This window comes from Micropterus salmoides, unplaced genomic scaffold, assembly GCF_014851395.1.
Source record: "Micropterus salmoides isolate LMB-PRFRI ecotype aquatic unplaced genomic scaffold, ASM1485139v1 Ms_hic_scaffold_6, whole genome shotgun sequence".
In the NCBI taxonomy this organism is placed as follows: Eukaryota; Metazoa; Chordata; class Actinopteri; order Centrarchiformes; family Centrarchidae; genus Micropterus; species Micropterus salmoides.
In genome coordinates this window covers 24,772,100-24,828,174 of record NW_024044348.1, presented here as the reverse complement: position 1 = coordinate 24,828,174, position 56,075 = coordinate 24,772,100, and the positions used below count along the sequence as shown (strand labels likewise).

Below are 56,075 nucleotides of genomic sequence, written 5' to 3'. Positions count from 1 at the left end.
AAAAGAGATAGATCTGACAATGGAAGTGGAAGTGAGAGTGACGAGTCCCAAAGCACAAGGAAAATGCCAAGATCTGAAGAGGAGGGTGAATTTAGGATGATAGTTAAATTCAAAGATAAAAGTGACAAAGCCTTAAACCCACTCAGACTATCGGAGGAGCTAAAAAACAAAATGGGAAAAGTTCTAAATGTGAAAATGATGATGAATGGGAATATACTTGTTTTTTGCAGAAATGATAATCAGAGGTTGAATGCCCTTAAAGTTCGGCATTTGCTTAACAGGCCTGTTGAATGTTTCGTTCCTGGTCAGGCTAAAAATGCTAAAGGAGTGATCTATGTAAGCCTTGAGATAGAAGAGAGTGACATCTTGAAGAATTTAAAGGGAGCTGAGGTTGTAGCTGTACGGAGATTCAAAGAAACCGGTAATGCTGTGCTATTAACATTCAAGCAAGATATTGTGCCAGCAAGGGTTAGCCTTGGATATATTAGCTTGCCAGTGAGACAGTATATTCGTCCCCCACTGCGTTGTTACAATTGTCAACGCTATGGCCATGTAGCAGCAGCATGCGGAGGGAAAAAAAGATGTGGGAAGTGTGGAGGAAGCCATGACTTTATTCAATGTAAAGCTGATATAGTCAAGTGCTGTAACTGTGGCGGAAATCATGTATCTTCATTTAGGGGGTGTGAGCATCATGTTAGAGCTGTGGGAGTAGAGAAATTGAGAGTTGAAGGCAAAATATCATATGCAGATGCCCTGAAGAAAGTGAGGGGAACGGGGGAACCTTCCAGACAAGTGGTAGTTGAAGTGCCTTCTGATTCCCAGCCTGATAGGGAGAAAGTGAGGCAGATTGTGGGAACCCAGTCATTCCTGGCATTCATGGTAGATGTTCTGTGGGCAGTTAGAGACCAAACCAGAAGATCTGACGTTATTAAAGTGGTGGTGGATGCTGCAGAGAGATTTCTGGAAGAGGCATGTATGGGTCCAGAAGAGTTGCACAAGTATATGAGACAGAAACTGGAAGTTTACGAAAGAGGTAGGGGAAAACAAAAGATCACTGACAGTAATGAGGAATGTACTGGGGGAAGAAACATGGACATAAATGATGATAGGTAAATTGCTGATGTTTTACATCTTACAATGGAATGCACGGAGTTTGATGGCTAATGGACAGGAACTTAAGAGATTTGTTGATGAATTTAAGGATCTACCAGAGGTGATATGTATTCAGGAAACTTGGCTTAAACCATGCTTAGATTTTGTGATTCCTGGATATGAAAGTAACAGATATGATAGAAAAGGAAAGTCTGGGGGAGGGTGTGCAACATTTATAAGATCAGATGTACAGTATCAAAATGTAGAGATAATGTCTAAACTAGAATGTGTTATAGTAAGAGTCTGGGGACAGCACAGGTGGATTAACATAATAAACATGTATAATCCTTGTTTGCAAATAAATCTAAGCGAGTTGGAGTGGGTTATGGAACAAGTAGGGACACCGGTCATTTGGGTGGGGGATTTTAACTCTCACAACCCTCTTTGGGGTAGCAGAATAAAAGATAATAATGGGAGCACTATAGAGGAATTTATGGACAGGTGGAGATTAGTTTGTTTAAATGATGGCAGGCCAACTAGATTTGATATTAGAACAGGAAATGTTTCATATATAGATTTGGCATTAGCGTCCAGTGAACTAGCTAGGGTTGGAGAGTGGGATTCTTTGGACAGATATACAATAGGGAGTGATCATTACCCAATATTATTGAGGTTTGGGAAAACTTTATTGAGTGAAGAACAGGGTAACCAAAACTTATTTAATTATAGTAAGGCAGATTGGGCACTTTTTTCTGAAAAGTGTAACAAAACTATAGAGGAAGTAAATGAGGAAGGGACAATAGAGGAATGGAATAGCAGCTTATGTGAAATAATTATGAAAAGTGCAATTGAATCTATCCCGATAAAGAAGTGTTCTAAAAGGAAAATTAGTGTGCCATGGTGGAACAAGGACTGTGATAAAGCAGTAAGAGACAGGAATTGCGGGTATAGAGCATTGAGGAAACATCCAACAGAAGATAAAGCAGTAGAATATAAAAGACTGCGAGCCAAAGCACGCAGAGTGATTAAGACTGCAAAAAAAGAGTGCTGGAGAAAATACTGTGGAAAACTAGGGGCAGAGACTGCAGTAACAGAAATATGGCGGGCAGTACATCGTATGGCAGGAAGTAATAGGAAAAGGAAAATGCCAGTTTTAGAGGAGGGAGGATTGTTTGCTACAAGTGATTTGGATAAAGCAAAGCTATGTGAAAATAGCTTTAGAGCTGTTCACAGTGGAGCTAACATTGGTGAAGCAGGTATAAGGAAAAGAAATGAGATATTAGAGCAAAATCGATACAAACTTGAGATAAATAATGATAATTCTGATGTGGGTAATTTATTTTTCTCATTAGAAGAATTGCACAGGGCAATTGGAAAAGGAAGGAAAACAGCCCCGGGAAAGGATGGTGTTAGCTATGAGATTGTTAAGAATCTTAGTGACAAAGTTTTGGAGGAAATCTTGGCCTTAATGAATCACATATGGCAAGAGGGAAGTCTACCTAGCACATGGAAGCATGCACTGGTGGTTCCAATATTGAAACCAGGGAAAGACGCTTATAAGGCAGGATCATACAGGCCCATTGCACTGACATCAGTCCTATGTAAAATAATGGAAAGGATGGTTACAGACAGATTGGTTTATAAGTTAGAGAAGAAGGGATGGTTTACATCAGTACAAAGTGGATTCCGTAGAGGGAGAAGTACCATGGATGCCGTTACGTCCCTTGACAGTGATATAAAGAAAGCAATGGTGAATAGAGAAGTATTAATGGCGGTGTTTATTGATATTGAAAAGGCGTATGACATGCTATGGAAGGAGGGGCTTGTCATAAAACTATATGAGGCTGGAGTCAGAGGGAGGATGATTAACTGGATACAAGACTTCTTGAAGGACAGGAGAATTCAAGTTAGGGTTGCAAATGCTTTATCAGCTGGAACAGGTATCGATAACGGAACTCCTCAGGGTAGCGTGATAAGCCCAGTCCTTTTCAATATTATGATAAATGATATATTTGAAGAAATTGGGAATAGTTTTGGAAAATCTCTATTTGCTGATGATGGGGCCATCTGGAAAAGGGGCAGGAATGTCAAACAAATAACTGAGCAAATGCAAGTAGCTCTGAACAAAGTAACTAGTTGGGGTGAAAAGTGGGGGTTGAGGATATCAGTGGAGAAATCAAAGTATATAATATTTGGTAATAAGAAAACTGAATGTGGTGGTTTATTTTTGTATGAACAAGCAATTGAGAGGGTTAAAGAGTTCAAATTTTTGGGTGTGCATTTGGATGAGAAGCTAACATGGAAAAAGCAGATAGATAATGTTGTAAATAAGTGTGAAAAGGTATTAAATGTAATGCGTTCCCTCTCAGGTAGCACATGGGGTGCAGGCAGAGATACTCAACTAATGATCTACAGGGCAATGATAAGATCTAGGTTGGATTATGGATGTGTGTGTTATGGGACAGCCGCTGATACACATTTAAAGAGGCTGGAAGTAATACAAGCTAAGGCACTGAGACTATGTTGCGGGGCCCTCCGTACAACTCCAGTCCCAGCTTTGTTGGTAGAGATGGGGGAAATGCCATTGTCAATTAGACGGGAGAAATTGGCAATGCAGTATATTGTTAAATTATGGGCACATAAAGGAGAACACCCTACAAAAATAGTTCTAAGTAATGCGTGGGAGTGGGGATCAGGGAAAAGGAGGAAGGAATGTTTTATGTTTAACATCAGGAAAAAAATTGAGGAACTGGGACTGAAGGAGGAAGGGATGGCCCCGCAAGTGTACTGGTCAGTTGTACCACCGTGGTTGATGTCCATACCAGAAATAGATCTTAGTATAATGGATAACATCAAACATCATGAAGGCACAGAGTATCCCAATATGGTAAAGCGAAGACTGGAAAATCAGTGGGGAACTTACCTTCAGATATATACAGATGGATCCCAAGATCCACAAACTGGGAAGTCAGGCTTTGCTTTTTATATCCCACAATATGAATATGTAAAGCTTAAACGACTGTCTGAGGGGGTATCGGTGTATACAACAGAACTTCTAGCTATTATATGGGCACTAAAGTGGATAGAGGAAGTGCAACCAAGGAGAGCAGTAATATGCTCAGATTCGGCTTCAGTGTTAAAAACTCTGGGAGGAAGTAATATGGGAGCTCGGCCAGATCTGTTTATGGAGCTGATGGTTCTGTTGTATAAAATCGAAAAGGCTGGAGGGTCAGTGGGATTTCTCTGGGTCCCTGCACATGTTGGGGTAGAAGGGAATGAGGTGGCAGACAAGGTAGCAAAAATGACTCTGAAAAGAGATATTGATTTAGAAGTTTGTATTGGGGTCACCGAATGTAGATCTGTCATTAAGGAAAACACTATAGTAGTATGGCAGAGGCAGTGGGAAAAGGAAACAAAGGGCCGGCATTATTATGCAATACAAAACAAAGTAAAGACAGAGCAGAGTTGCTTGGGTAAATCCAGAAGACAAGCTGTAATTATGACAAGACTAAGGCTGGGACACTGTGGATTTGCATGGGATCTAGCGAAGATAGGCAAACATGAGGATGGGCTCTGTAGAACCTGCAATCAACAACAGACTGTTAATCATGTGTTTATGGAATGTCAACAGTATAAAAGGCAAAGAGAACAACTGTATTCTGAGGTAGCAGGAGATGGACTACAAGCAGTGACATTGAGAGATATTTTGAATCCTCATGAGAACCAATCAAGGATAGTGGAAGCAGTCATGGATTTTATATCTGCAACAGGATTAGCCCTCTGAGAATGAAGGTGCTATAAAGCGATACCGAGACTGAACTGTGGGTGGCAGCAATATGCCGTAAGGCATCTAGTCTGCCGGAAAGCCAGTAGAAGAAGAAGAAGAAGAAGAAGAAGAGACTAACCTACACTCCAACCCAGGAGGTGGCGGTTATGTATCGTTTCGTTTTCCCGACCGGCAGCAAAAGAAGAAGAAGAAAACGAAGAAGCGGCTAGTGATCTAGCCTAGCTGCGAGCTTTATTTAGAGAAATATGGCTGCTGTGCTCCCTGTAAGACCGCCCTGCGACAGCAACCCTGCTACCCCTGGGGCACAATCCATAAAGGTGACATTTGTGTTCCGCAGAAAACACGGATAATAATTTGCTCTGTTCACGGAGATCTGCACGGTTGGTTGCTCAGCTAACGTTAACGGCTAGTTAGCTATCCAACGGCTGCCTCCGTCCACGAATGATTACTGTTAGCGACATTGAGATCACCCCTTTGTTTTGTGCAGCATGTTGGGGATGGTTTGCATTGTGCGTGCCGTGTTTACAAACAGTTATGATTTTTTTTATTTTCGTATGAAAAATGTCGACTTCTGTAGATATGAGTGGTTTGACAGTGGTAACGCCTTTTCCTTCCCTCACACCACTTTATCAACTCCACATGCAAGATCATGCTTGTTTATGTTTTGCACCGACGTAATTTTACTGCCCTTTTTCACAGAATCACATGGTGCTTGGGCTTTATAAATCCTCCTGTATGGCGGCCAAGTATCATTCTGTTTTGAATTGGGCCCAACTCAAACACATTAATGTACAAGATATATATATATTTTTATTTTTTTCTTGCCTTCTTGAAGACAAAGTAAAATGTAACCATATTTTGACTTTGCTTTAAAAGACACTTAGACACAGGGGTTTAAGGAATTATGATTTTCTATGATGGGTGACAGAAGTGATGCTGAGGTCTTGGCTTATCTAAGGCTGGCCATGTGGATTGATGCAACTGTTTTTAATTTCTGTTTCTTTCATTGCTCTATCAGTCAGTGGAATTATTAAGGCTGTGCTTGAATGGGTTGTAGGTCCTAAGGATAAAAATGTTTAAGAAATACCGCTATGTGTCCGATTAAATCAGAAGGATGGACGGCATCCTTGAGACTATCCTGGTATAATTGATATTAATTGTGTTTGTTTTCTTTTCTTCTGTAGGAGGATGTCATAGAAGAGGAGTCCAATGATGGCAGTCAGCCTCCCAAGAGAAGGAGAATGGGTTCAGGGGACAGCTCTCGGAGCTGCGACACCTCCAGTCAAGACCTGGGGTAGGTTAACTTGATACTTGGCATGGAGCATTACACTGACATTGGCAGGGTTTTTTAAGCAGTCTTTATAATGCTCAGGGTTTGTTGTTATATGAAATATTTTCCCTTTTACTTTATCCCCATAATGTATTTGATTATACATGTATGTGATAAAACTGAATGACATAACTGTTAGCAGGATTTACACATGTAGCCCTCATCAGTCTCATGATTCCCCTTTTTATATCCTATATTTTACAATTTCCACATAGCATTATGTGTGATTTTTGGTGAAGTTCGCTCTCCCAGCTGAGAACCTGACCATCACTCTCATCTTCTCTCCCATCAAAGACCGTGTTTCCCACACATTTACACTTTACTCAGGTGGGCCACCAAGGCATTCTGTGGGAAACGCTGAAAGATGGAATGCTTATAAAAAAATGCCACCACAGACTCATCTTTTTAAAGAGTTTTTACCCTCCACCCCCCTTCCAGCCCGACATATTTCCCAGCAGAGAACCTGACAGAGTACAAGTGGCCTCCAGATGACACAGGAGAGTATTACATGCTACAGGAGCAGGTCAGCGAGTATCTGGGAGTCACATCCTTCAAGAGGAAGTACCCTGGTAAGACTGAAGTAAAAATCTAAAACTGTTGTTCCTGTTAGTGTTCAAGGATGTAATTGTACTCTTATCTTTATTTTTTTTGAAAAATACTACTGATTCTGTACTAATAATTCTATTGATTTGCTGATACAAAATGATCGTTATTTTTGATTATGATTAAATCTGTGTGAAAATGTTTTACTGTATTATCTTGTAACTCTAATATTTGCTATAATTGTAATATGCCAAGCTGTCTTTATACTGTGTAGATGTTCAGAGGAGAGTCATTTCAGGAGTAATTGTTTATTTACAAACTTATTACTGGAATAATACAGTAATAATACAATTAATAGTCATACTGCTGTAATGACACTTCTTTATTCATGCTCTGATGTGAAGAAGAGTAAAGCTGCCTTTTGACCAGTGATGGTCTTTTTGTCATCTAGATATGGAGAGAAGAGACTTGTCCCACAAAGAGAAGCTTTACCTGCGTGAACAGAACGTCATTACTGAGACACAGTGTACTCTGGGTAGGAACCACACCTCAGACCAGTTGAAATAGTTTCACTACATTGTTTATATGATTTACTGTGATCGTGCAAGTCATCGGTGTGCTTGATGCAGTTGAAATGCGTGTCTCTTGTGTTTGCAGGTCTGACAGCTCTGCGAAGTGACGAGGTGATAGATCTGATGATAAAGGAGTATCCCACCAAACACTCTGAGTATTCAGTCATACTGCAGGAGAGAGAGCGACAGAGAATAGCTAAAGAGTACTCTGTAAGTATACAAACAAAAAAAAACATCCTGTGGCTGATGATTGACGATGACATTTTGTTTTACATGTATGTACAACATATCTTTTGTCCTTTGCCTTTATAGCAAATGCAGCAGCAGAACCCTCAGAAGGTGGAGGCCAGCAAGGTTCCTGAATACATTAAGAAGGCGGCTAAAAAAGCTGCAGAGTTCAACAGTAACTTCAACAGGGAGCGTATGGAAGAGAGGAGAGCTTACTTTGACCTCCAGACACATGTAGGTCCAGCCTGAGGAAATGGATTATTTACTTGCTGAGATAGTACAGGGCTGTGTTTTTCAACATGCATTGAGTTTTGTGTGTTTTCTCAGATTATCCAGGTGCCCCAGGGCAGGTTCAAGGTGCTGGCTCCGGAGCTGACAAGGACGGGGCCCTACCCTGTGGCGCTCATACCAGGACAGTTCCAAGACTACTACAAACGGTACATTACACACTTAAATAAATGCTTTTGCCTCTTTTGTATTCACAATAATAAACCTCGAAATTGTGCTTTCTGGATATTCTCTTATTATCTGTCGCTGTGCTGAATATTTGCACCCTGATGCATCATTGTGTTTTGCATGACAGGTACTCTCCCAATGAGCTGCGATACTTGCCGTTGAACACAGCTCTGTTTGAGCCTCCTCTGGATCCAGAGCTCCCTGCGCTGGACTCAGAACCTGACTCGGATGATGCAGAGGAGGGCAAGGATGATAAAAAGAACAAGAACTCATCTGTAAGATGTTAGGCTGTGCTACTCTTGTAGCCTGGATCTTTGTCCGATCATACATCCATCCTAGAGACACAGATGCTTAATGGTAGAAGTCTACTATGCAGCTATGCAAGCAACTGCGTGATGGATTCTAGTTCCCCTGTTAGAATCACTTTCCTCTACTAAACTTGACTCATATCAACATGCAACTACATTATTGTACCTCACTCTTAAACCCACTGTCCTTCACTTGTTGTCCCTCCTCTTCTGTTCCTCTACAGGACAGTTCTTCAGGAAACACATCAGACGTGGAGAGCCAGGAGGGAGGAGGTGGACATGGCCACAAGTCCAAGGCCAAAGACAGGGCATCCACGCCGGGCAAAGACGGCGGCCATCGCCATTCCGCCTCCCACAAAGCCACCCCAGGGTACAAGGTAGAGGACAAAACCACCTGAACTCTTCTCCAACAACAGCAGCAGCACTTTTCTACCCCCTCCTCCTCTTTCTACTACTACCTTACTCCATCCATCCCACCACCCCTACCTAGCTTTCTTCACTTTGTTGGCTTCTACAGTTTGTCAGCTGGGACAACCCGTTACCACACACACACACATACACACACACACACACACCAGGGGTCCTGTCTTCAGTTTTTGTTTTTATGATTGCCACGTGGCTTTTTTGCCCCCCCTTCGCACCAGACTGTGAGCAATAAGAACATTTTAAAGGAACAGGTCACTTGTTTCTTTTTCACTGCACTTTCACTTTTTGGGGGGTTTTCAGCAAAGACGAATTTGAATTTTAAAAGATTTTTTTCCCTTTTGAATGTCTTCAATATACCTCTTGTCTGTCCTCACTTGTCAAAAAAAATACTTCCAAGACAAGTTAGTGGATGTTTTGGCTGCTAATTTTCCTTTTTCAAGTCTTTTTGTTATACGGATATGGAAAATATAAACCACATAACTATTTGTGGTTGCTTTTAAAAAGTAGTTGATGGTAACAGAAATTTAATATTTATATTTAAAGTGTAGAGTACACTTAACCCTAATGTTTTAAGTGTGTATTGGTATAATATGCTTTGTTTATACACCATGTGATGTACTGTTAATCTGTTAGTACGCATCAGACAGCTGTTTAATATGGGGTTTGCCTGTCCCTATAATGTCATCTTGGAGAGATGAGGACTTACTGACCTTGTTCACACTGTTGCTGAGCTGAGCTAGAAGTAGTCTGTATGCTGCCCGTCTGGGTTTGGAGAATCACATCAGTTTACCTTTATCTACACTCAGTCACGGCACGTCTTTGATAGTCATTTAGACGAAATGCCTCGGATTTCATCTAAATGTTCAAGGGACTGTAGATGGGAAAATAGTATTATTTCAGTGTAACACTTGTTCCCTTCAGCCTGCTTTATTTCTCCCATTGGTTTTTGTTTCATTTTCCAATTCTCAACCTTGCAGAAGAAAATTTCCAACACCTAAACATATGCTGGTATATTGCCATTAATGAGAGAATGATGGACCTGGGTAAGTCCAGTTGAGTTCAGCTCAGCTTTGTGGTGTGGGCATGGTCCTTATCTGGTGTCAGTTTACCAGTTTGAGTGTGTTTAAGTTTGACCTTTTTATTCATCAGATCATTTTGCATATGCTTGTGTGCCCACAGACATGGCGTGGCATGTTGGTAGCCAGAATTCACTAGAATTAGTCAGTAACATAATATATCTGTACTGTATCAATTTGTGATGAGTACAAAAGGAACTACAGATTTAATATGTAGAGATACATTCAGGCATGTCTATATTTGGAAAAAAGATGCAGTATTATAGAAGTCAGCATGATAAATAATTTTGTAACTCTAATTTTATCAGGGGACAGTCCAAAAGGTTTACTGATTTCTGATATGTCTCCACATGTGACGGCAAAACTGTGAGAGATCCAGGCTGCTAGCTGATTAACGTTACTTTGCTCTGGTCTGGCTACCTAGTAAAGATGACCTCATGATTAGCAGTGTGGTAATTCAGAAACAGCTCATCAATAAAAGCTAATTATGAACAACAAGGTTGGAGTTAGATTGACTAATTGCCTCTACAGAAGTATTTTGTTCATAATGTGATGCATGTTGGATGTTGCGTACAAGTTAAAAGAAAGGTTCAGTGTGTGATATTTAGCAGGATCCATTGAAAGAAATGCAATATAATATATCAGTGGTGCAAAAAGACCTTATGTAATGCACCGTTATGTTTTTATTACCTTAGAATAAAACAATAACTGTCTACATACACCACGGGTCCCCTTACATGGATGTTGCCATGTTGCGCCGCCATGTTTCTCCGGTAGCCCGAACAGACAAACGGCTCTACAGAGCGTGCTTCGTTACTACATTGAATATGAAGAAAAGGAGAAGAAGAACAATTAACGTTAGTAGTAGTAGTAGTAGTAGTAGTCGTCTGGTTTATGAGAAGTAAGAAGAAATGTGAAATTTGGACAAATGGAGGCCCACGCGTATTCTGTAGCTTTTCCTGCACGCTTTGACAGGGAGGGGTGAGCGATGCATTCATGTGGTATAGGAATAATCACTTTTTTCCCCCTCCTTAAATCTTTATTGCAAAAAGAGGAATAAAGTGTACAAAGGACATAAAGAAGTATACAGAACTTTGGTTCATGCAAAATCATGAATAGTGTTTCCCATTCATTGATTTATTTGTGGCAGCCCACCACAATATCATTGCTGACCGCCAGTTACACATGTTTGTTTTTTTACTATTTAAAAATGGGTAAAATCATATTAGATGGTAGAGCTGCGCGCAGTGCATAGATTCGCTCAGGACCTCGTCTTACTCACTCTCTCTCTCTCATAAACAAATTGACAACAGACTTGTCTGTGAATAGCCCCTCGTCTTCGTGCACAGTCTCAATCAAAACACGATCATGCGCTGGAGGAAGGTTTGCTGCTAATCATGAACACCACTGCACTCATTTGTCCAAATTAATGCATTAAGTTACTCTGATAGTCTGTCCATTCTTAATACAACACTGTCAATCTCGGGAACTCACGTTCAAATTGGTTATTAGCAAGCATGAAAGGAGCCTATATAATAACGATAGCTATGTTAACGTTAGAATACAGCTGGGTTGTCGCGGTTAGCACGCTGTACATAGTAGTCAAAACCCCATGCCACAGTTACGCTGTCATTCTGTGGATAACACTGACATATACATATTTTGAAAACATGCATTTCTAATGTGGTTATATTGGTATATGGTTATAATTGCTGTCCATATAGAGTGAACTAGATGTCTACGTGTTGTTTATAAGCTCTGATAATGCTAATCCAACACATCTTTGTAGTAGCGTCCATGTTGATTCCACATTCTGACTTAAGAGTACATGAACACACACTGAAGTCGGAAGAACGACTTGGAAATGGGAAATGGGACCATCCAAGGAGCATGTGAGTGCGCTGGGAGCCGCTGGTCGCAATCCGCAATCCTCAGTCCTCAACACTAGATGCCACTAAAACTCACACACTGAATCTTTAAATCTAAATCGTTAACCTGACATGTTTAGATTAACATTATCTTCAGCAGATTATCTATACTGATACTAATATTTACTGTCAGTTTTTTAAAATGGCTGTTAGTCTACCTGAGACTGTGCAATGCTGGTTTGATGCTCAGAAGGAGCTCAGAAAGTTTTTTTATTTTGTATGCGAGACATATTGAATTTGAGGGCCACGGTTGTCACTACGAGTTGCAAGGCCGAGTATAGTTCAGTTTCACTCGATAATGCACATTTGGCCCAGGCAAATGGGAAACAGGTTAGCATTTGTAGCAACAACTACAAACCTTCTAACTTATTTACATGATTGAAATCTCCTAATAGCAGAGACTTAATCACTAACAGGTCAATAAAGGTAAAAATATGATGTTTATACCAAATGGTCTACTGATCTAAAATCTGTGGATTCCACTAGCTGTGGATGAGCGGGTGTGTAGTCAGCCAGTATAAAGTTCCCATTTAATTGTGTCTCTGTATGTCTCTGTGTCTGACTTATATGTAATGTTTAGAGCTATATGACACCATACAAAAGCTACCAGATTATATCAAAGCAAACATGCCTGAAAACGAGCACTTTTTCTTTTATGTACATAAAATACAGTATTTCTTGTGTTGACCAAATTCAGTTAATTTAGAATAAAACTAGCTGGATTCAACCTCACGAACTGCTCATTTTGGATTTTTCTGTGTGGAAGAGATGTGTTGAATGTGCAGGCATCAAGTAGACTATTGGGCTTAATAACGTGTTGGCTGCCTTGTAATTCAGTTCACAATAGCAATATGGTCAATGCTTTCACTAATGACTTGAGAAATGCAGCGAGGCCAAAGGTATAAACTGTTTGATTTTACAGAAGAAATATTGGTAGAATATATATTTTCATATTCATAGTGAGTATGTAAGAAAGTATACACAGGGGGCTGCATCTAGCTCCTCCTCTTTCTGATTTCCCTCTCCTGCTGCTGCTTTTCTATTAGTTCTCTGCTTTGTTTCTAGTCTTGAATGTTCATTATTACCAAACCATGTTCTTAATTGACCCATAGTTTTGTACATATGGCTTTTTAGTCTAACCTGCTCACTTCCTGTCAGGGGACATTTCAATTAAGAATGTCACTATCTTGAGGTAACTGGACAAGATGCTAACACAGGATTAGAACATGAAAACCAGGAAAACAAAGTGAATTCTGTCAGACAGGAACAGATTTTGTTCATTTCAGGGATATTACTGTGTCTGTCGTAAAAAACACACACAACACATGTCATGCTCTTCAGATGAATACGGATTTTGTTAAGTGTTAAAAGTTGTTCATTTTAGTTAGTTAGTTGTATTTAAAGGCATCTTCAGTCCAAATATAAAATTCTTGCTCAATCTTCCCTGTTTTTAATAACGTGGCTTCCTATAGAGGTATTAAATATTTAAAAGTCTTTTCCTGTGTGGCATCCTGATTTAAATGTCCCCAAGCCTCTTTATCTTTCTGGTCTGGTTCTTTCCTCTGTGACCCCTGTTGAACTGAAAAGTACAGTACTGTGCAAAAGTTTTAGATGTGGGTTTTAGGCAGGTGTGGAAAAAACGCTGTAAAGTAAAAATGCTTTCAAAAATAGGCATTATTTATCTATCAAAATAGATTTGGCGAAGGGCTGGAGAGCTGTACAAGCATGAGTGTCTGCAGGAAACAGTTAAGTATGTTGGAGGTTCCTTGCAAGTCTGGGCTGCATTTCTGCAAACAGAGTTGGGGATTTAGTCAGAATGACTGGTCTCTCAGATACTTATTCATCATTCAGTACCATCAGGGAGGCGTCTGACTGGCCCAACAATTGTAGTATGACAATGACCCTAAACATACAGCAAAAGTCATTAAGAACTAAGGAGTCCTGGAAGTGATGGTGGGGCCCCCACAGAGTCTTGCATGGTTTACACGAAGAAAGAGAAGCAAATGAGGCTGGCTAAATCCAGAGAACTGTGGGTAGTTCTCCAAAATGTTTAGGCCAACCTACCTGCACTTCCTTCAAAAACTATGTGCAAGTATACCTAGAAGAATTGATTTGATTTAGATTTTTCTTCTGTTCACTAACTTTGCAATTTGTTGATAAATATAATCTATTAACATGGATATTTTTGAAAACATTCTTACCTTACAGCATTTATTCACACCTAGCTAAACCTTTTGCACAGTAATATGGGTCATATTGATTAGTAGTTTTGTAGCATAAAAAAACCCAAACTTTAAACCAAGAACTAGCTTGGAAAAAAAAATAAAAAATGTAGTTGGGCGCCAGGGGATGTAATTTACGTTTAAATGTATAAACCATTCAACATGTAATTCGGACTCCCAAAAGTAGAAAAGGCCTTAGTCGGTCAAGATAAAGTTCTGTTTTTGTTTTTTCTCCAGGCATTGCACATTTGTTGAACTACTATACTGTCCATGACTACAGGATACCCGTGGTTTTTATAGCATTATTCTGCCCTTGCAGCCTAAGGTCATTCCCAATGCTATATGTGGCATTTGCCAGAAGGGTAAAGACGCCAACAAGAAGGGCAAGCCAGAGGCTCTCATTCACTGCTCCCAATGTGATAATAGTGGTAAGTTCACACCATTCATTTTAAAGGACAGTATCCTGTTGTTGTTTTTTGATACTCGACATCAGAACAATTTAGCCACTGTTAATACCAGGTGTTATTAACATAAGTCAGTTGTCCCTCTGGCTCTAATTCAGTTAACATCAGTGGGATAAACATTAACAGATGATTGAAACGATTGTCATTGATTAATAAAATCATATCTATCACCAGTAAAAGGAATTGGGTCAGTTATCCATTGTACCAGCTTCTTTTAATTGTGTATAGCAAGTTTTACACTTTCGGGCAAGATAATCCATCCACCTCACAGGTGTGGCATTTCAAGATGCTGATCAGACAGCATGGGTATTGCACAGGTGTGCCTTAGGCTGGCCACAAGAAAAGGCCGCAAAGGAGAAGTGCTCACTAACACTGATTTGTGAACAATATTTGAGAGAAACGGGCCTTTTGTGTACAGAGGGAAAGTCTTTGAGTTCAGCTCATGATGAAGGGGGGCAAAAACAAAAGTGATGCATTTGTAATTTTGTTCAGTGTATATTCACCAGTCAGTTCTGATAACATAGAGAAAACGGCTAAAGGCATGTTGCAAAATCACAAAACAAGTAAATTTTTAGACAGTCCTGATTAATATCAGTTCCTATCCAGACAAAAATATAAAGCCTAGATGCGAGTAGATTCTAGATGTTTGCTGTTTCTTTTTAATGCTGATGTGTTAGTGAAGTTTTATGAGTTGAAGTCCTCTGCAATAACAGGATGATGTATTCTCGTGTGTGGATGGGTGGGCCTGTTCACATTATAGCTATATTTGTGTCTTTTGTGCTTCTGTCTGACTTGCTTCTTTACGTGTGTCTGTGTGCATGTGTCATGTACTTATTTGTGTGTGTGTGTGTTTGTGGCTGCTGCTGCTGCATGTCTCTGGCTCTGTGTCTGCTTCTCTGCACATGTCTTTGTGTCCATAAACTTTAGGTCACCCGTCCTGCTTGGACATGAACACGTCGCTGGTGTGTGTGATCCAGACGTACCGCTGGCAGTGTATGGAGTGTAAGACCTGCACCGTGTGCCAGCAGCCCCACCACGAGGACGAGATGATGTTCTGTGACAAATGCGACCGAGGTTACCACACATTCTGCGTGGGCATGGACTCCATACCCACTGGTGAGTGGATGGACACGCATAAAAGCTCACTGTATGGCTGGCAGACAGATACGCAAACACTTCCGTGGCTGGAACTACACTCTTGATTGGCATCCTACTCTGTGACTGAACTAAAAACACTATGGGGGAAAGAAAAGCTGACTTTCTTTCCATTACAGTCATTTACTTACTGTGCCTGCTTTTAAAAATGTGGGTTTGTATTCTTGTTTGTTTGTTTGTTTTTATAGTTATTAATTTGTTCTGTCTGTCTCCTCAGGCCTTTGGGTATGTGAGGTTTGCGACAAAGACTTTACCACACCCAGGAAGAAAGGAGGAGCCAAAACACCGAAGAAGTCAAAGTCAGCTAAAAAATGATCAACAGCATCATTAACCACAATACCACGACCAAATTCTACATAAATGCACAAATGTCATCTGTTAAATGTTTTGCAGAAGAAGTAACATTTTAAAACATCAGATCATTGTTTTCCAAAAATAAACGGAAGTGTAGCCCTCCTACCAAATACCAACAATCAAAACACAAGATCTTAACCTGCAGTCACTCTTCATTGATTGGCAGTTCTTTAAATACTCATGCTAACATTAGAAAACTAACATATTAATATCTTCTGTGAATGCTTTGATGACATCAGTAAAGCAGGCCTATAACTTGAAATACAATCATTTGAATTATACCTCAAATGCACGCGCTCAAAAAATCCAGACATAAACATTAACCTGACCTCTCTGTTCTGTGATGTTAGAGAATGAACTCCAGTCACCATATAAACATAATGTTAACTGATAAACTGTAAATCAAATCCATCCAAATGAACTAAATCCTGTGATCTGCTAACCACTAACAGCATCAATGCATTCCTATTTCATTAAACTGATGAGTCTTGTATTTTCTGTCTTATGACATTTCTGTAGTGATCGGAAAATTGTTTCAGCTGAACAAATGGTGTTTTTGATCCTGTTCTACTGGATCAGTCGATGTTACCAAGAGCTCACTGACCTAATTCAGTGTCTTTAAAAACAACATTTTTTTGTATCTGATCAACTACAGTTGGTATTTTTGAATTAACATGTATTTGATGAGGCAGGCCAGTAAAGAGAATCTTATTTAAACAAAGTCTTGTCTTAAATGATGACTCGGTGCTTGTGATCCTGTGTAATGAGATGTAGTAGACGCTGGCTGCGGTAGACTTCATGGCTGCATCAGTTTTCAGGTATTTATGTGTTAGTCTTGATTACTGAAACAAAGTGTCTCACTTTTGTTGTCCTCTATTATTAATTAGTATAAGAAAATGTAACCACTCTGTAATTACTTTGAAATTAAACATCCATCAGCTATGATTAGTCAACTGATTTTGCAGTCAGTCAGTGCAGTTATTTTTTTCTATTTTGTATTGTCCTTCATTGAGCAAGCTGTTTAAGGGATTTTTAATAATGTCATAGCCACTGAATTCAGAAGTGTTTTCTTCCCAATAAAAGCTACGTAAAAAGATTCATCCTTTACCTATTGTGTACTGTGTTAAATGGAGTCCTTTTCAATACCAAAGGGCAAAAATAATCTTTAGTGCACTGGAAAGGTAGATGCTGCCTGTCTGTATCATGAATAATATACATGTTATACATTTTAAAGTATTTTATATTCTTACATTATATTCATTAGACACATCTTTCAAATAGTGTCATGCACAGCCATTGCAACAAGTTTTTCTGGCGGCTGTACCTTTTAATGGTCCTTGAATGTATGAGCAATAGGTATGACACCACCATCGGCCGGATTTCAACCAACAATGAGACTTCCTATCGGGAGGAAATTCATAATCTTGTAGAGGGGTGCTCAGAGAACAACCTACTGCTCAACGTCAGCAAAACTAAGGAGCTGATCGTTGATTTTAGGAAGAAGGAGATAAAGACACACTCCTGTCTCAGTGGAGCTGAGGTGAAGCAGGTTGAACAGTTTCATGTTCCTGGGAATCAGCATCACAGAGAACCTGACATGGTCATCTCACATCTCCACGCTGGTGAAGAAAGCTCAGAAACGACTGTATTTCTTGAGGAAGCTTAAGAAGGCCAAATTCCCACAGCAAGTTCTTGTCAGCTTTTACAGAGGAGTAATAGAAAGAATCCTGACTGGAAACATCACAAACTGACATGGGATGTGCATGACCCAGGACCAGAGGGCTCTGCAGTGGGTGATTAAAACTGCTCAGAAGATCGTTGGTACCCATCTCCCGAGCATCAGTGATATCGGTGAGGTGCCTGCGCAGAGCCCAAAGGATACTAAAGGGCCACAGCCTGTTCACCCTGCTGCCTTCTGGGAAGAGATATAAAAGTTTCTTCTGCCGCACCACCAGACTGGAGAGCAGCTTTTCCCCCCAAGCTATCAGACTCTTAAACTTTAGTTCATCCTCAGCACTATTCCATTGAGTATAGTTTATTTCTGTCTACGATTTTTATGATTGCTTTTGTAGTGAGGGAATTAAAAACTTAATTTCACTTTACAACTTGTTGTTAATGTGACAAATAAACCTACCTTCTTTATTATATAGATCGTTTTATTCTAATAACATGCCAGCAAATCTGGGTTATACAGTTAGTTAGTTCTGCTTTTGATGTAGCTTATATTCTCTTTAACACGAACAAATCGAAAAATTGTGATCTTTATCTTTAAAACACTGGTCACACTGTGATTGCTCCTGCCTCACATCAAACAGCCTGTGGGGGCGCCGTCGCACAGAGTACAGCTGAACGCGCCGGTGTGTTGAAGGTAAAAGAAGAGGCTGCCATATTGCAGTGATACAGCGAGTTTACCGGACTGAATCTTGTACACGATTGGCTTTTTGTAATAAAAATGATTTCTGCTCATAGCTTTGGAGACCCGGGCAAGATGAAAGATTATCATTATGCGGGTCCAGTAGAGCACCGGTTCTCACCATATGCTTTCAACGGAGGGTGAGTGTGATTTGTAAACTGCTCGCTAGTTAGCCTGCTAGCTAACGTTTACATCCAGCTACATTTAAACTATGCTAAGTAGCTAACCAGCTTAGGAAACGATATGCTAACTGAAACTAAACAAAGATGAAGTTCAAGAAACTTATGTAAACAGAGCAGACTTTCTTTGTCCAGGACACATAGCATCCTCACTTCAGGCCACACATCTAACGTTAGAAAGGAAATATTAGTTAATGTCACAGTTTCAGTTTCGAGTCAGTAGCTTAGCTTCCGTTAGCAAGTGTCTGGGACAACAGTACATTTCCCCCCTTTGTTGAGGTGGTTTATAAGATGACTGAAGTACCCTGTGTCGTTGTTTTTGTTTTCAGAACCGTACTAGCTGTTGCCGGGGAAGACTTCGCCATCGTAGCCTCAGACACCAGGCTGAGTGAAGGCTACTCAATCCACAGCCGGGACTCACCTAAATGCTACAAGCTGTAAGTGTGCGCTGTCACTTCCCTGCAGTCAGTGAAGGGCAGCAGACCGGTGTTGTGCCGAATTCTGCCTGCCTGCCGAGAATTTCCTGCACCTCGCGAGTGATAACGATTTATGCTGAGAAAAGAGGTGGATGCAAATCTCGGCAGGTAGCCTACAAAATTTGTTCTGCCGGGTTATGCATCCACCTCTTTTTGGTCCTTCTCAGACACTTTGCTGTGCTCATTGATCAAACGCGGTTATCAACACATATATTTACTGAATCTCAAGGAATGGTACTTCTACTAAGGTTATTAAAATATTATATAAAGACTCTAAACGTTCATAAAATATATACTTCGAAACATTTAACACCAATGATGAACCCCACAAAGATTATAGCGTTTAAAAGCATTATTTGGAGGTCCATGCAATTCTGGGCAGGCAGGCAAAACTTGGCATAACAGCAGCACCATTAAGACACCATGTCAGTTCATTTTAATCCGTAACTGGCCCCTTTACCTGCTCCTTTCATAGTTCTGTGTACATTCATTAAATGTTCATTATCAGTTAAATTTGTAGTGCAGCCCCTGAAGTCAGTGCAGCTCTGTTCTGATGCTCTTAAGATGGGGAGGGTAGTTGGTTCCTGATTCAGTACCTCTCAGCAGAGTCACCGTCTATGACTAAAATCACCATTTTACCTCATCATTACCACATGAATTTAGATCACTTGAAAAGAATATGCTGCTCTGACTGTCACTGTTTTTTGTGCAACTCCTTACTTTTTACAGGACAGACACAACCGTCATTGGCTGCAGTGGTTTCCATGGCGACTGCCTGACTCTGACTAAAATCATTGATGCCAGACTAAAGGTGGGCTGGTGCAGCAAGTTCTTTTGGTTTCGCTCTCTCTTTAGCCTCATCCTCATAATGATCTAATTCTGTTACTGTCCTGCCCCTGCTTGCACACCAACAGAGTCTGTTAATCGTTTTTAATGTTGACAGTTGTATTTAATGTCTGAATTATTCTAAATCTGTCAGAACACACCTTTAGAAGGACCACATATACTTTATGGATATTTGTTCTTTGAGGTCTCCTCTAATAGTCTCCAGTGCTGCCCCAGTTTACTGTACCCATACAAGACAGGTTGTGTAATTGTTTGTGTAACATTTGAACTAATGTTCCTTCCCCTCTCTCAGATGTACAAACATTCAAACAATAAGACAATGACTAGCGGAGCCATTGCAGCCATGTTGTCCACCATCCTGTACGGCAGGAGGTTCTTCCCCTACTACGTCTACAACATCATCGGAGGACTGGATGAAGAGGGTAGGTGCTTCAACTATACACTGTAAGATGCATATGGATGTCAGTAAAGAAATCAGCATATTTAGGTTGTAGCCATGTTTCTTCTATGTGATGATTGCAGCCGGTAGTGAATTTTGCTTGGGTTGTTGTGTATATTTTGTTGCTATTGTAACACAATTTTTTGTTGTCTAAGCTGTAAATTGTATAAAACATGTATAATGTTCTCACATTAACATTTATTTGCATTATTTCATGTTTGTACTGTAGGCAAGGGAGCAGTGTACAGTTTTGACCCAGTGGGCTCCTACCAGAGAGACACCTACAAGGCCGGAGGATCAGCAAGTGCCATGCTACAACCACTACTAGACAACCAGGTATTTGACACGCTGACCTGTTGCCATAATCTCACAATGTTTGTCATCAGGTGTGCAGACAAAACAGAGCTCCAACCAAGTTTCCTTACAGTGGATAAAGTACATTCATTTCTGACTCTCCTTCCAACACGTCCTTCCACAGATTGGTTTCAAGAACATGGAGGGTGTGCAGCATGTTCCCCTGACTCAGGAAAAGGCGGTTCAGCTGGTCAAAGATGTCTTCATTTCGGCAGCAGAGAGAGACGTCTACACCGGAGATGCCCTTCGGCTCTGCATCATCACTAAGGAGGGCATCAATGAGCAGACTGTACCACTGAGGAAGGACTGAGGAGGAACGTGTTTCCCTTTCTCTGCTATCCTTTTTGGTCTGTTCTTTTCACCTTCACCCTGTTGGTTTGGCCCCTTATCATCAAGTTTCTTAAAACAGGAGTGTTGATCCAGAAGGTGCTTTTAGTGGCCTCTTAAATTGGGCTTTAACTGGGGAGCTGAATTCCATTTTTTTTATATCCACTCACATTTTACATCCATTGAAATTGATGTTTTTCTCCTGCTTTCCACAGTTATCCCCCTACAGTTTCTGCTATTATTACATCCTTGTATTTGTCGCAGTCTGATTGTAGATCAGCACTCCTGTTCTGAGAAGCAGAGAACTCTCTTCACTCAACCCTGCCTAGATGCTTCCTCTGTTTTCCAATATGTTTTGGAAGGATACATACTCTGCTGTTCTTTTTACATTCTTAATAAATGTAAAGAATTGAAGTATTGTGTCTTGTTCATGGCATGTCCTTCACATGTGGACACTTTCTCTCGGGTAGTTTATGCTAACACTGTTGCAGTTGGAGGGGGATTACTTTATATTTTAAAAACAGGTACGTCCTAAAATATGAGATACATTTTTTGGCATATTAAAGTATTCCTACAGAATGAGCTAACCAATAAAAGTAGTTGCCTGGAAAGAGTTGTGACCTGAATGTGTCTCATATCTGCAACTTTGCACTTAAACTGCTATCTGCACATCAGGACATGTTTGTGAGTTGCGTTGGTGATCGAATCACCAACCCTCCAGTTACCTGAAACTCCCTCCTAAAGAAAACAGTAGTCAGTCTTTACAGAACAGGAGCATCCCTCCTGTCAGAGCTGAGGGGAAAAAGCCACACTGACCTGTTATAATACAATAGATGCTATACTTAAACATACTGTATCCATCAGGTGGACAGTTTTATTTTACAGTGTCATGACTGAAAGACTGAACTTTCTTTGAGTTGAACCCTCTGTTATGCTTAGTGTTTCCAGGTCCTTGATAAAATCACAGGTTACACATTTAAGGCACCACAGTAAAAACAGTTTCTGATGAAAGTGAAAGTCTTACTGGTAAATGTGATACATACAAACAAAGTGGTTGAAATTACAAAAATGGAAGAAGGTTTTGTATTTTTTTTTAGATTGAAATATGACTGATAACATTTATTTAATTAATATTACATTTACTCATTTGGCAGATGCTTTTATCCAAAGCGACTTACATTTGAGGAACATCATACAAGCATCAATAAAGGATCAACATACAGTCATATTTTTATTGAATTAGAGCATCCACAAGTTTGGTGTAGTTTACAAACATTTTCTATTTCCCCAAATATACTATTGGGCTGAATTTGTTTTCTACTACTACAGTTTTCTGCAGTTTTTAGTTGATACATTTTGACATTGATAATTATCAGTATTTTAGCATCCATTAGCTTCAATGTGAGAAGCGAGTTTCCGCTTGATGGGAAAATAACACAATATGATTACTAAATGTTTGCAAAACTTAAGAGTTGACCAAGTCATCCGTCTGGCATTAGCTTACCAGATAAAGTAAGGATTGCTAGGCTCAGAAGAGCCCTGACAATATTTTTGTGCATTATTTAACACTTGAGCTTTTGTGGGCAAAATTAGTGCAGTTATGTTACTTACATTTTTTTAACCATTTGCAGCAAATGTATAGAAGATTTGTGATGTTATCCCTTAGTTAGTTGCTAAGTTTAATTCCTACCAATCATACTGTTCTATAGCAGTGAACACAAACTGCATGATGTTTTAAGACTGTGCTGCTGCAGAGTGGATAATTACCTCTTGACATCCCTCATGGTCTTTTCCACTGACCTTTCATTTGGACATTACAGCTCAGAGAGCGTCCTCTCTCTTCTGTGGTTATTCAGCCACATTGAGATGATGGAAGTTCAAATAACATTTTAACATTATTTGATTTGTCCTTGTTGTCAGTTTTGGGAACACTTTTACACGTTGTTTAGTCCTCGGGACCAAAGAGCCTTACTGATTTTTACTGTAGTCATCGTGTCGTGAGCTCATTTACACATGATAACAGCAATAAACCACCCCGGTGGATACAAGAGCCCCTGAAACCCGATTACAGGACCACTGCCCTACATTCATCCATCCATTCATGCATATCCCCAGAGGTTCAGGTGTCTTTAATTACAACAAATGTTATTTCACTAATAAACATACCGGATGTACAGTGTGGGTGAAATGACCATCTGCAGATGCACCACATTCTTGATTAAAACACATTCATATACCCCTTACACACACTCACAGACACTGTAACTGACTGCACACTGTAATTACTTAATTACATTAATGATGGCTGCATTCAATTTAGATGTTCCACTTCCAACAATAATGATTCATGTGCCTTGGATGCTACTGTCGATAGGCTTACTAACCCTCCTGTGTCTCTAGCACCTGAACCTCTATCCACCAGGGCCTGCAATGAATTTGCCTCCTTCATGGACACTTAAAATCAATTCAAATAGCATGACACAATTTGATCCTATCAACCATAAAAACCTGGAGGACATTATACAACATCAATATAGACACGTTACTAATGAGCAATTATTGGCCCATTTCACTGAAAAAGCTGTTTTTTAAAAGCTTAGTGCTTTCTTGGCACTAAGTAACTGTTTTGATGTCTTCCAGTAAGGATTTCGAATACAGCACTGACATGGCTCTTGTTAAGGTCTTCAATGACATCCATTTAAAATTTCAGTCTTAGTATTACTGGATCTCAGTGCTACTTTCAACACAGTCGACCACAACATTACTAGACAGACTGGAGAACTGGGTGGGACTTTCTGGCACGGTACTAAACTGTTTTGAATCCTACTTAAAGGACAGGGACAACTTTGTGTCTATAGGTAATTACACATCTGAGCTAACAAAAATGACTTGTGGAGTTCCTCAAGACTCCATTCTGGGGCCTCTTCTGTTAAACATCTAGATGCTGGCTCAGATTATGAAAAACAACAATATATGTTACCATAATTATGCAGATGACACACAGATTTACATAACCATATCAACATTGGACAAGTGCTGAGTAACTCTATTGAACCAATCAACAATTGGATATGTCAGAATTTTCTTCAATTAAACAAAGAGCCAAGGAAGAACAATTAAAAGTCAGTGCTCAGCTTCAATCAGTTAAGATAAAAAAACACAAACTAAGTCAGAAATCTTGGTGTAGTCGTTGGACTCAGACCTGAATTTTAGCAGCCACATTAAGACAAATACAAAGTCAGTCTACTATCACCTGAAGAATATAACAAGGATTAAAGAACTTATGTCTCAGCAGGACCCGGAAAAACTTGACAATGCCTTTATCTTCAGTTGACTCGACTACCGTAACGGTGTCTTTACAGGTCTAAAAATTCAATCAGACAGCTGTAGCTGATTCAGAACGCAGCTACTCGAGTCCTCACAAGACCAAAAAAGTGGACCACATCACTCCAGTTCTGAGGTCTTTACACTGGCTTCCTGTCTGTCAGAGAACTGATTTCAAAATACTGCTGTTGGTTTATAAAGCAGTGAATGCTTCAGGACCAAAATACATTTCTGATCTTCTGCTTCGTTATGAATCACCCAGACCTCTCAGGTCGTCTGGGACTGGTCTGCTTTCTGTCCCCAGAGTCAAAACTCAACATGGAGAAGCAGCTCCAAAAACTCAGATCTTTTAAATCAAGATGGAAGCTTTTTTTTTTTTATCCCTGCTTTTAATTAAATCAAATTTAAGGATGTAGAGTGATAACTTAGACTGCACTGTTTTATATTCTATTGAACTCTTTTAAAAATTGTTTTATCTTGTTTTTATTTTCTATTTAACTCTTATTTCAATGTATTTTTTTATATTTCCCTATGTTGCTTTTATGTTTCAATGTAAAGCACTTTGAATTGTCTTGTTGTTGAAATGTGCTATACAAATAAACTTCCAGGAGTCTGGTATTGTGCAAGTTGGCTCACTTTACATTTATTCATTTAGCTGACACTTTTGTCCAAAGCGACTTACAATTGCTATATATGTCAGAGGTTGCACTCCTCTGGTCCAATGTGTCTTCAGGGACACATTGGTGTCACTGTGGATTCAAACCCGGCTCTCACACCAAAGGCATATGTCTTATCCACTACCCCACCACCACCATGGCTTACTAGGATACTTTTAGGAGAAAAGCTATCATTAGCAAAAGGAGTTACACCTGTGCATTTCCTGTTCATAGTTTTAGTATGTAATGTATGAGAAAAGTGTCAAATTAAATTACACTCAGGGTAGACTGAATGCAGACTAAATACGTATTATAATGAGGAGCTGCTCACAACTGAAAAAAAAAAGAATAAATATACAATAATGATAATTTAAATTCTATTTGAGTTTGTCGTGAATCAATGTCAAAATGTTTGCTATGAAAAAGGCCTGTGGTGTGAGCAAATCTAATGGTTTTCATCCATTTTAACAACATGTCGGTTTTGTGCATTGTGTTGTAGACGGTTGTGTTCCTACAGTAACTTCATGCTGCCTGTGCTCAGGAGTTCAAATAAAACAACATTTATCCAATTTCGTGGTTTTGGTAAATTGTCTGGCACGGTGTTAATATGCTTCATGTTTTTCCAAATAACACAAAATACAAGCTTTCAGGTAGTACCCTTCATACTACTAAACTAACACTGGGCTCCAGTCCAGTAAAGACTGAACCTCTGTTTAATAATTTTACATCTGTGATATTATTCTGAACTACCTGAAACTCTGCTATCAGTGCTCAGCAGGGAGAAACACGACACTTAGTTATGATATTTTATTTACTTTTATTACCCCAAGATAATCAGCAACTATAACAAGTGTTTACTTAACGACTGTTTTAATGATCAAAGACGCTCTCACACATAAACACAGACACAGATAGTGTCCTCAGGCGTAGTACTGAAGGTTCGCCTTCTTCTTGGCTTGGACCTCCAGGATTCCCTCCATGTAGTCTTCATGGTTCAGCTCTGTGGCCCCGCGGCGCAGCGCGATCATACCGGCCTCCACACACACAGCTTTGCACTGGGCTCCGTTGAAGTCGTCGGTGCAGCGAGCCAGCTCCTCGTAGTTGACATCAGGACTGACGTTCATCTTGCGGGAGTGAATCTGCATGATGCGAGCTCTGGCCTCTTCGTTTGGCATGGGGAACTCAATCTTTCTGTCCAGACGACCTGAACGGAGCAGCGCAGGGTCCAAGATGTCCACTCTGTTGGTGGCAGCAATCACCTAAACAATAAAAATGTTTGCAGTTAAACTATAGTTGGTTTAACATGGTTGTTTTAGGTTTGAATGTCTATCCGTTAAGACTTTTTCCACATGTAGTTTGTGAAAACACTTATTTTGCTTTGTTTCTTTATTTCATATCTAAACAGTCCACCGATGTGTCCCTGAGCAAGACACTTAATCCCTAGTTGCTCCAGAGGAGTGCGACCTCTGACATAAAATAGCAATTGTAAATCGCTTTGGATAAAAGCGTCAGCTAACTTAATAAATGTAAATTCTTGCACCTTGACAGATGTTTTTAAATAAATCTTACTTGTTGTCCAGAACCTGAACATTAGTATTGAGTTCTTTATAAATTTGAATGTCTAGTATTTTCGGTTGTAGATATACCTTCACATATCTTATATATTGCATTACAGTAAAGTGAGACCATTTTCTGAACTCATCTGTACAACTTTAGAATTTCTACACAATTGTTTTGTCTGAAATCGACACTACAGAGCAAACAGATCGATTTCTCTCAGAATGATAATGTGAGGGGAATATTTGAAATACTGGTGAGTTCTTGTTTGATTGGAGCCTGATGTGATGAAGTTCAGCTGGAGATGATGGTTAAACATACTGAACATAAAGAGTTTATTTGGCGGCAGCGTCCTTACCTTAACCTGCATGTTGGGCTGAAACCCATCAAGCTGGTTGAGCAGCTCCAGCATGGTCCTCTGCACCTCTCTGTCTCCTGCCTTCTCGCTGTCGAACCTCTTGGTCCCGATGGCGTCCAGCTCATCGATGAAGATGATGGATGGGGCTTTCTCTTTGGCCAGGGCGAAGGCATCTCTCACCAGCTTGGCTCCATCTCCAATGAACATCTGGACCAGCTGGGGACCAGCCAGCTTCAGGAAGGTGGCTTTGGTCTGTGCGGCACAGGCCCTGGCCAGAAGGGTCTTGCCAGTGCCAGGCGGTCCATACATCAGGACCCCTTTAGGTGGCTGGATTCCCAGGTTCTCAAACTTCTCCTTGTGGTTCATGGGCAGGACGATGGCCTCCACCAGCTCCTGGATCTGCTTGTCCAGGCCGCCTATGTCGCTGTACTGCTCTGTGGGGCGCTCATCCACCTCCATGGCCTTGACTCTGGAGTCATACTCGGTGGGTAAGGTCTCCAGGATCAGGTAAGAGTCCTTGTTGACACCCACCAGGTCTCCGGGCTTCAGCTTCTCGGCGTCCACCAGCCCGATCACGGGCAGGAAGTAGGTCTGTCGAGTGGAAGTCTTAATGACGGCGCACTTTCCTTTTCTCTGAGAGTCCAGGTCCACATTAGCCCCGTCCTCCTCCTGGTCGTTGGGGTCCACATCCAGCAGCTCGATCACGTTGGACACAAGGTATGGCAGCGTTTTGTTCACCTTAATCTTCTCCGTGTTTTCTTTGATTTTATCCTTCATGGCCTGCAGCTCGTGGGTCACCCTCAGCACCTCGCTCTTCATTATCTTTATCTCGCTGTCCAGGAGACGAGTTCGCTGGACTATCTCGTCTGTGGACATTTTTAACACTTCTTCACCGATTCCATCCTCCACTTCGTCCCAAACTGACTTGTCACTCAGCGACGCCATCTTTGCTCTGTTTGTCTGAACTGTGACACAGCGGAAAATAAAGCTTCCACTTCCGGGAGCAGCCGACAAGGCTCGCTAGCGCCGAAGAAGAAACGAACCTGAAGCTGAATTAATTTTCTTCGTGTGCTGATTTGAACTACGAGTGTGGGTGTAAATTTGCGGGTAATGTACTGTAACGCAGTGGCAAATGTCCAAGGTATTTTCACCTTTTTGAGTAGCAAAGTCGCCGCTTTCATTGTGGCCACAACGCGTTAGTTAGCGTTTGTGCTGCTAATACTAATGTTAGCTCTGTGGCTAACTTCAGCTAGCCAGTGTGTTGATATGTTTCTTCCTGCTGGAAAACTAACGTTAATTGGGTTACAGATAACGTTGTCACGCGTTGTTTTGCCTACTAGATTTTTTTAAAGGACACATAATACACTGGGGCCAAAGTGAATGAACGAGCTAAAGTAAAGTTAATTAACGGTGAAGCTAAATGCGGTGATTAGCAAGTAGTGGATGGTTTGGCGCCACCGCTGCACGAATTCTGCTTTATGTCATTTGCAAGTTCTTCACGCGACTGTACGGTGATGCATATAAGTGTTTGTCTGAGTAAACCTTGGTTCTGTCCATCTTTTCAGGCAGGACATAGCTGTCACAGAGAAGACACAACAAGAGGGTGTTCCTGCAGAGTCCTGTCCACTGGTTGCTGGCGTTTTTATTTTATTTTTACTGTAATACAGACACTTTGAGGCATCTGCTGTGTAAACTTACCAAGCCTGTGTTGCTTCCTGCTCTTGCGTGGCAGTGAATTAACGTGAGGAGCTAAAGAGATGGACCAAAACAACAGTATACCAGGCTTCCAGGGACTGGCCTCCCCTCCGGTAACACTGGTTTCAAGCATTTTATGGCATTTTTAAATGAATTTCTCACCAGCACACGCTCCCAGCTTGTTGTCAATATAGTCGGATGGATTTACCATGTTGAACTCCTTGCTCTTTCTCTTGAACCTACAAAATAAACCAATAGACCATTATTATTAAGATTTTATTTGTATTTATATAAAGTTATCAAAGGCAAAGTGAAAAAAGTTGTGACAGTGGTGAATTTTTGCATTATCATTTGGTCCTCATGTTGCTCTTCTGCTCAATCCTCACTTCTGCTGTTTGGCTCTGTGCCCTTGTGCAGGGTGCGATGACCCCAGGCATGCCCATGTTCAGTCCTATGATGCCATATGGCTCGGGCCTGACACCCCAGCCTGTCCAGAACACCAACAGTTTGTCTATACTGGAGGAACAGCAGAGGCAACAACAGCAGCAACAGCAACAACAGGCACAGCAAGCAAATACAGGTACAACAAACACTACTTTCGTATCCCTCTCCATCCATTCCCACTCTTAAGAGGTGAGATCATAATCTCAAACCACAAAAATTGGTGTATTCTTCATTTATTCTGGGAAAATAATCTTGCATGTCTGAACCATAGTGGTTCATTGGTTAATTTTATAGCTTGGGGAAAACAAACTTTATTTGTTCTCCAGGCCTTCCTGGAACGTCAGGGCAGACCCCTCAGCTTTACCATTCCCAGGCGGTAGCGGGCTCGACCACCACAGCACTGCCAGGGAATACCCCGCTCTACAACACCCCGCTGACCCCCATGACCCCTATCACACCCTCCACACCAGCCTCAGAGAGCTCTGGGATAGTACCACAGCTACAGTATGTTTCAAAAGTATCAGTGTATGCCACTTGTATTTGTCAGTCTTTGTAATCGTCTGGCTAATATACACTCTGTCCCTTTCATGTTATGTTCCTTTAGCTAGTGGTAAATGTTGAAGTTGGCTTACTACGAGATATTCCTGTAGGGAAATACATGCAAGGACCAAAATTGTGCTGAATGTGAATTAAAATGTATTTAGACCATAAACATAAATATGGCTGGTGTCATTTCCACACAATTTAACATGATTTTGAACTACTGATGGAACAGTTTGCCATCTGTTACTCAGTTATTTTCTCGGTGCTTTTCTTATTTCCCTACTATTAGAAACATAGTATCTACTGTAAATCTGGGCTGTAAACTGGACTTGAAGACCATTGCCTTGAGAGCCAGGAATGCAGAGTACAACCCAAAGGTGAGACTGCCAGACATTACTGTGATTGGCTCTATGTTGCTCAACAGTTTAATTTTTTGTATCTGCTGTCAGTGGGGCTTCCGGTTTATTTTAACCTGGCATATTTCCCGTAAATGTAGCTAATGCTAATATGGCTCTATGAGTCATGCTAACTTTGCACTTGCCACCTTGTTTTTGTAGATGTTTTTCACAGGAAAAGCACAGGCGATACTAAATATAGAAGAAATACCAAAACGGGTGCAGTAAAATATACCCAATATACACTGCTCAAAAAAAAAGGGAACACTAAAATAACACATCCTAGATCTGAATTAATGAAATAATCTCATTAAATACTCCTTTCTTTACATAGTTGAATGTGCTGACAAAATCACACCAAAGTTATTAATGGAAATCAAATTTATCAACCCATGGAGGTCTGGATTTGGAGTCACACTCAAAATCAAAGTGGAAAACCACACTACAGGCCGATCCAACTTTGATGTAATGTCCTTAAAACAAGTCAAAATGAGGCTCAGTAGTGTGTGTGGCCTCCACGTGCCTGTATGACCTCCCTACGACGCCTGGGCATGCTCCTGATGGGGTGGCAGATGGTCTCCTGAGGGATCTCCTCCCAGACCTGGACTAAAGCATCCGCCAACTCCTGGACAGTCTGTGGTGGATGGAGCGAGACATGATGTCCCAGATGTGCTCAGTTGGCTTCAGGTCTGGGGAACGGGCGGGCCAGTCCATAGCATCGATGTCTTCTTCTTGCAGGAACTGCTGACACACTCCAGCCACATAAGGTCTAGCATTGTGTTGCATTAGGAGGAACCCAGGACCAACCGCACCAGCATATGTTCTCACAAGGGGTCTGAGGATCTCATCTCGGTACCTAATGGCAGTCAGGCTACCTCTGGTGAGCACATGGAGGGCTGTGCGGCCCCCCAAAGAAATGCCACTCCACACCATTACTGACCCACCGACAAACCGGTCATGCTGGAGGATGTTGCAGGCAGCAGAACGTTCTCCACGGCGTCTCCAGACTCTGTCACGTCTGTCACATGTGCTCAGTGTGAACCTGCTTTCATCTGTGAAGAGCACAGGGCACCAGTGGTGAATCTTGGTGTTCTCTGGCAAATGCCAAATGTCCTGCACGGTGTTGGGCTGTAAGCACAACCCCCACCTGTGGACGTCAGGCCTTCATACCACCCTCATGGAGTCTGTTTCTGACCGTTTAAGCAGACACATGCACATTTGTGGCCTGCTGGAGGTCATTTTGCAGGGCTCTGGCAGTGCTCCTCCTGCTCCTCCTTGCTCAAAGGTGGAGGTAGCGGTCCTGCTGCTGGGTTGTTGCCCTCCTACGGCCTCCTCCACGTCTCCTGATGTACTGGCCTGTCTCCTGGTAGCGCCTCCACGCTCTGGACACTACGCTGACAGACACAGCAAACTTTCTTGCCACAGCTCGCATTGATGTGCCATCCTGGATGAGCTGCACTACCTGAGCCACTTGTGTGGGTTGTAGACTCCGTCTCATGCTACCGCTAGAGTGAAAGCACTAACAGCATTCAAAAGTGACTAAAACATCAGCCAGGAAGCACAGGAACTGAGAAGTGGTCTCTGGTCACCACCTGCAGAACCACTCCTTTATTGGGGGTGTCTTGCTAATTGCCTATAATTTCCACCTGTTGTCTATTCAATTTGCACAACAGCATGTGAAATTGATTGTCAATCAGTGTTGCTTCCTAAGTGGACAGTTTGATTTCACAAGAGTGTGATTGACTTGGAGTTACATTGTGTTGTTTAAGTGTTCCCTTCATTTTTTTGAGCAGTGTATTAATGCTAAAGAGCCTGCGTTTTTAGGAAGAGTTCCTAATATTCGCCCACTCTTTTTCTGGTAGCGTTTTGCTGCAGTCATCATGAGAATACGAGAACCCAGGACCACTGCTCTCATCTTCAGCTCCGGGAAGATGGTTTGCACTGGAGCCAAAAGGTCAGAAAGTAGCTCATTTGCTGACCTTTCTTGTGCCATGGTTTGTAATAAAATGCCAGATTCTTCTTGCCAACACAGTCCTCCTGAGGAAACAGATGCTAGCTTTGCAATGACTTCGAATAGAATTTTCTCTACCTTCTTGTCTTTCATCTTCTTTCCTCTCCTTAAGACTTGTCCAATTATCTGCTTCTTTTCTTATAATCTGCCTCTCACTAGTGAGGAGCAGTCGAGGTTAGCTGCCAGAAAATACGCTCGTGTGGTGCAGAAGCTCGGTTTTCCTGCAAAGTTCCTGGACTTCAAGATTCAGAACATGGTGGGAAGCTGCGACGTGAAGTTCCCCATTCGGCTGGAGGGATTAGTCCTCACACATCAACAGTTCAGCAGGTAATTTCTGTTTGTTTTGTGTTCTAATCACCAGTATGTGACGGCTGCATTGTGAGAATTTCATGTTTGTGTCCATGAGTTGTGCCGCAGAAGGAAAGGATAGATGTGATTTATTTAAGCTATTATTATTATTACATAAATAGTTCCTCTTTTGCCAGAGTTGTAATCAGACTGGGGCCTCTGTAGAAAAGTCTCCCATACAAACCCTCTTCTGAAAGTATTTATATGTGGAATTGTTTGAAATTGAAATAACATTTAGCGTATGGTCTGGACAGTTTGTGGAGAGCTAAGAGGAGTTTTCTTAACTTGAAGTTGATTCATTTTAATGATTAAAATAAAGTGACTTGTTTGTTTCAGCTATGAACCGGAGCTGTTTCCAGGACTGATTTACAGAATGATCAAACCCAGAATTGTCTTGCTCATCTTTGTCTCTGGGAAAGTTGTACTCACAGGTAAATCCTGCTCTTCTCTGCTAATGGCTTCACTTCATGCAATATTAGTTGTGATCAGAAGTAGGGCTGGGCCATATGGCCCAAAATGTTATCATGATAAAAACATTTCATATCATTCGATATCGATAATTATCACGATATATCTCAAATCATTATTTCTTTCAAGTTTAAAGGCAGATTTTTGCTCCTGAGTGAAAATTGGAAGAAACCAGATGGTTAATTATGTGGTTAAACTTATCTCTATGGTCAGAATGTGACAAACACTTCATGCCAAACAATCACTTCACAAGTCTGAGGTAGAACATTCAAAACTATTATCTTTTTCAACAAATATGACTAGCTGATCTTTTTTTCAGGACTTTTTTTTTTTTTTTTTTCTCCACAACAAAATAAATATTTTAATAGAAAAATTAAGTGCTAATTTGTTCATGTCAAAGCTGGACTGATGCAGGATTTCTGTGGCGGATTTTAGTATTTTATTTTATTTAAAGGATTCTTCAAATTTGTTACTTAAAAATAAAATAAATGAGACAGACTATTTCTAAATTCTGAACTTTGTGTTCAAAAACAATAAATTCTGTAACAGTTTTGATCTTCAAAAACTACAGTAGACCTTTTTAGAGATAATCCAGAACATGACATTAATGGGTGTAGTGATTATTTCTGTGCCAGTGTGAGTCATTGTTGTTAATAATCTGGTGTTGCTTGTTTTTAAAAGGTGCCAAGGTGAGAGCAGAGATCTACGAAGCATTTGAAAACATCTACCCCATCCTGAAAGGCTTCCGCAAAACAACGTAGAACCTTTAGCTCCATCTTTTATCATCTCCCCAACCCTGTCTCTTTTTACTCAGATTTTTATATATGTTGATATACAAGTGGACTGCTGTAAGGGATGTGAGTCATCCTTTTTTAGTTTTTGACCCTGTGTGTGTGTATATACATATTTTTTTTCTTTGGCCATGTTCTGATCACAAGTGGTGGTATATTTTACACACAGACCTCCATTTCTATGGAACCTTTTCTCTGTTATTGCCCACTTATTTTCAGCTTGTTCTGTTGTCCTTATCACATCCCTGATTGTATATAAGACTGTAAAGAAATGTAAAAATCACTGATGAGAAGCAGTCTGGCAAGGACTGTATTTTGTTTTTTAAGCTGTTTTAAATAGTTTTGTACATTGCATTTGTATTCATTGTCTGCTCGGTCCCCAAGTTGTTCTAGATGTGTTTGGGTTAGTCAGCCCTGCATTCCATTGAACAGTATTTGCTAAGATTTTAGTTGGAGAGAGAAGTGAGTCTGCTTTTTGAGTTTTATCTTCCTACCCTTACATTCACATCACACATTCTGATACGAGACGTAGTATCGTCAAGTCTGTTGACTGAAGTTGGATGATTTTAAATTTTGAATTGACAGAAGTTAAACTAACTTGATCCAAGTTGGTTAGTTCTTCAAGGTTCGTGTCTCTTGATTTGGGTTCCTGATATATTTGTACTTATTAAAAATCAACCAGAACCAAAACGTTAAGAAAAGACATGCGTTGCCTAAAACTTATCTTCACGTCTTGCATCTTACATTCACTAGCACTAAGAGATGATGGCAGATAAACTATGCATCATGTTGCCATGTTTATGTATTGTTTAAAAGTTTTCTTATCTATTTTGTGGCCATTTTAAAACTATATTTAAAAGTTATCTTTTGAAGAATAATTATTGAGGCAAATGTGTGATTCTGAGCTCATCAGTGGCTGATCAGGAGACCAGGAATCCCCGTCACATTTAAATACAATTCTGCTTCTTCTGAAAATGTTAAGTGCTGCAGTGTGCATTAATAAATGTAAACATACAGACTCTCTTGTGAAAGCTGCTTCTTTCAATACTATAACATTTTGGTACTGTTTTATTTGGAAACTGTTTTTGTTTTATGAACACTGTGAGACGTTTGCTGTCCTGCAAAGTGTGTGCTTAATTTTTCAAAGTAAAACAATTCATCAATTCAATCCAATCATTTTGGTCACAATGCATGGTTGATCTGTAGAGTATAAGTAAAGCAGTCACACCACTGTGTGACTTAGGAGTGAGAACAAAGTCACACTGTACAGTATACAGATTTTAAAATGACTAAAGACTGTACAATAGTTTTTTTTGAGTGTGAAGATCCTCTTCATCTTATAAAGGTAATGCCTGCAGCGGGTCTGGTCAGATGTTTACTGTGTAAACGCAGCCTTCATTTAAAGTGTAACTAACTTCTGACAGAAGAATCAAAATGTTCTTCCTCCTATATTTGAAAAGTTGAATTCAAATAAAATGCACCCTGTCTCAATTCAATACACTATGGTTTTCTGCTGAGGCTTGCTTGGTAGCTGGTAGGTTGGCGAACTGTAGTGAGATTGCTGTTTAACATTATTCAGCCAGTTTGCTGACATTACCCTTTGATAATCTGTCTTTAAACTGCAGGTTTTGCTAGATTAGTGACAGCCTGAAAGTTTACATGGGCACAAGTAACCTTGAATTGAATTTATACCACTCAGTTAAAACTTTGAAATGATCTCAGTGGGAGATCTTGACATTTGACTTTGTCTTGTTATGCAAACCTAGTATTTTTACTTACACTACTTTTTACTACACTCTCCGTCTGCTGCTGAGAACACAGAACGAGATGCTTGTTCAGACAACTTTAAGAACTTTATTGTGTGATGATAAGGCAAAATGTGATTTGTTTTGCAGACAAACTGTATAAAGAGGATGTGGCACTGAAAATGGACATGACAGCATAGGTCAGAAAAATGACAAATTTTTTATTTATCTATCTATCTATCTATATATATATATCTCAATATCACACAGTCTGTCCAAAGAATAATACATGTACAACTGTTGCTCATAAAAAGAAATTCAGACAGTGAATATCCATCCATCCAAAAACATAATTCTACTTGATAGTCTCAGAGGGAGGATTTATGTATGATCGGTGTCCAGTCCACTAAATAGAGTGACATCACTAGAAGTGTGATTAAATCCAGCTTCTCCACTGCTGCGTCTTCATGTGCATCAGTGTCTCCTAAACTCTGTCCACACATGCATTATGTGGGATTAATCTGTGTGTGCTGATCTGAAGTCCTGCTTCCAGATGAACTCGGGGCAGTACCGGTCATCATTGTTACAGCTGGCAGAGCATGTGTAGACAGCCAGTGTCCCCCAGTCAATACTGGCTCCCGTCGAGTCCACACACAGACTGTTCAACAGCTGCGGCATCACCTAACGACACACACACACATGATTATTACATGTACTCCGTTCCAGCAGATATACACACTGTTAGCTATGTGGAGAGACACATATATAATACAGCACTCTGAGTTGTTCAAACAGTGAGGGACTTTTTCATTTATAATAAGTTACACCTACAGTATATACTATATGTTGGCACATTACCACTATTATTTATTAGGCCATCACGTAAATAAATCAGAAACAAAATGTTTTTCTTTTTGCCAACAATTAACTGTGAAAAGAAACCTCTGCTCATAGTTTCCCATACAAGACATACAGTGTTCCACAGAAAGATAGTAACTGCATTCATATGCACATTTTCAGTTCACTCCAAATACTTAAACACTTTAACCAACATGCATACACAACTTTATAGTTGAACAAATAAAGACATAAGTGAGTCTTAAAGAGGTCAGATTACTGAGCCCTGAACGGGCGGTGACTACCTGAAACTCAAAAATCCTCTTGGCGCCACAGGTGCATGGTGGGATATTCTGATCTGAAGGGATGTGCTGAGAAGAGACCCACAAGGGAGAGCCCCCTCGACTGTAACGCACCACCTGAACATAACAAAACACTGAGATGGACACACAGCGTGACTGCGTTCATTCAAGTGTTTGTACCAAATGAGGTGATTTATTTTATACCTGGTGTGGTTCCGGTTCAATCTTCTTTTTAAACCGCTGGAACACTTTGTTGTCTTCAGTCTCGTGCATTGCCATCTCCTCCAGGTCTGCCTCTGCCAGGGCTGAAAACAGTCAGGATGAATGCTTTAGAAAGACGCGCTAACTGAAGAATCATAGCGAAAGAAAAACAAATTTGACTAAAAATGTATTTATTATTCTTATTAAAGTTTTAACATCTAATACATGTGACCAGTTATCAAACATAAATGAAAGCTTACTATCTGCTAAGGAGGAAAAATCTACACTCCCTTCCTCTTCTTCTTCGTCTTCAGCCTTCTTTGTGTCCTCCTGCTTCTCCTCTTCCTCCTCCTCAGGCTCAGTGACCAGCTCCGACTCCGGGAAGAGGAAGGGAGAGGTTGTGACAATGGACGCTTCTATACGGACAGACAAAAGACACAGCAGAGACATTACATCTTCCTTGTGGCGCGATACTCTGCCACTCTAAACTCTGAAGACGTGTTCATTTTTAGTCCCATGAACAACACGCACCTTGGCTGCAGCACTCCCTCTTGTGTGCGTGCTTCCAGTGGAGGGTCTGGTGGTGTTTTCCACAGTAGCTCACAGCGTGACAGCGGGAGCAGGCCTTTTTACCGGGGCAACCGCACACCCAACATAGTTTCACTCCAGAGACAGACAACACACTCTGGACCGGGTCAGAGTCACTGGGGGGTTCATCCTCTGAGAAAGAGGAAAAAAGAAGAATCACTTTGATATTTCATGATCTGAGTCAAAATAATGCACTGTAAAATACCTATAACATGTACCTCTGTGTTTTTATGACTACACTGTCGTCAATAACTGCAAAATGAATTGACTTCTAGTGGTTCACAAATAGATAAAATGCATCATACCAAAGCCAAGCTACTGTTGAAATACATAAAAAAACTGACAAATGTAAATATATCAATTTAAAAATGTCCCCCGGCACATTATAAAAAATATTTTCCTACCATATTGTATAAATGCTTATATATTGGCTCTCTAAATGCATAGCAATATTCATAAATGTCTCAACGCAACTGTATTTATGAAGCTTTTTTTAGTATCAGGTGATGAAGAATTATGCTTTCCAGGCTAAAATACACAAACCTGGTGGAGGGTCGTAGGGGTAGAAATCATTCCTCCTGGGTAGCTGACTTCTGAAAACTGAAAAGGAAAACAAGAGTAAAATAGATTTCTCTTATAAAATGAAGCCCCAGACTTCAGATTTGAAGTATTTAGAAATGTGGAGAGGAGAGGATGTGGTGAAGGCTGAAGGCTAAAGACGGAAGATGTTAAGTGATCTATCCTGTAGCAACAAATGACAAATATTAAAGCAACATTAACGGTTACTGATACCTTTCATGCAGCGGCTGTCGTTGCACACGTAGCACTCGTGAGTTTTGCAGCAGAATAGGAAGAGCGTCCTGTGGAAACTTCTGTCCTGACCAGAAATTGGTGCGTACACCTGCAAAGAAGATGAAAAGAGTAACTACACAGAAGAGTTCAGAGTTATGACTCAGCTCAGCAGCTCAGAGGAGTCTGAAGAGGAGTTTAGCCAAACTGTCACACCAAAGTACCCTTTCTAGTTTTATAGTGTATAAGGCTGAGATGGGCATTTAGACGTTAATCAATTGGTTGACATAAAAGTGAGCAGAATTGTAGTTTCCAATTATTTTAAAAGGAAATTATACGCTCTTTACAGTCACCAGATCTGAACCCAGTTTCACACCTATGGAAGATTGTGGACCAGCATGTAAGACAATGCTCTCTGCCACCACCTCCATTAGACCAAATGGTAAAACATCAACTTTTATCTCCATTACTATTCAGTGATGTCTGTGTCTGTCTCTGATGCTGTATGTCCTTTATATGTCTGGCTGTTTGTTTGTTTTTCGTTCCTCATCTCTCTCTTGCAAAAAAGATTTTGGTCTCAATATAATTACCTGATTAAATAAAGGTTGCGTTTATATATATATATATTATAAATGTATTTATTTATATATAAATGAGGGAATGGTGTTCATCCCTCCAAAAGAGTTCAACAGACTTGGCAAGGAACCCTGAAGCTGTTCTGGGGGTTCGTTGTGGCCCGACTTCATACTAACACACTTCACCTTTTCCTTTGATTTGTCACCCATCTACGGTATATATGAAGCAGCTCCAGGGTTTCTCTGTGTGACATTATCACGGTCTATCACGCAGTAGCTCAGCTTGTTCCAGCCCACAAGTGAAAACTGAGCTCCCCATAAACACAGTGAATTATTATTATCTATGGTGGAAGGATCCCTAAGTGGATCCAGAGCCCAGTTGACCCCGAGGTGCCCCCCCCCCCCTTTTTTCACTAACCTGCAGCAGGAAAGCCATAGGCAGGTGGCATATCTCACACTCCAGCTCGGGCTGGGCGGGCAGGCCTCTCTGGCTGAGCCACGCCGGTTTACCTCCGACTTTACTGGGGAACTGCGGCGACAGGAGCCGCCACGGCTCCGCCTCCTCCAGGAAACCCAGAACTACCCCCGCCGAGGACATGCTTGTATCGCCGAACACAAGAGAGCAGAGGTTACCTGTCTGTCACACGGACAGCTTGTTTTAACTGTCCGAAGAAGCGAAGAGTCTTTTCAACATGTCACAACACAACACATGAAACCTCAGGTGTAGTTTCGAAAAGCCTCCGTGCGGAAACACTGAGGAGTCGTTTCGTTCTGCCTTCCTCCATGCGCATACTGTAGAAATATTAAATTAATAAATAAAACTTATCTAGATGTATATCATCCGTGGGGAAACATGATATTTATTAGCTTTCCTGAAACACTGATATCCATAAAATATTTTTGTGTTTTTTTAAAAAGGTTTTAATGAGGTTTTATTGCTAACTGGCACGTGTCTTTTTCACTCTGTCCACTAGATGGCGCAGATGTCCTGTCCTGTCAATCTGTTACTGTACTCAAGAACAACTTTGAGGTAAGTTTCTTTTTTAATATTTTGTAATTTGAAGATTTCCATTTTATTATACTTTATACTGCACTTCAGAATCATATATTTTACTCTCTGCTCCACTGCATTTATCTGACAGCTACATTTACAGTTTATGAAGTATAATGCATTGTTATCAGTGAATACACCCAGCATTGATATAAAAAAGCTAAATTAGTCCCACCACAACCAACTACAATAGTATGTTGCTGATGTGTCAGTGAATTTAATATACTATCATGTGATATAATATCAGATATATATTACATATTTTTTCATATTTCTATGGTAACATCCTATTTTTTTTATTTCTGCTTCTTGACTAGTTGCCTAGCCTACTTGCTTTTATTTTCTCTTATTACCGGCATGTTTGTAGTTAAGCACCACAATACAAAAGCAAATTCCTTTTATGTGAAAACTTACTTGGCAATGAAACTGATTCTGAATCTGATAGAAAAAACGGACTGTATTGGTGATATAAAATAGAAAGAGGTAAGAGATGTGCTTTTAAAAAAAATCAAGATGACCAACATAACTGCCAAAGACTTGCGTAGAATAATCTTAACAAAAGTTTGAGGAAAGTTATGAAAATTTAGGAGAGCGATGGAGGTGTAGTAGAGCAAAACAGAAAATAATACCAAGAAAAACTTGAAGGAAATTAGGGACTTTAAGTAAGTTTATCACACGCACACACGCGCGCGCACACCGTGATGTCATCTGAAGCGGAGGTTGGGACGGTCAGTCTGTTAGTTGGTCGACCGGACGGACACTGTAACAAACGGCTAACGTTAATTGAATCCCCGCTCTTTTAATCTGACTTTAAATGCGTTTAAATGAACCATGGCTCTTAAAGTGGACACAGTCTTATTTCTGGGCTGTGTAGGGGTGAGCAGAGGTTCAAACTTTTTCTAATTTAACCATGGAAACTGAAAGGAAGCGGACAGCAGCGACAACAGAAAAGAAGTCCGTTGACAAACCGCTCTGTAGCCCGGCAGATCACGGAGGAATGGACGCTGTTAAAACTGGCCCAAACCGGGACTGAATCTCATACCCGGGTCTTCCCGAGCTTCATGTCACCCTCCTCTCCGTGCCAGATGCCTCCGCGGGGCGATGGGGGCTACAAGCCTGCACCGGTATCCCCTGCTCCTCCTGTCCCACCGAGGAGGGTCCGCAGCCGGGAGAGGGGCTCCGGCAGGACGCGGCGGTCCGGGGCAGGAGCAGCGGAGAGGCGTGTGAAGTGTGTGCTGGTGGGAGACGGAGCTGTGGGGAAAACCAGCCTGGTGGTCAGCTACACCACCAACGGGTACCCCACAGAGTACATCCCGACCGCGTTTGACAACTTCTCAGGTAAAGGATCAATAAAGAAATTAATTCAGTTTCACTTTAGGACCAGATAGCTATAGAGAAATACTATAATGTACTAAAGTCCGGAATCAGAGCCCTAAACCTTTTCACCCCTAAAGTGAAATTAGACCATGGACCCCAATTTCATAAGATTTTGTCCCTGGATCTGATTGGATTTTGGCTTTCAGATTTTTTATTACATAAAGTGTATGAAACCCATGACCAATATATATATATAGGCCTATTTTTTAATTATGCCATTATTTGACCAGGCAAGTTAATTAAGAACAGATTCTTATTTACAATAAAGACCTGGCAAAATATTCATACCTTCTGTAACTGTGTCACTTATGGATGAAATTATAGTCAAAATAAATTATTCCCCTTTTTGCTGGGGAGCCCTGGGGATCTCCAGACCTCACTTTAAGAACAACTGCCCTAAGTTACTTGCTGCTAAAGACATTTGATTTGTTTATGACCTTATGGACCAGCTATCATTACATTTTTAAGTAATTGGTCCATCTTTCATTCTACAAAATGTCAAATAGCCTATAATGTGAGTTTTATAGTTTGTTTCATGTTACCAACACATAACCACTTTGAAGCTAGACTAGAAAATGTTTAATATTTTACTTTTAGTGTTCAGTTAGCCTATCAAATTGAATATATTATTATTCTGTAAATGATCAATCAATTCATTGACTAATCTTTACTGTATTAACTTTAATGTAGTTAAAGAGCTGGTGTTGTCAGATTATGTGGTTGTAAGAAAATAGTCGCCCCTATGTGTTTTTCAGTGAATAGCTACACTATGTCTCATGATGTGTGTTTGTTTGTTTAGCGGTGGTATCAGTGGATGGGCAGCCAGTCAAATTACAACTCTGTGACACAGCCGGACAGGTCAGTGATCTCAACACACATACACACACACACACACACACACACACACACAAAAAGGGAGGGAGAGAGCGCAGCAGCATTTCCTGTTGTTGTTTAATTTGCATTAGAGACAATGTCTCTGATGGAGGAAGTGATGAAGAAAAAACAATCCTCTTTTTCTTTCTTTCTTTCTTTCTTTCTTTCTTGTTTAGGTGGTGTACTGAAACATTTTTTTTCTTTATTTGATACGGACATGTTTTACAATGGATATCAGTTAAAATGAGTTCTCTGTCCAGGAAACTGTCTGGTCAGGCTTTCCTAGGAAAACAAATCTCTGCCACACAGGAAGTGATGACTTTTACATCTCTGTTTGCAGCAGCAGCTGCTTTTCGACTGGTTAGACGTGGAGCTAGTGCTTATCTTGAAACAAGTAATAAGTTACCTGTTACCTGTTTTTGTAAATACAAACAACTATTTAAACGCATCTGTACACATCATATAAACATTCAAAAAACTGTACTGTCAGGTGTGTACTGTACCCATACGTTTGGTGTGGAGGAATATAGGGACAGAATGAAGGGAAGGATCATGGGCAGGGAAGGACAGAGTGGGAAGTCAAGGAGAGACAGAAAGTTAGGGAGGAGAAACTAGATATATCCTCATAGTGAATCATCTGTCACTAAGAACAGATCACTCAGTAGCACCACTTGTGTTAGGACAGACTGGATTGGCAGGATGTAACACCTCTGTTTTTATCAAACATGCTTTCTGTAATCATCCTCATCTCTGTCCTGACGTCTCTCCCTTACCTCTCCAGGATGAGTTTGACAAGCTGCGGCCTCTGTGTTACACCAGTGCAGATGTGTTCCTGCTGTGCTTCAGTGTCGTCAGTCCCGCCTCCTTCCAGAATGTTCCTGAGAAGTGGGTCCCAGAGATCCGGAGACATGCCCCCTTCGCTCCGCTAGTCCTCGTTGGGACACAGTGTGACCTCCGAGAGGACGTCAAGGTGGAGGAAATGTATTCTGTGCAGCACATGCGTGAATCCCCATGTGTTCGATTCTTATTTTTGTTTCATCGTGTAAACACATTCAGTAGAGTTGCAGTAAATTAAAGGGATTTCTTCATGGCCCAAAGAAATACTATATAGTCAAAATTAAAGGCGCTGCACAAACACACACACTTTTTTAAAGTGATGAGAAACAGATAAAAACTTAATAAAGGCGGCAACACTTGATGGGAAGGAGGAACAAGCATCAACGTCCTCTTGTAGTGGCCTTATGCCACACAATACAACAAAACTACATGCATAAAATTGAGGCTACAGGTCTTCATGGTCTAAATGTTCATTTTACCAAAGTATCACATTACTTTGACAGAAGGCCCTTTTTCATTGCAGCTGTTTAGACAGGTGCTACTAATAACATTAACAATGGCTTTGTTGTATTCAGACATCAAAGTAAGCCATGATAGTTCAACATTAGTAATATAGCCTTTTAAAACAACATTTGTGTTACTAATATATTGTTTTGGCAGTTTTATGATCTTTAACCATGTATAATTAAGTATTTGACGCAGTATTAGGATTGAATTTGCTTTAAATAGACGGAAATTTCAGCTGATTAAAAGAAAACTTGCAGAAAATTTAAGATATTGGCAGCCCAAAACCAAATGCTCAAAAAGGTAAAGTTGTCACTGATGGATGAGAACACTGCAGGTGTATCCCTCCTGTCTCCTTGACTAAAGAATCAGAAACTCCAAATACAAGATCCACAAAGTGTATTAACTTACATGTTACCTTCTCTCTCTCTAGGTTCTTATTGACCTGGCAAAGTACCGGGAGCGACCTGTGGACCCAGCAGATGCCCGGGACTGTGCCATGGAGATTGGAGCTGTGGCCTACATGGAGTGCTCTTCCCTGACCCAAAAGAATTTGAAAGAAGTGTTTGACACGGCCATACTGGCCAGCCTGCAGAACTGCAGCTCCCATAAGCACCCGCGAGGAAAACAGAAACGACAGAAAAAGCAGAGGCAGACACCGGACAAGATGAAGAGCCTGTCCAAGTCATGGTGGAAGAGGTACTGCTGTGTGGCCTAGAGCCGAGCTGTGATGAGTTTTGGTCTTGATGTCTTAGACTCTGATGACTTTATCCTGGTCTGGATTCAACTGGGTTTGGGTTCTGTCTGGACTCGCTTTCAGTTTGGGTTTCTCTCTAATGGAGCCTGATGTTGAGCAGGACCTCGACTGGACTGTGGCTGGGAACCGAAGTAAGACTTTCACAGATCTGAAATGTTTTACTTTTTGTTTTTGTTCAGGGAGGGGTTTTAGTCTCATCGTGGATCAGATTTACTACTGAGCCCAGCCGGGTTCGAGCAGAACCTGCTCTGATGATGAAAGCAGCAGTATGAGCCCTCTGCAGGAGAAGGTAGTGCTGCCTCTCTTCAAATTAAACTAGTATGAACTAGGATTTTTTTCAGACTAGCAGAAGAACCTCTTAATGTCATGGTGGATGTGAAAATATTGGTTATGATGAGGCCGGTCCAGATTTGAAGAGTAGAAACTTTGATTTTCTTGTCTGTGTTTAACACATTAATCGGAGGTATTTAGTCTGGTTTTAAAAAACCCCAACCTCGTATAGATTTATGCAGCCTTATTATGTAGACTGAAAGGGAGCTTGACTCCCTGTAGACTGTAGTGAAGCACTCAGTCCTTTTTCTAACTTCTTTCTAACGTTAGCCTGGTTTCCAACACTCATGATTAGAAACCAAACTTCCTCTTTATTTACATATGAAAAGAAGAAGCCATTTTCGATTTTTCTGGTGCAGGCACGATCGCTCGACACGATTTAAGTCAGAACTTAGTCAACATATCCTGCACATGGTTGAATTGATCACTGTTGTTCTAGTAACAGAACTTGCTTTATTAAACAACTAATTATTTTATCCTGATCACATGCACAGTTTGTGTGCTGCAGCCTCTAAACCTAATCTAAAACCTGGATCATGGTTAACTTTATTTTAGTCTCGCTCTGAGCTATTTATGGAGTTAGGTCTGGCTTGGTTTTTAGTGTGGTTTTCTTCACGTCCTGCCACTGTTTGGCCCAGAAAGAAGCCAGACGTTTGGTGAGGCTTTTTTATTTGAAACAGAACTAATGCCAATGTCTTTTCTTGCCTTGATCAAAAATAACACCTTCATATTTTTTTGCCTCAGTGAGATTTCAATGATTGGAAAATTATTCCCACTACATATCTCAGTACAAGACTGTCTGCATATCCATGTGATAAAAGCACACAAAGCATTCTTGTTTAAAAGCAAGTTGTATCTTTACTGAAGAAAACACAACACCGTATGTGTAGAAGTCGGGTTTCCATTGGTAGCTGTGGTCATTTACTTTCCTCATTTATCCGACTTTAGTACTGAAGGACAGTCTGCGCTGTATTAATGTGGTTTGGTTAAACAAAACTCTTTGTACTGTGATGGTGGACTACAGGCTGGCTAGCACTTAAACTTCAGGCAGGAGGACATTTTGTAATTTTAGGGTTTTTCTCCTCTTCACCATGTTCACATTGTTGCACATGCCACAACTTTGCTCAGTATAGTCACCAGTGTCTAATGTAGAGGAGGCCCTTGTACACATGCAAAGAAAGGGTCTAAAACTGAAAATACCAGGATGTGAGACATTCATCCTGTCAACCAGTTGTAACTTGCATCAGTTACAAAGCAGGCAAATACTATATTGGTTATATTTGTACTATTAGTGTGAATTTGACTTACCTTTCCAGAGACCTGACTGGCCTTAAGTGTGAGCACTTAACAGAATTAGGTCAGCCAAGTGCTCTTTAAGTTTACCAAATGGACTCAGCTATTTGTTTGTGTTGGTTTGCAGCAAGAAAATAACTCAGAGCAAACTGAAAGACACAAAGATGGGTTTATTTCGTAGCTTCAATGTAATTGTCTATCTAAGACTGTGAAGTTTGAATTATGTCCATATTCAGTAAAAACATTTCTTAGTAGTTATGAACTATAGTTTGACTCATGTTTGTTGCTCTGCATTTGTTCCCTTTACCCAAAATATGATCTTCTACTTTACCATTCTGCATCCATTTTGCTTTGCTAATACTACAGAGTTATCCATTGTCCGTCATACGTCTACTGTATGCTCTGTTCGTTCTGCAGCTTGCTCTCTCCAATAGATTAAGTTTTGTATGTTGTAAAGCAGAAATTAAAAGGAAAACTAAAACACGTGTGTGGCCGTCAAACTCTCAACTGCCACACCTTCCTTTGTACATTGTAGTTACAAAAATGAACAAAACCCAATCATTTACAACTATTTCTCTACAGTTCCTGGATCTGAATGGCTCTTTGTAGTAGAGTCACTGCAGCAGAAAGGAAAAATGATGCAACCAGTTTGCAGTCTGTAATGGATCCAAAGCAGATCTGCCATTATTTGGCACATGTGCAATATATGAAATGGTTTTTCACTCTTACATTTCTTAGCCCTGGACCACTCTATACTATAAGTTGTCATGGCCAAGTTAACCTTTGTTGACTAACCCTCAGGTTATAAGACAGGGTTAAACTGTCAAGGTTCAGGGTTAACATCCATTAACTGTGACCGTCTCACAATAACCTTTCATGTGACAAATAATATATTCTGCTGCTGCTTTCCACACCAGTTATCTTAAAACTGTTTTTGTGATGGTATCCTGAAAAAGTCAATAATAATCCTGCTCTGCTTTCTGAGTGTGAAATAGCTTTTAGTTTACAGCTCACAAAGCTGTAAACTAAAAGGTGTCTTAGCTGAGGGTTAAGTGTAGAGTGAAAACCCTGTTCATTGTGCATAAATGAAGCAGTTTTTCTGGTGTCTGGTTCGAAGTACTTTCTCTACTGTGTGTGAAATGGAGTGAGCTGTGGTTTGCCTTGAAATTCACTTTATCTTGAACTGTACTGTAAAGATACCATGATAGTTACAAGACATACATTTATTGTAACATTTATGTTTTTTTCTAACAAACTTCTATAAAAAATGTAAAATCTAAACAAAATGTTCACAGTTCATGTTTTCTGTTTAGTCAAACACAAACGAAGACAAGACTGCCAGAACTTCGTACAATCAGAGGATTTGTACAATTGGACTTCTGTGGAATATTTTCACCCAATTAGTAAACGACTCTCTTTTAAACCTTTCTATTAGGCACTACTAAGCATCACAAGACACTGAACACAACTACAGCTTGATATGGGAACCAAACATTGACTTCTTGCCAAACTTTACTGGAAAATGTGCTTGTTTAACCCAAAACTAACCTGCTGATTATTTTGCTACAAGTTGCATACTACTGTAATACATGTAGTATCATTCTCTTTGAGGAATCTGAGGACTTGTATCTCAACTCGAAATGTTTGGTCATGTTGGGTTCAGGCCTGTGTGTTACACAGTGGCTCCTGATTTTAAGATTACTGGAGATAGTTTTCTGCCGAAGATGTTACGACTAAGACTGAATGGGTTCACTGTGCTGATGTTTTACTCAGCAAATGCATTGTATCTTGCTGGGGAAAGGGCATAAAAAGTTGCTTGTCTTGCTGTTTGTGTGCCGTCTTGGCTGATGGTGGATTTAAGTAGGTTAAAGGTCACGCAGACCCTTATGATAGCTGGCATTTCCCTTGTCTGGTCACGTACGTTTATGGAGAGCATAGTATGTTTTCCATCACAGGGGTTTTGTTTGCATGCAGAGTGTGATCAATCAATCATGCATAAACAATATCTTGCATGTTTCTGACAAGGATTTAAGGATGACACCGTCTTTATCCAGCCTATAACACCTGCTACATTTAACTTGTGTTATAATCCTTTAAAGTGAGTCCATGTAACTTTTCCTGAACAGCGTCCACTTTGGTGGATAATGTTATGTGCTAAAACATAGTTTAACAGTAACACAGGTGACAAAGTAACCACAAAGTCAGCTGAATCAGTAATGTTTGGTATATAGCAAGTTAGCAAACTTGCAAAGTCAGCAAAAGCTAGCGGTCTTGCCAGACCAAGTAATGCTGCAGCAGTAAATCTTCACGGTGTATTAATGCTCATAAATTCAACCTTTAATGGTTGAAAAAGACTAAGATTGTGTTATTTCTTACATGGCTTACGTGGTCTGGCTTGAATGTTATAAACTGGTTTTCAGGAGCCGGACAAGGCGGTCGGTCCACAGCAGTATATGTCCTGTATAACAGATGAATGGCTTTGTAATGTCGAACAGATGGATCTCTGAAAGTGAATTATTGTGTATAAAGATGGCCAGAGATGAGACATGATGGCGAATTGTGCTGCAGAGTCTGTGTTTTTTGTTGAAGGTTTGACAGAAGTGTTAATCCTCTGGGCAGGTGGTTTGAAAGACACAGTCGCAGCAATGGCTGACTCTAGTCATTGTGAGTAATTTGGTGTCCAAATTGAACAAAAGTGAATAAAAGACAGTTGCACTGCTAGTTATCTGTGCCGATGATTCTGCTAAATGAGTGACTCAAGTACAACACGTCAGTAAGCAAGTGTTTAGTGTTATTGGGTGTAAAGATATACAACAATCATCAAAACCAGTCTGAGTCAGGATACAAACTGAAACTGTCTCTGTATGTGAGACTGATTACTGTAAGCAAATCAGTTTTTATTAGACTTTACATGACACTGAAATACCCACAGGTTTTGGTGTTGATAGCACAAGAATATCTCATAAAGTTCAGTGAGTTTAAACAAAAGCAGACAGTCTGGGGAAACGGACAGACATGTTTCATTCTTGAGATTTAATTGTTTTATTGAGGTTAAAACCCCCTAAAGTACACCTGAGCTCACTCACATGGGACACCAGCTGAGAACTTCTCTTAGGAAAACCAACCCACTCAGCCTGAGCGAAACATCACTTTGTTTTCATTTTTCCTGCATGTAAAAACATTGTAACAAAGCGCATGCTGCTTCAATCTGCTCACGCTGAATTCTCTGTATCAGTGTATGTGTTTGTACAGAAGTTTTATACACTGAGAAATAAAGAATATTTGGCATAATACATGCTGTGTTTTGTTGATCTTGAAGCTCGCTGCTCAGTGGTGGGACTAGGAATGTGTGTGTGTTTAAATATAACTCCTTGACATATGCAACTTCGCACCTTGGCTGTGTTGTGAGAGCCCGCAGGCTGAAAAGGAGAATATGTTTTTTTTGTTTGTTTATAGGTTCACATATGTATATAAAGTTTGTCTGTATCATATTTGGATATTTTCTGTGAAATTGACCAGAAGGAGACTTAGGATGGTCAGCAGCATGACGCAGATAAAACATGTCCTCAGTGCTTGCTTTCTGAACATGTTTTTTCATGTTGTTATGTCTGAGGTAATGCTTTGCAATTGGACAGTGCGCTTTGTGATAAGTGCCACGACCATGCCGTACTCGGCTGATGCACATCAGGAGAGAGCAGATAAGATATGAGCAATTTTTGGGGGCATGGAGACACACACACTCACACAGGCGGCCACAGAAAGTCATCCAACTTCAGACTGGATCATTGTAAACAGACTCTCTGTTTCCAGGCCCTCGTGGTTATGCAAGAGCTTTATTTTGAAGGCTGTCATGTGACATTTGGTTAGTGGCAGGTCTCTGTTCTTGGATGCAGTGTGAAGGGGGGGGGGCATGCCCTGACTTAACTCTGTCTGGGGAACAAACTGCTTCGCTCTACCTGACAACACAGAGTGCGTAAGTAATGAGAAAGCCAACTTTGTTCTGGTTTGATCAGAGGCTCTGTGACTTAAACAGTGCCAGGTCCCATTTACTGATATTATTCTGTTGTTCCTCCACAAGTGGGATGATGATAAGTGATACAAATTGCAGCTTATTTTCCAAAATACAATAATCATGAATTTGAATGTGCTCGGGAAGTAACACCAGAAAGACTTTAAATGGCTTGCAACTATTTTTCTATGGTCTTGGTGTTCAATCAGCAGATTTTTGATTTTGATTTGATGCTTTTTATTTACGCTTTAAACCTTACAAGGCCTGTAACAAATGATTAAATATTCAGTCAAAATGTAATAAAACGTCTTCCATATGTGGATTGTAAATCTAATCCTATTAATGAACCATGTAATAACACCTCACAAACACTTTGAAACTGAGCAGATGTTGATACAATGAACCACACCACTGCTGAAAGCAGTAAACTGTAACTAAACACACACACAGCACCGGTATGAAAGTTGAAATGTAGTTTTCTGGAGCTGCTGCCTACATCATCATGTGAATCAGAACCTAAAATCTTTGAGGTTTTGGTTCAAAATGGTTTTCAGCTCATTTAATGTGTTTTCACCATCGTGTTGACAAAGTTTTGTACTAGTTTAGAATGACTTATGTGGCCACATCCTGTGTTTGGCTGTCGATCAGTTGCTGTAAGTCATTTCCAGATTACTCTTAACAGATTAACTCTGGGAAAAAAGTGACTCCAATACAGTTTAAAACCACTGGATAATCAAATAATGAGCAGAAATATTTAATTATCCAGCGATTTATAATGCTGCATGGTTTTAGTAGTTTAACCTTTACTCAGTTGGACAGGTGTTTTATCATTATGCTTTATTATTATTATTAATTCGCACATGGAGAAACAAGGAAAGATTCAGAGGGACATAACCTTGGAGAAAACGTAATACAGTATATTTACATTTAGCTTCTTATTGCGAAATATTACAGTCACATGTGCACACAAAACACAAAAGGATAAGCTGCCAATAGTCAAGGCTCATTTTATAGCCTCTTTCTTTCAGAGTGTGTGTGTTTGTTTGTGTGTTTCAGTGTGTGTGTGTGTGTGTGTGTGTGTGTGTTACATAACACAAAGAGGGGCCAGAGTGACATCAGTGCTGACTCTTAACAAGCGGAGTTGAAATACAATCTCCACTTTCCTAACAAGCTATAAACCCAATCAATGTGTGTGTAGACAGCTGCTTTGTGTGTGTGTGTGTGTGTGTGTGTGTGTGTGTACTTGGACTTCCTTCATAGTGAGGACCAGAACAAGATTAAACCAACAGACTGGGGACATTTTTCGAGAGTGAGGACATTTTAGCCTGTCCTCACAACTTCAAAGGGCTGTATGAAGGTTAAGGGTTGGGGTAGCATTAGATTTAGGTTAGGAGGAGGGGAAAGGTTAGGGATTTAAGCATTTAGTTCTGATGGTTAAGGTTAAGGTAAGGGGCCAGGGAATGCATTATGTCAATGAGGGTCCTCAAAAGTATAGAAGTACAAGGATGTGAGTGTGAGAGACAGCGAAGAAGGGACCGTTAGAAGGGACAGACAGACACACTAACAGATAAACTATCGTACAGAGACTGACAAGAGAAACAAAACTCCACAGAAGATTACGGCATTTGAAGTAAATGTTCTGGAGTTTTAGATGCAGCAGTTTGATCCACAGATATTCAACCTTTAACATCAGTGAAATGGTAAACATTGTTCTTTAGATTCACTTACATTCAGTATCTTACCCTTAACATCAACCACAACCACTATATGCCTAACTCCAACCTTTACCCTAACCCAGGAGTGGAGCCAACAAGTGGCCCCATTGGCCACCACACACAACACTGTCTTTTGGGACACCTTTATTTCATGTGTGAAACCGTGTCTGTCCTTTTGACAAGTTTAAGTGGCGACACAGGGATAATGCACCTGTGTAATGCCATTATGGCAATGTCTCCTGATAATTAGGTTTCTTTGTACTAAATTGTTTTCCTATCTACGTTGTGTTGGCAAACATGGCTGCCCCAGATTTTGTTCAGAGGAAATATTATTTTAGTTAATGAAGCGCTTACTTATAAAATGAGTGAATTCCATTTAGCTGCCTCAGGTCCTAGTGTTTGCATGATGCTTCAATGTCACACTGATTTACTGTTTCCTCTGCTTATGAGCTTGGTGCTAATTTAGGAATATCTGCTGCCTGAAGAAGTGTACAAAAAATAGTGACTATTTGTCCCAGGGCACCACACAGATGATGATTTCTGTGCCACCTAAAGTCAAAACTCTCAAACTGACTCAATTGCTCTGCCACTGCTCAAACCTTAATTCTTAATCTCTGATTTACTCACTCTACAAAGGACCTGAGTTTTGGCCCCTCAGTGTGGTTAAGACAAGTTCACGTACAGACACAGCTAACTATACAGACTGACACACACTGCTGGAATCTTTAGTGAGCGAGTGAAACTGCTGCTGAGCGTGCTTTATGTCTGTCCATTCATTGCTCTCATACAAACACACTTTTTTCTCTTTTTCCTTCCTTTCCTATCACTCTTTTTCTGTATTTTCCTGTCAAATACACTCTCCCTCTCTTTCTCTGTCCCCCATCTTCCATCACCACTCACCACACCACCTCTTCCTCTCTGTTTCTTGCTCTACATCTCTACAGGTTGTCTATTTGAATAAGCTGGTGACAACATCTGTGTGTGTGTGTGTGCTGTGTTTTTGATTGCATGTGTGTTCAAAGTTCACAGAGAGTGTGTCAGGTGGCATTTACACAGTTGAGAAACAGTGCGGCACATACAGTTTACACCCCCCACAGCTCCCCCCCACTCTCTTTCCACATATGTCTCTCAGGTGGACTGCTAACTACAGATGACTACTGCGTTTACATAAGCACATTACAGCAGGCACAACACCACATACATGACGGTTAAGGTCAGGGTTTACCACATTTTCACTCCTGACCACATCCCTGCACGTGTGAATTAACACGATATGTCAAATGTCTCTGTGGAGTATGTGCTAAGCAGAGTAAGGTATGATATTTATAACTTTTCTCAGACAATATGGACAGTTCCCAGCAGCTTATTCTTACAATAAGTGAAACAATACCACACAGAAAACATGTACAAAAAACAATCTTACCACCTAAATCAGTTTGAGGCCTCTACCACAGTAATTTCAAGCACTTTTTCAAGAATAGCAGTGGTCGCAACCTTGCACAGAACTAGCATGGAAAGTACGTTTATGTCATAGAAAGCATATAATAACATTTGATAAACCTGCAAACACACACAGGTGTCTTCACTTACTCAGGCTGTGGGCAGAGATGGGAATTATGAGAGGCCACTGGATTTTGGGTACCAATAACAATGGAAAAGGCGTGATTTGTACCGTGAACAATGAGAAGACCTGTTGGAACGGCAGTGAGGACATCGTCAGTTGAAACGTTTGTCTAAGTAAGCTAACCTGAGTCGGAGCGACGAGTTAGCAGAAGTACTGAGGCCTGCCACATGAAGAAGCCACAGCATCTCAGCTCTGCTACACGTCTACACTGCGCTGAGATTTCATGTTAATGGTATTTTTTTTATTGTTACACTCTTTGCTGAATCTTCCCACTAAAAGGCAAATATTTTCTGCTGGAGTGAACAGAGCTGAGTGATTTGATGCTGTTGCCTCGGTCGGCCATGTTTTTTAGATCGGACAAAGTACCCAGAATTAATGGAAAATTAGCCAATGCTTAGGGTGGCCCAGAACTAGACGGCTTTGTGCAAGGGCTACAGTTACAGACCTTTTTCACAGTAGATATAGCAGGGAAAACACAGGTGTAACTAATAACATTAACGATTGCTCCGGTCAGTTAAGTGTCCCAGTGGGCCACGACAGTGAGTCTGCATGTGCACTAGCAGGAACCTGGAATTGGCTCACCTGCATGAAATACAGCCATCATTAAAATGATTAATTACACCTGTGCTTTTGCTACCATGACTTGTGAAAATGTCTACAGTAAAAAAGTTCTATTGACCGGTCAGTTTTAATGACTAAGGTGAGTAATGAGAGACGAAGTATGTGAATTTTAATCCACAGACACTGGCTTTTTAAGTGAAGGCTGGTTGTAGTCAATGCCTTGTTTGATTGTTCTGGAAGTGACGAAGCCCAAGGTCACAATAATCTGTGTTATAGCTGTATAAACTATATTATATCTTATATTCTGTATGATATTGCTGTACTATTATTACTACGACAGTTCACCTTATATCATATTTTATATTGCATACCACATCATACTCCATCATGTTACTATATTATACTGTTTTATTACTTTATATTATATTTCTATTTGATTTCTAGATTAATACAGACTAAAAACTATCACTACTTAATCATATTATATATTAATCTAGTGTTACAGTCGATGGTGTCATATTCTTTCTACTCTTATTTACATTATACTTGCTGACTTCGCTGCTACTAATCACACCACTACGCCACTTCACTTGAGACAGTACTTCACTCTTCGTAGTACAACTGGTCATGGGTACTGTACGAATAGCCTACTACTTGCCATGTAATTTTGAATTCAATTGCCCTTGTACAGTTTCAATATTCATTTATATCATAATTTTTATTTTACATTTAATATACTTCTAATTATTTACGTTTTCTATATTTCAAGTATTTCTGAATTTCCCATCTGAGGATCAGTCAAGGTTTATCTTATACTATCTTATCTGATCTTACAGAGCGTTGTTAATGAGTGAGCTGATTACAGAATTAAACTTTATTTTACTTTATTTTGATTTTATTTAAATTATTGTCTTTCCTGTTACGGTGTTCACCAAAATGGAACTGAAAAACAGACTCAGAGAGTAAAAACCAGACCTACCCATGGCAGATAGCTTGTAGCAGATATTATAGACAGTAGACGAGATAAATTGAGCAATAACAACTCGGTGGGCAGATAACTCAAACTTAATTTAACATTAATCAAGATTTTCATCATCTTATGCATTTTTCATTTGAAGTTGTATGTGGCAATAATTTCCACATAAATGCTTGTACACACACACACACACACACACACACACACACACACTTCTGGGAAACAGGGATTAGTAACTGATACTAAGAGGTGGGAGAAAGCTGCCTCCTTCTGTGGCCTCTTAAACCAGATGTAACCAGCTGGCACACACACACACACACACACACACACACACACACACACACACACACACAGCTCCCATTGACCAGGCTTGTGGCCAGAACTTTTGTCCTTTCCTTAACCATGTGAGCTGACACATAATGTAGAAAGAGAAAAAGAGAGAGAGACAGAGAGACAGAGAGAGAGAGAGAGAGAGAGAGAGAGAGAGGCCCACTTTCAGCTGTGCAGAGTTCAAAGACGATGCTTCAGTGCACCCCTGTAGCCAATAAATCTCTGTGTTCTGTGTGCTCCTTGAAGATCTTTCACAGTTAGACTTTTTATTACATTTCAGGTCTGATGGTTAAATGAAACATGTGAATCTTTATCGTCATGTTAAAATAACAGACACCTGAACGTGGCACATTAGCTACACGTTGTCAGATGCAGGGAAAGTGCAGACACTGTGGAAAAAAAGATGACATGCATGAGTGCGTTCGTGTGTTATTTGTAGGGTGTGTATGTCAGTTTGTTTAAGGCAAAACAGACCGCGTGGGAGAGAGTGGGTGTCTGATGTGATGTTGACTCAGGTTCATCAGATAGGCTCTGTGTGTCATGGGAAGTCTGTAGAAGGAAGGTGATTCTTCACAGTTTCTGTAGAAAAATGGGAATCTTCATTATTGCAGAAATAACACCTGAGATTTGACCATTTTTAGTGAGCTGCTTGTAAGCTTTGTCGTCAGTAGTTTCAGACCCTGAAGCTATCTGAGGCTAAAACCTCATCTGCAAAAGATGCACTGCCCTAATTCGTTGGATGAATGATCTTATAGCTAAAAGTTTCCTGTTTGAAACCCTGGACCATGTGTAAAAGGAAGGTAAATGAATAAAGCACATTCTCCCTTTCCTACAGAAGAGCAGTTGAAGTGCCTTCTAACGAGTTGTTGAATCATTAAGGTGCTGGAAATTCCAGCTGGAAATAAAAATATATTTTTTTAAAGCAAAATTATTGTCTGGTGAGTTTTAGCCATGCTAGTAGCATGGCTCTGTGGATGGCAATGTCGGTAGATCGGTAGTCTGTCCATCACTTTGGTCCAGACTGAAATATCTGGACGTTTCGATGGGTTGCCATGAAAGATCTTCTGACTTTTCTTTAAATTCCACCAGCACATTGGAATTTGTGATTTTGAGTTACAAGGTCTTCACAATTCAGGATAAAATGCAATCACTTCCCATGACTTTGAACCTAGCACCATCATCAGGTCAAAATCTCACTTTGTCCAGTTCTTCTTCCTGACCAAATACCCGCAAAAA

General features: G+C 40.4%; 6 protein-coding genes across 9 annotated transcripts; 4 read left to right on the top strand and 2 right to left on the bottom strand.

The window, feature by feature from the left end:
• The first annotated feature begins 5,041 nt into the window (after positions 1-5,041).
• On the top strand, positions 5,042-17,048 carry phf10 (PHD finger protein 10). The gene is made up of 12 exons (XM_038700759.1): positions 5,042-5,196; positions 6,064-6,173; positions 6,648-6,778; positions 7,204-7,287; positions 7,410-7,534; positions 7,637-7,786; positions 7,880-7,989; positions 8,136-8,283; positions 8,541-8,693; positions 14,288-14,396; positions 15,360-15,548; positions 15,805-17,048. Exons 1-12 carry the CDS (start codon positions 5,125-5,127, stop codon positions 15,900-15,902), a joined length of 1,479 nt encoding a protein of 492 aa, XP_038556687.1. The 5' UTR covers positions 5,042-5,124; the 3' UTR covers positions 15,903-17,048.
• A 1,259-nt stretch (positions 17,049-18,307) lies between these two features.
• psmb1 (proteasome 20S subunit beta 1) lies at positions 18,308-21,389 on the top strand. The gene is made up of 6 exons (XM_038700760.1): positions 18,308-18,494; positions 18,863-18,970; positions 19,739-19,820; positions 20,148-20,277; positions 20,524-20,630; positions 20,773-21,389. Exons 1-6 carry the CDS (start codon positions 18,394-18,396, stop codon positions 20,956-20,958), a joined length of 714 nt encoding a protein of 237 aa, XP_038556688.1. The 5' UTR covers positions 18,308-18,393; the 3' UTR covers positions 20,959-21,389.
• A 4,359-nt stretch (positions 21,390-25,748) lies between these two features.
• Positions 25,749-27,836, bottom strand: psmc3 (proteasome 26S subunit, ATPase 3). The gene is made up of 2 exons (XM_038701038.1): positions 26,871-27,836; positions 25,749-26,214 (listed from the first exon to the last, which is right to left on the bottom strand). Exons 1-2 carry the CDS (start codon positions 27,813-27,815, stop codon positions 25,876-25,878), a joined length of 1,284 nt encoding a protein of 427 aa, XP_038556966.1. The 5' UTR covers positions 27,816-27,836; the 3' UTR covers positions 25,749-25,875.
• A 19-nt stretch (positions 27,837-27,855) lies between these two features.
• Positions 27,856-34,586, top strand: LOC119890033 (TATA box binding protein). 4 transcript variants are annotated; one of them, XM_038701041.1, is made up of 10 exons: positions 27,856-27,977; positions 28,436-28,499; positions 28,603-28,678; positions 28,983-29,145; positions 29,336-29,513; positions 29,842-29,929; positions 31,810-31,901; positions 32,118-32,285; positions 32,643-32,737; positions 33,456-34,586. In XM_038701041.1, exons 3-10 carry the CDS (start codon positions 28,628-28,630, stop codon positions 33,533-33,535), a joined length of 915 nt encoding a protein of 304 aa, XP_038556969.1. In that variant the 5' UTR covers positions 27,856-27,977; positions 28,436-28,499; positions 28,603-28,627; the 3' UTR covers positions 33,536-34,586. The 4 variants fall into 4 exon arrangements, with proteins under 4 accessions (XP_038556969.1, XP_038556968.1, XP_038556967.1 ...); XM_038701040.1 differs by having other exon boundaries at positions 27,860-28,011; XM_038701042.1 differs by having other exon boundaries at positions 27,942-27,959.
• Positions 34,587-35,511: 925 nt separating this feature from the next.
• Positions 35,512-39,336, bottom strand: pdcd2 (programmed cell death 2). The gene is made up of 8 exons (XM_038701264.1): positions 39,021-39,336; positions 38,031-38,139; positions 37,782-37,838; positions 37,182-37,370; positions 36,911-37,066; positions 36,654-36,754; positions 36,453-36,566; positions 35,512-35,991 (listed from the first exon to the last, which is right to left on the bottom strand). Exons 1-8 carry the CDS (start codon positions 39,198-39,200, stop codon positions 35,827-35,829), a joined length of 1,071 nt encoding a protein of 356 aa, XP_038557192.1. The 5' UTR covers positions 39,201-39,336; the 3' UTR covers positions 35,512-35,826.
• Positions 39,337-40,355: 1,019 nt separating this feature from the next.
• Positions 40,356-48,917, top strand: rhoua (ras homolog family member Ua). The gene is made up of 4 exons (XM_038701265.1): positions 40,356-40,991; positions 41,830-41,888; positions 42,685-42,873; positions 43,678-48,917. Exons 1-4 carry the CDS (start codon positions 40,715-40,717, stop codon positions 43,960-43,962), a joined length of 810 nt encoding a protein of 269 aa, XP_038557193.1. The 5' UTR covers positions 40,356-40,714; the 3' UTR covers positions 43,963-48,917.
• Positions 48,918-56,075: the final 7,158 nt, after the last annotated feature.

Excerpts from the sequence above, each read along its gene's own strand:
- psmb1 (XM_038700760.1), top strand. The coding sequence starts at position 18,394 with ATGATTTCTGCTCATAGCTTTGGAGACCCGGGCAAGATGAAAGATTAT. Across the intron at positions 18,495-18,862 it reads CCATATGCTTTCAACGGAGG|AACCGTACTAGCTGTTGCCG; the intron begins GTGAGTGTGATT and ends TTTTGTTTTCAG. Across the intron at positions 20,631-20,772 it reads AACCACTACTAGACAACCAG|ATTGGTTTCAAGAACATGGA; the intron begins GTATTTGACACG and ends GTCCTTCCACAG.
- psmc3 (XM_038701038.1), bottom strand. The coding sequence starts at position 27,815 with ATGGCGTCGCTGAGTGACAAGTCAGTTTGGGACGAAGTGGAGGATGGA. Across the intron at positions 26,215-26,870 it reads AGCCCAACATGCAGGTTAAG|GTGATTGCTGCCACCAACAG; the intron begins GTAAGGACGCTG and ends TTTATTGTTTAG.
- LOC119890033 (XM_038701041.1), top strand. The coding sequence starts at position 28,628 with ATGGACCAAAACAACAGTATACCAGGCTTCCAGGGACTGGCCTCCCCT. Across the intron at positions 28,679-28,982 it reads AGGGACTGGCCTCCCCTCCG|GGTGCGATGACCCCAGGCAT; the intron begins GTAACACTGGTT and ends GCCCTTGTGCAG. Across the intron at positions 29,514-29,841 it reads GGGATAGTACCACAGCTACA|AAACATAGTATCTACTGTAA; the intron begins GTATGTTTCAAA and ends CCCTACTATTAG.
- phf10 (XM_038700759.1), top strand. The coding sequence starts at position 5,125 with ATGGCTGCTGTGCTCCCTGTAAGACCGCCCTGCGACAGCAACCCTGCT. Across the intron at positions 7,535-7,636 it reads GAATAGCTAAAGAGTACTCT|CAAATGCAGCAGCAGAACCC; the intron begins GTAAGTATACAA and ends TTGCCTTTATAG. Across the intron at positions 8,694-14,287 it reads AAGCCACCCCAGGGTACAAG|CCTAAGGTCATTCCCAATGC; the intron begins GTAGAGGACAAA and ends CTGCCCTTGCAG.
- pdcd2 (XM_038701264.1), bottom strand. The coding sequence starts at position 39,200 with ATGTCCTCGGCGGGGGTAGTTCTGGGTTTCCTGGAGGAGGCGGAGCCG. Across the intron at positions 36,755-36,910 it reads TTTTTCCTCCTTAGCAGATA|CCCTGGCAGAGGCAGACCTG; the intron begins GTAAGCTTTCAT and ends GACTGTTTTCAG. Across the intron at positions 36,567-36,653 it reads TTGAACCGGAACCACACCAG|GTGGTGCGTTACAGTCGAGG; the intron begins GTATAAAATAAA and ends TGTTATGTTCAG.
- rhoua (XM_038701265.1), top strand. The coding sequence starts at position 40,715 with ATGTCACCCTCCTCTCCGTGCCAGATGCCTCCGCGGGGCGATGGGGGC. Across the intron at positions 41,889-42,684 it reads TCTGTGACACAGCCGGACAG|GATGAGTTTGACAAGCTGCG; the intron begins GTCAGTGATCTC and ends TTACCTCTCCAG. Across the intron at positions 42,874-43,677 it reads ACCTCCGAGAGGACGTCAAG|GTTCTTATTGACCTGGCAAA; the intron begins GTGGAGGAAATG and ends CTCTCTCTCTAG.